The sequence below is a fragment of the Chanodichthys erythropterus genome, chromosome 17 (assembly GCF_024489055.1).
Source record: "Chanodichthys erythropterus isolate Z2021 chromosome 17, ASM2448905v1, whole genome shotgun sequence".
In the NCBI taxonomy this organism is placed as follows: domain Eukaryota; kingdom Metazoa; phylum Chordata; class Actinopteri; order Cypriniformes; family Xenocyprididae; genus Chanodichthys; species Chanodichthys erythropterus.
This window is the reverse complement of record NC_090237.1, coordinates 35,680,600-35,752,688: the sequence shown is the minus strand read 5'-3', so window position 1 is coordinate 35,752,688 and position 72,089 is coordinate 35,680,600. Positions and strand designations below refer to the sequence as shown.

Genomic DNA, 72,089 nt, shown 5'->3' with positions numbered 1-72,089 from the left:
AGCTGAGGTGAAATTAGTCTGTGGAAACTAGGATTTTATTTTTTATGAATTTCTGAATATTTGAGCAAAACAGCAGAAACATGAGTTTTGGAGGGGCTCTTATTTTGGAATCCAACATCAGAATATCCTGCTGAAACGGTGCCGTTAACACTGTGATAAGGTGTCCTCTCCACACGAGGTAAAATAGTTCTGTGAAATGTATTCAGTTTCACAATGTATGGACAAAACAGCGTATGAGTGTTGGAGGGCTTTAATTTTGGAATTCAGCAGCATACAATGTCAGGCTTTGAGGTTTACTATCATTTTCAGAGCTGTGAAATATTTTTTTTTAGTTATTTTTATTGACTGACTGACTGACTGAATAAATGAATGAATGTGAAATCTATGGAGTCAAATTAATGCCTTAAAGTTTTGCACAAAAATAAAGTTTTGCAAAACACAAAAAAGAATTGAGCAATAAAAAAATGTTTTGCAAACAAAAATAAAGAATTGCAAAGGAAAAATAAAGTATTGAGCAGAAAAAAATAAGTTTTGCAAACAAAAATAATAAATTGCAAAATAAAATAAAGTAGTGCAAAAATAAAAATATAATCAATTGCAAAAATCAATGACAGCTGTAATCCTATTTTATCCTTGCCACATATTTTTCATGCTCAAACTTACTAAATCATTTGCAACGCTCATTTTATTCTGCGTTTCAGTCAAGCGTGCGCTCACGATACCGGTTTTCTTTTGCGCTGCACTGTTCTGTGCGGATCTCTTTATGGCACTGGTTTGACGTGGGGGTGGAGTCAAGAAACGGGGCACGCCCCCGCGAAATGCATTGGAGGGGAACGTAATCGGCGACAGGTGAAAATAATTCTTTGACATGGGTAAAAATAATGAATGGTTTGTTTTTGTTGGTTTGTTTAGCATATGTTGTCGCCAATTACGACCCCCTCCAATGCATTTCTTATAGTAATATGACCCGTTGCGCTCTGTCTCACTGCCTGTATCCACTTTTGTGTCCTTAAATATTCGTTTTTTGGGGTCGACAGCTTATAAAAACTTATTTCTGGGTTTTTTAGTTTGTTAGCTGTACACCTTGTCACAGAGCACCTTTTAGGCATTGTTCTGTTTTTTGTAATGAGTCAGAAAAGACAAGAAGGCAGCCTCACGTCAATGGAGACGGTTGGATTGTTTCCTCCCTCGGTGGGCGTGGTTTTCAGATTATAATAAATGCGCTCTGTCTCTATCTGCGTCTCCTGCCGATGACGTGTTTCGCAGGGGCGTGCCCCCGTTTCTTGACTCCACCCCCACGTCAAACCAGTGCCATAAAGAGCGCAAAAGAAAACCAGTATCGTGAGCGCACGCTTGACTGAAACGCAGAATAAAATGAGCGTTGCAAATGATTTAGTAGGTTTGAGCATGAAAAATATGTGGCAAAGATAAAATAGGATTACAGCCGTCATTGATTTTTGCAATTGATTATATTTTTATTTTTGCACTACTTTATTTTATTTTGCAATTTATTATTTTTGTTTGCAAAACTTATTTTTTTCCGCTCAATACTTTATTTTTCCTTTGCAATTCTTTATTTTTGTTTGCAAAACATTTTTTTTATTGCTCAATTCTTTTTTGTGTTTTGCAAAACTTTATTTTTGTGCAAAACTTTAAGGCATTAATTTGACTCCATAGAAATCACGTTCAGATCGGTTCACAGACAGTCTTACCGTAATACCAAGTGTATGCGCGGACCGCGAAATATAGGGGCGGCTAGATTGACCGCTCATTTCTGGGTGGCGGCTGGCTTGACCGCAGTACTCAACTGTGCTATTCTGAGACACCATGAAATATGAACTAAAATGTGCTTTTAATATACTCTGTATTGAAAAAAATATATATTTAGTTTCCACTTGTAGTACACTATGGGTTCAAGTGTACTATAAGTGGTAACTAAATACATTTTTAAAAATAGCGAGATAGTAGCCTATGTTAAAGGCACATTTTAGTTCATATTTCATGATGTCTCAAAATCACAGTTGAGTACACTTGGATTATCTTAAGAAGTATTTTTAGTATATCTATTAAGTACAACATTAGTGCTTGAAAATAGAGTACATTAAGTACATTATAGAAATGTACTTTTTATTTTATTTTTTTCACCTGGGCAGTCCTAAATGTGCTTTCTCATTTCGGAGGCGCGCGTCTGTTTCTATGGAGGGTATGCATTAACGTCACTCTCCCGCCGGAACGCGCTCCCTCAGCCGGACTGAGTGGCAAAAGAGCTGCTGCATGACTGGATATAACTGGGGAAACTGCGAAAACGCGAGTAAAACAATCGATTAAAAGTTTAATCTAAAGGTTGGACTCGATGTAGAATATTATGTTCCTTACAAGATCCAGTGACGCAGGGGAAATACATAAGGCAAATTTGCCTGCGAACGCTTTATAAATACAATACAAGTAGGTCTAAAACCGGATGATTATATAAGTGTCATTTATTTCGTCATATCATCCAGCCCTAAAACTTCAGCTATAGTTTTTGTCAGTGTTTATTTAAAAACATCCAGTTATGCAGAATGGTAAATATTTAATTGATGAGTTGTCAAAACAATACAGTATGGTTTTACCTCAAAATTGAAAATACTGACACAAAATGATGACTGCAAGTCCAGTTGTTTCTGTGAATTGCAGCGATCCATTTGCTTCTCTTTTCTGTAGCTTTCGGCAGTCTGTAAAAAAATATAGGCTACCCAATTCTTGTCAAATCTATCTCTACAGTCAAAGCTCTTTCCAGTTTTAGATGTGTTTTGTGTGTTTTTTTTTTCTTTTTCTTCTTCTTCTCGCGGTATCACGTTGAAAACCAATACTGTGCTGCCACACAGTGGACAACCCATAGGGACAACCAGACACTCCGGCTTCTAACGACTGCTGCAGTGACGCGATGACTTTAGCAACCGGCAATTGGCTCCCATTTAGAAGTCGGGACTTATTCCCCATATGGCGCGTTGCACTTTCTACCAGTGATGCGTCTTATGTTATTCTGTTGTCCTAAAAGTCCTAAAATAAATATTTTTGTCACATTAAATTGTTCACTTTAATCAAAAGTTCTTGCATAAATTAGATAGTGTTACAACTCACCCCAGTAGTGGGGTGGGTTGTAACAAAGGAACTCATTGTATTTGACATTAACTCACAAAATCTGTGATTGTGATAGTACACATATGAGTTTTATTTGCAATAAACAAATGTGGCTACATTGTATCAAATTTTGAGAGATCCAGCACAAACTCAAAAAAGTTGCTCAAACAAAAAGTTTTACTACCATCCCCCAAATAACTGCATCAATCAGAACTTGCCTGTCTAAAACCAAATGGATGTGTATTTTTCAAACAGTAAATTGTTTCTGCATTTATACGAAGTATTTACAACAGACAAATCAATCAATAATAATAATAATAATAAATGAATAAACATTTTTTTTTTTGGTAATTAAAACAAAACCATATGTATAATCTTATGCAGATACAAATGTTCTCCAAATACTAACCATTTATATTTTTACTTAGATATGTGTTGTACTTTGAATTTTAAAACTAATCAAATGTATAATATGAATATGTGATATTGCAGAGGAGAATTTAAGTTTTGTGCATGTTCTGTCATTGCATAACTGAGTTAAAGCATATATATTCTCATTATTCAAATTAAGCCAGACGATATTCAAATAAACTACGTCTTTCTGTCACTCCTCACGCATCAGTATGCATTTGTATTTACAATTTTCACTTTCATCTTTGTGTGAGCACACCAAAGCTGGACAAACGGTTGGATCAAAGGCTTACAAGTGGATTTAAAGTAATTTAAATCTGAAAAAGCAGCTAATTGCTTCATAGCTAAATTATATTTGCAATTATTCAAATAATGGAGTGCAGTGTGTACTGATTTAATACTGATGTGTTATTGACAACTATGTCCTGTCTTGAAGAGAACTATTTGTACATCTGATGTATACCTAGTGAAAAAGAAATGTTCTAAATTGTATTTATAATGTTTTTAATTCATGATAGTTATACGAAAAATACATTAACATGTCTATGTACTTCACGAAAATACCCTGTAATCATACTTTTTTCATGCTTTCTTCGAATGCACTCAGATAAATTTGGTGCACTACAAATTAAGTTATAGAATTGATTTTACATATGCAATTAAGGGAAGCATAAATTAGATTGAATTACAGTGTGTTTTAAGAAAATATATCAAGCAGGCACATGAAAGGTCAATGAGCAACATTTATGAATTGTCTGTGGCACAAACATGTTCATTCAACAGAATCTCTGCGTGGAGAAAATTTCCTATCTGATTTTGCCCAAATTAGATATACATTGTAGGAATCTGCATATGTGGTGCATACTGAACTAAACGTTACACACACATTTTAAATAAATTTTTTCCTCAGGTTAAAGAAAACTGTAAAATGTTTTGGATGGAGACCTCTCAGTTTAGTCACAATTATTAAACATTTAAAGGTGAATCCAGTTTTACGGAAAAGGAAAACTAATGTGCACTCTAAAAAAGGAAAATAATTTAGATAATAATGTATCTATAAAAAGTTATATTATAGAAAATATAACAATATTCACTCATCCCTTTTCTTAAACAATGGTTTGTTATGACCGGGGCTAGAACACAGAGCACTAACCACTACACTAAGGAGCAGTGTAGACCCAAATGATCCTATAGGTCGTTTTTCAAGCACCTTATTATGACCTATATTTTCGTTTTAAAGTCATGCGACCTCTAGCTGGTGTAAAAATAATGAGTGTTGTCATCATGAAATTACGTATGGCAAAATGCGTGTTCATTTAAATGCAATGTGTGGACTTTTTACACCATTTTTCCTATTTCCATTTAGCAAAACTTATTTTTTTTTATTAATGACTATACCCACCCCACCCCTCAAAAAGCTTGCAGGATCATCATGTTTTTTCCCTCTTTTTATCAGTCTTTTTAGATCATGTTTGAAATAGTGTTTTACTACATTCTCAATAGAATTTTTTTCATAGGAACGGCTCGCACAAATCTTTTTTACACTTTCTGAGCGTGCTGGTGAGCGCGCCTCTGGTGATTGACATGCCATTCATGCTTATAAAAGCTCCAAACGTTTGATGTATACAATTAATTAATAGCCGGATTCTAGGTTTTGGTGTGGGGGTTAGAGTAACAGCAACATGTGAGAAGTGCTGATACGCGAGAAAAAGTGAGTGTAGCCGACACTACGGATTAAAATATAGAAGTCCTGGTGCGTACCGGCCCGCTTTGAGCACTAAATAAATCACATGGGTGTTTGAATCCAGATCGTGATCTTTTAATGATTAATCATATGTAGGTCATCATGCATTCCTGCAGAAGGACTATGGCATGTTCATGCAGGTGGCGGTTACCACTGACAGTCATAGCTTTGAACCTACATGCAGGTAGCCTGTGGACCAGTGGGTGCTCTTTGTATTAAGGGCAGCAGGGATCTTTGGCAAAAGTTTCAAATGATGTTCGACTTCGCCAGTCAGAGATCACTTAAATTAACATTAAGGAGGTGTGTGAACTCGCAAATACAATGCCAGAAACAGTCATTTGCTCTGGGCCCCTTCCTGTTCGTTGGAGTGATGAGCAGATTATCATCACTCAATGGCTGGCTGTCTAAGTGGTGTCCGCAGAATAATATAGGTTTCACAGACAATTGGAAAAGTTTTTGGGGCAGACCTGACCTGTTGAAAAGAGATGGTATTCATCCCTCCTGGGATGGTGCTGATCTTCTCTCTAGTAATATGGCACATAGTCTTAGAGCTGAAACATGACAAACTGGGGCCCAGGTCAGGAAGCAGACAGACTGGCTAAACCGACCATCTGTTAGCTACCTCACGTCACAGAAGTCAGTTAATTCCCAACACATAGAAACTCTTTCACCTAGATATTATCACATAGAGACTGTGTCTGTCCCCTGAATTAGTAAATACAAAATACTTCCAAACCCATTTAAGGGTAAAAATTTAATTGATGTTCAACAAATAAAAAACAGAAATAATACTTATAAACAAATGATAAAGCTTGGGTTGCTGAATATTAGATCCCTTTCTTCAAAAGCACTTATTGTAAATGATATTATCACAGACAATAATCTAGATTTGCTGTTTTAACCTTGCTAAAACCAGATGATTACATTACTTTAAATGAGTCTAACCCAAGATTACGATCATCGACACAATCCTTGTCAGAAAGGCAAAGGGGGAGGTGTTGCTGTAATTTATAGTAATATCGTCAGTATTACTCAAAAGTCTTTCAAATATAATTCCTTTGAAGTGATGGTGCTTTATGTAACGTTATGTAAGTTGACAATTGTGCTGGCTACTGTATACAGGCCACCAGGACACCATACAGACTTTATCAAAGAATTTGCTGATTTTCTATCAGAGTTAGTACTGGCTGCGGATAAAGTCCTTGTTGTTGGCGATTTTAATATCCATGTAGATAATGATAAAGACGCATTGGGATTGGCGTTTATAGACATTCTAAACTCTATTGAAGTTAGCCAACATGTGTCAGGACCCACTCATTGTTGTAGTCATACTTTATATCTAATATTGGAATCGATACTGATGCCGTTGAAATTCTGCAGCAGAACGATGACATCTCAGATCATTATTTAGTCTTGGGTATACTACATTTAGCCAAGGCTGCAAAACCACCACCCTGCCACAAATATGGTAGAACCATCACTTCTACCACTAAAGATTGCTTTATAAATAATCTTCCTGATCAGTTTCATCGCCTTAGCATGCCAGATAACTTAGAAGTCTTTGATGTTGCAACAGAAACATGATGTCTTTGATGATGTCTTTTCCAGCACATTAGACTCAGTTGCTCCTCTGCACTTAAAGTAGATTAAGGAAACTGATCCAACGCCTTGGTACAACAAGCACACTCGGGCCCTTAAGAGAGCTGCCAGAAAAATGGAGCGCAGCTAGAAGTTTTTCGCATTTTGTGGAGAGAGAGAATGATTGAGTACAGAAAGGCCTTAAGACCCCGAATGGCATTTTCACACCTGGCTTGTTTGGAGCGTTTGTTTTGGAACCTGTTGCATTTTCTCCCTTAGTTTTTGTTCATTAAGGCATATCTGAACATGACAATCACACTCGGATCTGCACCAAAATAATCGTCTGAGATTGCCTGAATGAGGTGTTCTCGTTCTGATTGCAAACAAACTCTAGAGTGGTTCGCTTGTGGTGAAAAAGCAATCTGACCCAACAGACCAATGAACCAGGATGTATCACAAATATAAGATGGATAATTACGTACATAGCACTATTTGTTTTGCTAATGCCTCTCAGAATTAATCTTGGGTTAATCTGGAGCAAAGACGAAGTGAAATGCCTTATTGAAATTTAGTCATATAAACATCCCTCGCCTTGGAGCCCAATCACCTCCAAGTGGTAACTACATGAACCAATGGACATTGGCCAGTGAAATTTGCATGCTGAGTCACACCTACCTGGACATACGGGTATAAATATGACTGGCATTACTCACTTCTTTCATGTTTTGCTAAGGAGCTGAGACAGGGATCCTGGCCATTCAGTGGTGGTTTAGGGCTGTGGCAGGGAAGACGTTCAAGGAAAGAGGGTTACATCAGTTACGTTCCCACTCAGTCAAGTTCTACTTTACATCAACACTGACATAATGGGGTCCCTATGGAAAGCACCACAGCCAATGAACTATGTTACGAGTGTTGTGTTCCTATTTGGCAACTGACGTCTACACTGTCATAACCTACCCAACACCCCATGTAACCTTATCGTGGACAATACACATATGGGATTACAGAGGGGTAAAAGTCCAGGAAAAGGGCTGACAGACCGGACATGCATACAAGTACTGGGCCTGACATCAGACGCCTTTGCCATGTCTGACTGCCAAAGGATGCTGGAGGATCTTGATTCCGGATTTGCCAAGTGGAGAACTCAAAAAGCAAGTAGGTGATTGTATCCCCCTGCTACAGGGGAATGGCACTGCAAGTGAGACACTGGGACAGCCTTTCCACACATTAAATAATTATTTATTATTATTGTACCCAACACACAGAAAGAGACCGACTCTACTTAGAGATTATAGAATCTCGCAAATGTGCCCAGTCAGCTGCTCTGCAGATGTCTGCCAAAAAAGCACCATGCACCAATACCCAAGAGGAGGCAACACCCCAAGTGGAGTGAGCTCTCACTCAGATGGGGCAAAGCTCGCCTTGAGACTGGTATGCCTAGGTGATGGCATCCACTATCCAGTGTGCCAAACTCTATTTGGAGACAGCCTTTACCTTCTGCTGACCTCCAAAACAGACAAAGAGCTGCTCTGATGAGGTGCAGTTTGGGAGGATTTAACCTCCTGGCACCTCTCAGGAACCTGATGACCAGGTTGTGATTTTCCAGTGACCTGTCATCAACAGCATCATTGTGTGCTACGATGGCAGAGACATAGACTTTCAAGGTGAAGGACCCGATTGTGCAAAACATAAAAATACAGACAAAGTAATATAATGACAGTGGTCTATCCATCCTGACTGATGACTGATGGAGTGGAGAGTTTACTCACACTTGACTCGTATTACCTAATTTTGGTACATTTAGAAAAGTTGCCTTGTAAAAAGCGAACCAAATCAAGAAAAAAAGCAATATGGTAACAATTTTAATCCTTGTTTCAGAACAAAGCAAACAATCTACATGTGTGAATATTCCCTAAAAGGATATTAAGGGTGTGTTCACACTTGGCAGGTTTGGTTCAGTTAAAACTCTGGTGTGATTGTTCTGTTAGTATGGTTCATTTGTGTGAATGCTGCCATCCAAAACCTGGTGCGCACCATATGTGTTTGCGTGTCTTTGGTCCGTGTTGCATTCATATTTCAGTCAAACTGCAACAGAGATGCTTTGAAAGTGAACCGAGACCCATCTTTTTTTTTCAAATGAACTCACTACGGACGCAACCTTAAAATGGACAGAACCCAGATAGCAGAAACAATGTTGAGTCAATGTTGATGTGTCAACATTAAATGCATTGAATTAATGTTACAAAGTGATATTGCTTTAGTATCACTCTTGCACCCTCAGTAAATGTTGAAGCAATGTTGAGATTTCAACCACAAATCAATGTTAATATTATTGATTCAACATTACAAATTACTATTTTTAATATACTATTAATATACTATTTTTTTAAACCTCACTCTTGCACCCTCAGTTAATGTTGAAACAATGTTGGAGATTTCAACAAAAAAATCAATGATTATATTGTAGTATCTGGAGCGATCAAACACAATTGTTAAAAGCAATCACCCATGCAGGCCCCATAAGGTCTGGACCCCATCTGCACCAAGTGCTCTTTACACACATTTCAAAGACCCTTAGGAGACAGGCCACTAGAACCAGACATTGTCTATAAACTGGATTCTTTGCCATTAATTCATTGACAACCTTGTCTAAATGAATGAGCATGCATTTCCCCACTACATTATTACTGTTTGTATGTTGTATAGTGTTAAGCATGCCTGAAAGTTTGAACTATGAGATAATGTATTTCATGTAGGTGATGTTTACTATCAAATTTCTCCTTGTTTAATGACTCACATGTTGGTGGACATCGAAATATCATAGAATGCATTGTATGTTTGTTATATTTATCAGAGTTTAAGTGGACACAAACCTACAAACCCAGGTAAATGAACTCACTTTCAAACAAATGAAATCCCCTGCCAGAGAATGGCACCTTTCTCATTGGTCAAGCCAAGATTTGAAGGTGTTGACTGTCTGGAGTTCAAAAGCCCCCACAAATATCACTCTCAGTTAAGTTTAAGTTTAGTTTTAGTGCTTATGGACTTCTAGTTCTTCGCTCTGTTCCTATTGATACAACGAGGGCCACTTGGCCCGAGCCGGGCTGGTAGGCCTCCATTTCACTTCAAGCCATGCACAACTGCAGCGAACACAAAAAAGTCAAATTAACAGTACAAAGTTTGTCTTCATTTTCTTCCTCAACGCTGAAGATATTGATTACAACTTCCACACCAGCGGACCAAACCATCAAGAATTTTCTCATGAGCCTGCAGATCCTGACAGCTAAGGCATTTGCAAGTATCGTTTGAACACTAAATGGCAATTTAGTATTAGGATTGTGAACCCCTTTTAACAAAGGTGCTTTATAGTATTGAAACTGATGGTTTCTCCAGCAATTGTTAATTTACTCTTTCCATTGTTTCATTCCCCTGTTATGACACAGTTCAAAGTCATTTTCAACTCTTTCACTGTGTAACGTAGGGAGACTCAGGCAGGGGATCCAAATGCAGCGTTTTATTAGAAGTGAGCGTGGTCGTACAGGCAGGGTCAAACAGGAACAAACAGGAGCAATAAGGAACAGGCAGAGTCGTAGTCAGGGTACAGGCAAGGATCGAGGCAGGCAGCAATGGGTCGTAAAACAGGAATCAGGCAAGATCAATCACAGATAGACAAACAGGATACAAGGTAATGCTCAGAAATGTAACACAAGTGAAAACAAGACTTTGCGGTGAGGTGGTGTGAGTGAAAGTCCTTTATAGTCCTGTTAACAAGCTGCAGCTGGGTGTGGTGATTAGTGAGGAGTGTGTGCATGGCTGTATGTGGCGACAGGTGATAGGTGGAGTGAGTGCATGTGATTGACAGGGAGGATTATGGGAAATGGAGTCCGGAGTGAACAGGAACAGACTGTGATCATGACATAACGCCCCCCTCCCGGAAGGCGCGTCCTCGCGGCTTAAAAGAAACAGCTAGGTAGGGAGGGTGGGTGCATTGGAGACCTGCATGCAGACAGGAACGGGGTCCCCAATGGCGGGTCAGGAGCCTCGGGCAGCCACGGCGGGTCAGGTGGCTTGGGTAACCACGGTAGGTCAGGTGGTTTGGGTAACCACGGCAGGTTTGGGTCCATAAACGGCCATAGTAGTTCAAAGGCCAATGACGGCAGTGGCCAGGCAGAGTGCCCACCCACAAGCTCCCCACCCTCAGGTATACTGTCCCCCCCCAAAAAGTTCTTGGGGATTTCAACGGGGTCTGTTGCGGCCTCGTGGTCAAGGAGTTCGGGTGGTTCCGGCAGGGCCAGGCGTTCGGGTGGTGCCGGCAGGGCGAGATGCCTTGGTGGCGCTGGCAGAGCAAGGTGTTTGGGCGGCGTTGGCAGCGCTAGGAGCTCGGATGGCGCCGGCAAGGCAGGGAGCTCGGATGGCGCCGGCAAGGCAGGGAGCTCGGGTGGCGCCGGCAAGGCAGGGAGCTCGGGTGGCGCCGGCAAGGCAGGGAGCTCGGGTGGCGCCGGCAAGGCAGGGAGCTCGGGTGGCGCCGGCAAGGCAGGGAGCTCGGGTGGCGCCGGCAAGGCAGGGAGCTCGGGTGGCGCCGGCAAGGCAGGGAGCTCGGGTGGCGCCGGCAAGGCAGGGAGCGCGGGTGGCGCCGGCAGGGCGAGGAGCTCGGGTGGCGCCGGCAGGGCGAGACGCCTGGACGGCGCTGACAGGGCAAGGAGTTCAGGTGGCGCTGGCAGGGCAAGGAGCTCAGATGTCGCCGGCAGAGCGAGACACCTGGGCGGAGTAGGAGAGATCTCTGGAGTAGTCTCCGGACCCCCAGCGGCCTCTTGAAAGGCTTCTGAGCCTTGAGGAATGGAAGAAGCCTTCTTCCTCCTTCTCCTCCTCTTCCGAGGGTTAGGCGATGGTTCACCGGTTGGAGTGGGTTCTGGAGAAGACTCACTGGCTGAAGCAGGTTCTGGAGCGGACTCAATGGCTGGAACACCCCCTACATCTTTCAGCACTGCAGGGGCGGCCATCTTGCCCGTGGGCACTGGCAAAGCAGCCATCTTGTCCATCGCATCCAGGGCGCTTGAGAGCGTTGCAACCGACGAACTTGAGAGCGTTGCAACCGACGAACTTGAGAGCGTTGCAACCGACGAACTTGAGAGCGTTGCAACCGACGAACTTGAGAGCGTTGCAACCGACGAACTTGAGAGCGTTGCAACCGACGAACTTGAGAGCGTTGCAACCGACGAACTTGAGAGCGTTGCAACCGACGAACTTGAGAGCGTTGCAACCGACGAACTTGAGAGCGTTGCAACCGACGAACTTGAGAGCGTTGCAACCGACGAACTTGAGAGCGTAGCGTCTGACGAGTTTGAGTGCGACGCGGCCGGCTGGCTTGAGTGCGAAGCGGCCGGCGGAGGCTTAGGAATGCCAGCCGCTCGTGCTGAAATCAGCGGTGGATCAGTCACACTGGAACGCAACCCTCTCCGCTCCCGAACTGATCTAGAGATGTGACGTTGCACTGGGCGATCAGCGAAGGCGTGACGTTGCTCTGGGCGATCAGCGGAGACGTGACGTTGCTCTGGGCGATCAGCGGAGACGTGACGTTGCTCTGGGCGATCAGCGGAGACGTGACGTTGCTCTGGGCGATCAGCGGAGACGTGACGTGACTCTGGGCGATCAGCGGAGACGTGACGTGACTCTGGGCGATCAGCGGAGACGTGACGTTGCTCTGGGCGATCAGCGGAGACGTGACGTTGCTCTGGGCGATCAGCGGAGACGTGACGTGACTCTGGGCGATCAGCGGAGACGTGACGTGACTCTGGGCGATCAGCGGAGACGTGACGTGACTCTGGGCGATCAGCGGAGACGTGACGTGACTCTGGGCGATCAGCGGAGACGTGACGTGACTCTGGGCGATCAGCGGAGACGTGACGTGACTCTGGGCGATCAGCGGAGACGTGACGTGACTCTGGGCGATCAGCGGAGACGTGACGTGACTCTGGGCGATCAGCGGAGACGTGACGTGACTCTGGGCGATCAGCGGAGACGTGACGTGACTCTGGGCGATCAGCGGAGACGTGACGTGACTCTGGGCGATCAGCGGAGACGTGACGTGACTCTGGGCGATCAGCGGAGACGTGACGTGACTCTGGGCGATCAGCGGAGACGTGACGTGACTCTGGGCGATCAGCGGAGACGTGACGTGACTCTGGGCGATCAGCGGAGACGTGACGTGACTCTGGGCGATCAGCGGAGACGTGACGTGACTCTGGGCGATCAGCGGAGACGTGACGTGACTCTGGGCGATCAGCGGAGACGTGACGTGACTCTGGGCGATCAGCGGAGACGTGACGTGACTCTGGGCGATCAGCGGAGACGTGACGTGACTCTGGGCGATCAGCGGAGACGTGACGTGACTCTGGGCGATCAGCGGAGACGTGACGTGACTCTGGGCGATCAGCGGAGACGTGACGTGACTCTGGGCGATCAGCGGAGACGTGACGTGACTCTGGGCGATCAGCGGAGACGTGACGTGATGTTGTAGTGGCCGCCATTTTGTGAGTGCTCTCCTGAGCGGCAGCCAGTACGTGATTCTCCGTGGTGTCGGAATCCTCCGCGACACCCACAGTAAAACATGAACCACCAGTTAACAGGGCAAAGTCCAGAAGTTCAACGAATGATCCTCGGGGACCGTTGGTGATTAAATAGCCCTTCAGTGGTTCATTTAATCCATAACAAAAAAAGACAATGAGGGCACAGTCCGGCAGATAAGATAAGTTAGCTATATCCAAAAAGTTCTGAATATGATCCTCGAGGTTAGAGTTACCTTGGCGAAGACTGACAAGACACATTGCTGGGTCCATGCTGAAGCTGGTAATGCTCCTAGAAGCTGCTGGATCTTTGTGCGGCGAGGTCTTCTGTAACGAAGGCAGGACTCAGAGTAAGATCCAAATGCAGCTTTATTAAAAGGTGAGCGTGGTCGTACAGGCAGGGTCAATCAGGAGCAAACAGGAACAGCGAAGGACAGGCAGAGTCGTAGTCAGGAAGGAGGCAAAGATCAGGACAGGCAGATATCACTCACAGGACGGTATACAAAGCACAGGTCAGGACAGGCAGCAACGGGTCAATAACGGGTAACAGGCAGGGTCAATAACGGGTAACAGGCAGGAACAATAACAATAAACAGACAGGATATAAATGCTCAGAACTGTAACGGGAGTTAGCAAGACCTCGCGGTGAAGTGGTGTGTGTATGAGTCCTTTATAGTCCAGGTAATGTGTGGCAGCTGGGTGTGGTGATTAGTGTGGAGTGATTGTGAAGTGAGTGCAGGTGATAAGCAATGGAGGATCATGGGAAATGTAGTCCGGGATGTGACAGGAACAGATGTGATCGTGACAAAATCAAAGTATAATTTTGTTTTGTTTCTAACTACACATTAACTAGATTAAAAACATTATGTGCCAGACAAATTAAGCTTACCAGAGGCCCCCCAGATTTTCTCAAATATTTTGTTATATGTTTGTCTGGATTTCATTTCATTTGACAACCTCAGAAGAAGATCATTGCGGGATCCATTGGAGTCCAAACCACATTCTTTACATAACTTCCTAATGACCCCAACCTAACAATATATGTAGTCTTGTCAACAATGTAATATTAAAAACACAGAAGGTTTTTTACTAACAAACCCTTTTACTAACAAAACCTTTTGTTTGTATAGTTCTTCTCTGAGTCTGTCCTCTGTAACTGTAATTTCAGATAGAGACTTTGGAACTTGAATCTTTTCAAACTCTGTGTTTAGTACAGTGTTTGAATGCCATGTGTGCTTCCCCATACAAGGGGCCCAAAAATGGTTTTATGATTATTATCAATGTTGAAAACATTGTTACGTTTTCAGGATTTTTGATGAATAGAAAGCTCAAAGGAACGTTGTTTATTTGAAATAGAATCTTTTGTAAAATTATAAATGTTTTTAATGTCTCCAATTAAATGCATCCTGAAAAAAACAACAACAACTTATTAACCCCAAACTTTTGAACAGTATAGTGTGCAATGTTACAAAAGCTTTCTTTCTATTTTAGATATATGATGTTATTTTTAACTTTCTATTCATCAAAGTTTTCTGAAAGAAAAATTATACACAAATGTTCTCAACAGCGATAATAACATTAAATGTTTCTTGAGCATCAAATCAGCATATTCGAATGATTTCTGAAGGATCACGTGACACTGAAAACTGGAGTAATGATGCTGAAAATTCAGCTTTGATCACAGGAATAAATTACATTTTAAAATATATAGAAATAGAAAACAATTATTTTAAAATGTTTTTTTTCTTCGTATTTTTAATCAAATAAATGCAGCCCTGGTGAGCATAAGAGACTTCTTTTAAAAACATTAAAAAAATCTTACTGATCCCAAACTTTTGAATTACAGTGTATATGTGTGTTTTCATCCTTCTGGTATGCTATGTTGTTTCCTCAAGGTGCTTCATTGTGGACAAGGATATGTGTGAGATAATTGCCTTGCGAAAAGTCTTCCCAGAGTCAGATATCTTGCTGTGCTGGTATCATGTTATGCAAGTATGTATACAAATTTATATATTCTTTATATTTTAAAAATGTAAAAAAGTTATTTGATGTCTGTTTTCAGGCTACTGCCCGTTGGCTGGAAATAGGACACACATGGTCTGACTTTGGACAGTGCTATAACCATGCTGACTCCGATACAATCTTGTTGAAAGGTATCTTGTTGAAACAATCTTGTTAAAATTAAACTAATGCAACTTCATTATGAGTTAAAGGTGGCCAAGATCACAAGATTTTTTCACAAGATGTAATATAAGTCTAAGGTGTCTCCTGAATGTGTCTGTGAAGTTTCAGCTCAAAATACCCCATAGATTTTTTTTAATTATTTTTTTTTTAACTGCCTATTTTAGGGCTTCATTAACTACACACTGATTTTGGCAGCGCCGCCCCTTTAAATGGCGTGCTCCCTGCCACACGAGCTCTCGACTATATTAAAGTGCATTTACAAAGTTCACACAGCTAATATAACCCTCAAATGGATCTTTACAAGATGTTCGTCATGCATGCTGTATGCATGCTTCGAATTATGTGAGTAAAGTATTTATTTTGATGTTTACGTTTGATTCTGTGTGAGTTTGAGGCTATGCTCTGTGGCTAACGGCTAATTCTACACTGTTGGAGAGATTTATAAAGAATGAAGTTGTGTTTATGCATTATACAGACTGCACATGTTTAAAAATGAAAATAGCGACGGCTCTCTTGTCTCCGTGAATACAGTAAGAAACGATGGTAACTTTAACAACATTTAACAGTACATTAGCAACATGCTAATGAAACATTTAGAAAGACAATTTACAAATATCACTAAAAATATAATGCTATCATGGATCATGTCAGTTATTTTTGCTCCATCTGCCATTTTTCGCTGTTGTTCTTGCTGGCTTACCTTGTCTGTGCACAGATCCAGATGTTAATACTGCCTTTCCTTGTCTAATGCCTTGAACATGGGCTGGCATATATGCAAATATTGGGGTCATATCATACATATTAATGATCCCGACTGTTACGTAACAGTCGGTGTTATGTTGAGATCCACGTGTTTTCCGGAAGTCTTTTAAACAAATGAGATTTATATAAGAAGGAGGAAACAATGGGGTTTGAAACTCAATGTATGTCATTTCCATGTACTGAACTCTTGTTATTTAACTATGCCAATATAAATTAAATTTTTGATTCTAGGGCACCTTTAATGCAAATAATGTAATAGAATCACAAACATTTGGAATGTAGTTATATCAAAAATCAAACACAATCATATTAAAACATGTATTGTTTTTCTTTGCTTGTCTAATTAGATTTTTCCATTGCCTAAAATCAGTTTTTGGATGGCATTAGGAACTGTAGACTGGATGATCTTATCAGCATTCTCATCAAGAAGACAGATGGATACTTCCATGTCATTCATGATTTGCAGGCAGTTGGAAGAATAAAAAATGCCTCTTTGACGTAAGGGGAATTACTTAAGTCAGCCTCTAGATTGGGGGAAAAGGTTGGCAAGATAGCATTAATCTTATATCCCACGACACATTCCTGTATGAAGTTCCATCAGAACAAACCCCTGGTCTATCCTACAACGTTTGTCCACCTGAAACTTTTTGTAGCTGCCCAATAGGAATCAGAGGACATCACTGTAAATACCTTGTACTTACTGATTTGTTGAGTGAACATGATTCTCAGAAGTTTCCTGCTTTGAATTATCAAATAAATGCACGCTCTAGTGTAATTAAGCAAAAGAAGCTTTACTCCGTTCTGTGCTTTGACACAAAAGAGGTAGATGTAAAAAAGTTTATGTAATGAGAGGATTTACCACACTTCTGCAACAACATTTCAGTGTACCTGTTGTACATTCTCTTACAATGAGAAATGTGCTTGCCTTCTGCTAGCATGTGAATTATTTGATGTGATATTAACAAGAGATGTACCAACTTTGTGGCAAGACGACAATGTCAATGCACCAATTTTCGCCCCCTTTTGATGTGTTCCACTTCTTCGTTTCAAGGGAAGCACACAATCATGAGTCTCCAGTGGTTTCTGAAAATCATTAATAGACAATATAAGCAAGTTAAGTTTTGATAATTGCATATGTGCCATACATAGTGCTACTATTTTAAGGGGCACTGTTGCGATATTCGGCATCTGTCTTGTTTTGTGTGTGGAGTTGGTTTTTCCCTTTAAATGTCTATGCAGGGATTGGTTGCTGTGGACAGATCACCATTGGCTGGGCTTGCGGCTGCTCCGTTTAAAAGGGCGGCGCTCTGGGAAGATGGCGAGCTCATTCTGGCGTTGGCCCGCTGGTGTGAGGAGCTCCGGATTCCTTCTCCCATCTGCAGATCGCGAACCACAGTTCCTGTTTTGTTTAAAGTGCTTCAATTATGTTTTTGTTTATGCTTTAGGATCGTAGGGGTGTCCTGCCATTTATTTTGACTTTCTTTGCGATTTGTTTATGTTAGGGAGTTAGGGAAGTTGACTGTATTTTTGTTTCTTTTGTTAGGGTAATTATTTATTTTATTTTTAAGCTGTTATGTTTATTGTTTTGGCCTTGGGGCACCCTGAAGCCATGGCTCCTTTTATTTGATTTTTTTGTGTTCCACTTTAATAAATTTTGTGTGAATCTTAGTTTGTTGTCTGTGGTGATCTGTCGGCTGGAGTCGATTTCCCTGATAACCAACGAACTCACGCCAGCCCCTTCTTTTAATAGAACGGGACGTAACAAATGGGGGCTCGTCCGCTCCTAAGGAATTGGGACGCGTTCGATGGTAATATGTTCGTCGTATGGTATGTATAATTTTTTTCTTTTTTTTTTCTTCGTTTTGCTGGTGTTTGCGTTTGATTGGCAGTTTTTTCTTGGGTATCGGGGAAAAGAATATAGAATAATGGAATTTAGTATTGAGGCGTTTCGACAAAAGCCTTCGCATGAAGCATTAGAATTATGTCGTAAGGAGGATTTGTATTTGATTGCTGATTATTATGAAATTTCTGTAGTAAAATCAGCTCATAAGAAAGAAGTGCGGGACGTAATACAAGCTGCATTGATTCGACAGGGTGTGTTAGCAGCAGTTCAAAACGTTGAAAGTGGGGAGACAGGGGAAAGTGCAAGTGATGAAGAGCAGGTTCCGAGCAGTGATCCGGTGCTTCGTTCTTTGAGTGGGGTAGGTACGGAGGATTTGAAACTAGCTATCCAATTTAAACAACTCGATTTGGAAATTAAACGTCAAGAACACACTACCCAACTTTTACACTTTAGACAATGTGAATTGGAGTCACATGCTGGTCACCGATTGCCCGGTGAGTCTAAAGCAGAAACTATACCTGCTATTGGTCGAACCAGTCAGAGCTTGCAACATGTTTCTGATTCATCGTTGCCTATGCCTTCTGTAACCTCTCCGGATTTTGATATTAGTAGACAGATCAACCTCGTCCCACTGTTTCGGGAGGCCGAGGTTGACTCATATTTTGGAGCGTTTGAACGAATTGCTGCTGCGTTGAGTTGGCCGAAGGAAGTTTGGCCTCTTTTGTTGCAATGTCGCTTAACTGGAAAAGCCCAGGAAGTTTGTTCCGCTTTGTCCCTTACTGATAGTCTTGATTATGAAAAAGTGAAGGCCGCTGTGTTAAGAGCCTATGAGCTTGTCCCCGAGGCTTATCGCCAAAGGTTCCGTTTGCATGTGAAAAATGCCAATCAAACGTTCATTGAATATGCGCGTGAGAAAAGCGTGCTCTTTGATAAGTGGTGTCAGGCCAGCAAAACGACGAATTTTGAGCAGCTTCGTGAACTTGTTTTGATTGAAGAGTTTAAGAATTCGTTACCGGATAAAATTGTAGTGTATTTGAATGAGCAAAAAGTTTTGACTCTTGCTGAGGTTGCTGTGTGTGCTGATGAATTTGTATTAACGCACAAAAATGTGTTCGTGGCACCTACTCGCCGAGAGTCATCAAACTTTGTGAGTTCTGAGAGAACTTTAAAATCACCTAAACTCTTGAAATCTTCAGTGCAATCTGATGTTCGTGAGTGTTTTTATTGTCACAAAGCTGGCCATTTGATTGCGGCGTGTCCCGTTTTGAAAAAGAAAAATAAAGCTAAACCAAAAGGAGTTGGCTTTGTACGAACTGTTACCAAATATCCGAAGCCAGAAATTGATGCAGTTTTTGAACCTTTCATTCGGCAGGGAATGATTTCTTTAACTGATTTGGAAAATGATCGAGCGCTTGTTACCATGTTGCGTGACACTGGTACTGCGCAGTCATTTATTTTAGGAAGTGCGTTGCCATTCTCTGAGAAAACGTATTGTGGTTTTGATGTGCTAGTCCAAGGAATTGAAATGGGAGTAGAAAAGGTTCCTTTGCATAAAATATATATTCGATCTGAGTCGGTAACCAGTTTCGTAAAAGTGGCCGTTCGTTCACAATTACCTATAAATGGAGTAACTCTGATTATTGGAAATGACCTGGCAGGTGGGAAAGTTTTCCCTCTTCCTGAAGTTATCGAAAATCCACTTTACGAAGCTTCCGCTGCGTGTAAGGAAGAAGCAAATTTGTCTGTGTTTCCCGCTTGTGTCATTACTCGAGCACAATCTCAAAAATTACCGGCCGTGATTGATCTTTCTGATAATTTTCTCGTTAATAAGAGCGTGACTGAATCGGGTACGTTACAGTCAGATGTGTCCGCCAAGAAGCACCAACCTGAGATGCCCTACGCTGCTGTCCGCTAGCAGTGGTGCTGAAGTTGATTGCGCTGATATGTTACTATCTGTAGATCGTACGTTATTGGTAGCTGAGCAAAGGCAAGACCAGTTGCTTGAATTCTGTCGAGAGTTAGCTGTAAATAAAAAAGAAATTATGAGCAAGCCAATTGGTTATTTCTTTGAGGAGGGAGTGTTAATGCGGAAATGGACACCTTCAGTGTCGGATAATTCAGGTTGGGACACATTGTACCAGGTTGTTGTTCCTACTTGCTTTCGAGAACAAGTGTTAAGCGTGGCGCATGATAATGTGGCTGGCCATTTAGGTGTGGCTAAAACTCTTTTTCGTGTTCTGCGTCATTTCTTTTGGCCTAAGATTAAATCGGATGTTACAAAATACTGCAGATCATGCCATGTTTGCCAAATGGTTGGGAAACCCAACCAGGTTATTTCTCCAGCACCTCTCAAGCCGATTCCTGCTATCGGAGAACCGTTTGAGCGCATCATATTAGATTGTGTGGGGCCCCTACCGAAAACAAAAGCAGGGCATACTTATCTGCTTACGCTTATGTGCGCAGCAACTCGTTACCCCGAAGCAATTCCACTTCGTTCGTTGAGAGCTAAAGCAATTGTGAAAGCCCTAACTGTGTTTTTCTCTACTTTTGGACTTCCAAGGGTCGTTCAGACAGATCAGGGAACGAATTTTATGTCCCGGTTGTTCAATCAAGTCCTGTCCCAGTTGCATGTTAAACATGTCGTTTCCAGTGCCTATCACCCTGAATCTCAGGGAGCACTGGAACGATTCCATCAAACATTGAAGACTATGTTACGAACTTACTGTGTTGATTCAGAAAAAGAGTGGGACGAAGGATTACCGTTGCTGTTGTTCGCTGTGCGTGAAAGTGTTCAGGATTCTCTGGGATTTAGCCCCGCGGAGTTAGTTTTTGGGCATGTGGTGCGCAGTCCACTTAAGCTGCTAAAAGAGAATTGGTTGTCTGAAGAAAAGCCCACTTGTAATCTTTTAGATTATGTTAGCTCATTTAGAGAACGCTTACATAAAGCTCGAGATCTTGCTCAGTCCGCTTTATTAAACGCTCAGGTGAAGATGAAGGAGCGTTTTGATAAAAATGCAATTGCACATTCTTTTGTGAAGGGAGACAGAGTTTTAGTTTTACTACCACTCTCTGGCTCTGCTCTGCAAGCAAAATTTTCTGGACCCTATGTGGTGGAGCGAAAGCTCAGCGATACTGACTATATTATCTGTACTCATGATCGACAAAGAAAGACCCGTGTGTGCCATGTCAATATGTTGAAGCGTTATGTTGCTCAGGGTGAACAAGTGGAGTTAAAGAGCTCTACTGTTCCAGTTGCTTCTCTTTCGGTGGTACCACCTTCCTGTGGGAAGGAAGATTGTTTAAACCTACGGAGTATGCCAGTATCTGGTGTCAGACTGAATAATTCTGAAATTTTGTCAGATCTTAATTCTCATTTGTCTCATTTAATTGAGAATCAGCGAGCTGACATTGGGAATTTGATTCAGTCTTTTCTTGGACTGTTTTCGGATGTGCCTACCCGGACAAACGTCATTCAACATGATATAGAGGTGAACAACCATCCACCTATTAAGCAACATGCGTATCGTGTTAATCCAGCTAAACGAAAAATCATAGATTCTGAAGTGAAGTATCTAGTGGATAATGGTTTGGCTGTTCCGAGCTCAAGCGCTTGGAGCTCGCCCTGTTTACTTGTTCCGAAGCCGGATGGTACCCATCGATTCTGTACGGATTAGCGTAAGGTAAACGCAATCACAAAGCCTGATTCATTTCCTTTACCGTTAATGGAGGATTGTGTGGATAATGTGGGGTCGGCTCAGTTCGTTACAAAACTCGATCTTTTAAAGGGATATTGGCAAGTCCCCTTAACTGAACGTGCAGCCGAAATTTCTGCTTTTGTCACCCCAGACAATTTTCTGAATTATACTGTGATGGCTTTCCGGCTTCGGAACGCACCAGCAACGTTCCAGCATTTAATGAACACCATACTGGCTGATGTTAAGAACTGTAAAGCCTACTTGGATGACATCGTGGTGTATTCGTCTAGCTGGGAGGAACATATAGACACTCTAACCACTGTTTTTACGCGTTTGCTTAATGCTTCCCTCACGTTGAACTTGGCTAAGTGTGAATTTGCCAAGGCAACTGTCATGTATTTGGGAAAGCGAGTTGGACAAGGACAAGTGCGTCCTGTCGCCCAGAAAGTACAAGCCATTGTTGATTTTCCTGTACCTCAAACCAAGCGTGATCTTCGCCGGTTTTTAGGAATGGCAGGCTATTATAGAGCCTTATGCCGAAATTTTTCTGATGTGGCTCTGCCATTAACTAATCTTCTCCGTGCCTCGCAAAAATTCCTATCGACTGATGACTGTCAACACGCATTTGAAGCCGTGAAAAGTTTATGTAGTACTCCAGTGTTATCTGCACCGGATTATTCACGTGCGTTTAAACTTGACATTAATGCTAGTGCTACTGGAGCCGGAGCAGTTCTTTTGCAAGATGACATTTACGGAGTTGAGCATCCCGTAGCGTACTTCTCAAAAAAGTTTTTGAAACATCAGTTACACTATAGTGTTATCGAAAAAGAAGCTCTTGCTTTATTATTGGCGTTACAACATTTTGAAGAAACAGTTCCTGTTTTGTTTAAAGTGCTTCAATTATGTTTTTGTTTATGCTTTAGGAGCGTAGGGGTGTCCTGCCATTTATTTTGACTTTCTTTGCGATTTGTTTATGTTAGGGAGTTAGGGAAGTTGACTGTATTTTTGTTTATTTTGTTAGGGTAATTATTTATTTTATTTTTAAGCTGTTATGTTTATTGTTTTGGCCTTGGGGCACCCTGAAGCCATGGCTCCTTTTATTTGATTCTTTTGTGTTCCACTTTAATAAATTTTGTGTGGATCTTAGTTTGTTGTCTGTGGTGATCTGTCGGCTGGAGTCGGTTTCCCTGATAACCAACGACTCACGCCAGCCCCTTCTTTTAATAGAACGGGACGTAACAGGCACAATCACTTCCTTTATTATAAACATTTATATGGACATGTAATATGTAATATGAAAAGTACATTCAACTGGTTATTGCATAATAAACCCCAATAGGTGTTGTTACTAAGAATCAACATGTGGCGGGGCGGTGTAATTCTGAGACACAAGCCCAAGGTTTTGTTCACTAATAATGAAGTCCGACTACGCCACCCTAAGGATTAACCCCAGGGAAAATACTCAAACCACCCAAATTGGGGAATATAGCACACAGGTTCGGTTCCCTCAAAATGAGGCCAGAGACATGAGTATAAAAAAATACAAAAATGTTTATTAATACAAAAGTTAATTAAAATACAAAACAATGAATCACAGAAAAATACACGAAACCCCACTTCAAACACAAGAACACAAATTACAAAAAGAAAAAGATATCAAACAAAACCAACTTGAGGTAGTATGTATTTGTGTATGTATATGTAAAACAAAGACGGAGTAATACCAGCAGGGGCTGAGGTTCCCAACGGCTGGGATCAATGTAGAGTTTGGTTTCACAAGAGCACACTTCCACGCGCACACACACCCGTGCACTCTAATCACACTATCAAACACTCAAGGTGTACACCGCACACGATGAAGGAGAACCACCACCACAAGGAGGAAGATCAAACCACCCGTGGGACCCCAGCTCCTGCAATAAATCAGAAAGAAAATAAATAACTATAAAAACAAACTGGGCAGAAATGGCAATATAATCATCAATGCAGCAACTCCTCACATAAGTGGTATCAACAAACAGAAGTGAGGAGAAGCAACAATGTAACCAGAAAATCAGATAGTTAATCACCTGAAATTGTTACAAACACCAACTTCTATACAGTAGATCACCACACGATTTGAATTGCATTCATAGATTAAACATGCACATATCGACAGATTGTAGTTTCACAAAAAAAAAAGAAAAATCAAAGCAATACCATCAAACAAATGTCCACAAACTTAAAGAAAAAGAAAAAGGTTAACTGATTTAACCATGATAACTAATAATAAAATAAACCAAAACGTGAAGCAGGGCACTAGAAAGGCACGTAACAGAATCAAACCAGCAGTCCCCTTTAATAAACTTTGATGACTTCGTCGGCGCGGCTGTATGGACCGCCGCTCTGTTAACAGCGCGAAGACAGCAGCAAGTGCTCACGGCAGCAAACAATCACGGCATAAACGATCACGGCAGCAAACAATCACAACATAGAACGAGAGGGAGAATCCTACATCGAACAAAAGGAGATGTTAAAAAGAGTAATATTATGCTCACCCAGATATAAATTGCCTTAAAAATACTTACCATCAGGATATCACGCCGAATAAAATGCTTCATAGGCATGGGCTTGCCACCGTCATACCCACCGCTAACACCATGGGGTACAGGAAGTCATGTATACTAAATTACACCAAAAAAAATGTTAAATATACTATACTCACTTTATACTAACCACGCAACGAGCTATTAACATTGCATACCTGAGAGGCAAACAGTCATCAAAACCCACTAAGCAGCACAAAAAGGGCAGCAGCACCAGAATATAGAAACTGCACTCTAATTAAATAAACAGTTTTCAGATTATGCACGCCAACAATGTCTAAGTCACCATATTAAAACACAGCACACTTACCCACAGCCACCGTCAACACAGCCAAAACAAGAGAGGAAAACGGACGTGACGCATCCCAGGTAACAGCCAATCGGCCTTTAAATAGGAGGTACTATTCACTGATAGGCAAACACTGCTGTCAATCACCTAATCCTGTTACATTCCATCCCCAGTTTCTGCAACGTCGTCCCGACGGTGAATCAAACAAAATCCCACCTAGGAACTCAGTTCCAAGGCCGGAACAGGGTACCAGCTGTACTACTCACTATACTGGCCACTGAACCTGCCCCCACTGTTCGAGGGAGGTGGTGCAAATTAGAGTGCTGACCTGCCGTCCTCCTCCCAGTCCTTCTTACCGTAACCTCACCTACCTCTAATGAGTTGGAAGGCAATACAACTGGCTGTGAGCCCACCTCAACCTCTGTTACCCTAGGGGTTTCCACAGCTTGCCGGACACCAGAGGTCTGAGGAAGAGAAGGACCAATGTCCTGTAGCCTCGTCCTACCTCCAAGTTGTGGTGTCTCTGGCACTAAGACAAACAAATCCTCCTCATCATCATACCCCTCTTCCGGAGGCTGCAAAGACTCAGCCACCGGACTATCAGGCAACCCAGTAGGCAGATCCTGACAGATCTGGGCCTTCAGCAAGGACCGGTGCACATGCTTTACTTTTCCCAAATCCATGGTAGGAGCAATGGTATATACTGCCCCACCTTCCTTGGGTGCTCTCATGATCTGGTACACCACTGAACTCCACAGGTCTTGGATTTTACATCTACCCCTCACACTATGATCACGGAGGTATACCAATTGACCCTCCTTCAGTGGTGCTCCCCTTACCTGCTGGTCATGCCGAGCCTTTCGCCGATCGGCTGCAGCACCCAAACGTTCACGAGCACTCTCAAACGCAACTTGCAACCGATCCTGCTGCTCCAGAATCCACCTATTAACGCTGCCGGCCAACGGCTCTTGGACTCTGCCCAGCAAGAAGTCAACCGGAAGTCTGGGTTCCTGCCCGAACATTAAAAAATACGGGGATTCCCCCGTTGTCTGATGGGGAGTGGTGTTATATGCAAAGAGTACTTGTGGGAGGCAAAGTGGCCAATCACCCTTTTTGGAAAGCGGCAAAGTGCGCAACAGATCATGCAACGTTCTATTGAAACGTTCGCACTGACCGTTTCCGGCCGGGTGATATGGGGTCGTACGTGACTTCTCGACTCCATACAAACTGCAAAGCTGTTGAAGTAGGACGGATTCAAAATTCCGACCTTGGTCGGAGTGAATACGACCCGGCACACCGAATTTACAAAACCACTCTACCACAAGAACCTGAGCTACAGTCTCTGCCCGTTGGTCTCTAGTGGGTACTGCCAAGGTGTATTTTGTAAAAACATCGGTCATAACTAACACGTTTTCAAGGCCAGACCTTGAGGGCTCTAACACTGTGAAATCCAAGGCCAAAATTTCATTTGGCCGAGCAGCCAACAAATGTCCCATGAAACTACCAGGTGCAGAGGGGACGCCTTTGGCACACTGGCACCGCTCACACTCCTGGCACCAGCGGGTAATGTCTGCAGACATGCCAGGCCAATAGCACCGCTGCCGCACTAGCTGAAATGTGCGTTCTACCCCCTGATGCCCATGCTGTTGGTGAAGCTGGATCAAGACATCCTGTTTCATGGCTGCAGGCAATAATACCTGGAAGATTTCCTCTCCACCATCTGAGCGCAATACACGCCGATAGAGCACTCCATCAGTCTCCACTAGGCGGTCCCATTGACGGAGCAGAATAACTGCCAATCTGGAGAGTTTCTTACGCTCTTCAGGAGTTGGGGGCAACTTGCGCCTCCAAAAAACCAACAACTCACCTATGACTGAGTCTGCTACCTGCTGAGCACTCATGTCACTAATTGAAGTACAAGGAAATGAGGTAACCTGATTGACCGAGGTCACCAATCCACCTTGGGCAGCTTGCTGCAATGCCACTGGAACAGCCACAGCAGGACAAAACTCATGTACCACCCCTGTACCTGAAAAGTTTTGACGCGACAAGGCATCCGCATTGCGGTTGCTTCTCCCTGACCTATATTTGATCTCAAAATCAAATGATGCCAATTGGGAAGCCCAACGCTGCTCCATGGCACCCAACTTTGCAGAAGTCAGGTAGCTGAGGGGGTTGTTGTCAGTAAAAACCACACATTTATGGCCCAGCAAGTATTCCCTAAATTTTTCAGTCATGGCCCACTTGAGCGCCAAAAACTCCAGTTTCATTGAACTGTAATTGGATGTATTGCGCTCAGTGGGCCTAAGACTGCGGCTACCATAAGCTATAGGGCGTACTTTACCTTGTTGCTCCTGTGAGAGGACTGCCCCTAGTCCTCCATGACTGGCATCTACCTCTAAAATAAAAGGTAGCGAAAAGTCAGCATAAGCAAGCACTGGAGCTGTGGTTAACTTACCTTTCAACCCCTCAAAGCTACACTGACATTCCGCTGACCAGGCTTCAGCAAACTCCTGAACACCCTGCTTCGGCCGCTTGGGATTTGCTAGCTGAGCCACCAACCTATGAAGAGGGGCAGCCAACTTGGCAAACCCCTCCACAAACCGTCGGTAGTAGCTAGCAAATCCCAAAAATGAGCGCAACTCCGCAACACTGGTGGGACAACGCCATTGTGCAACCGCCTCCACCTTCCCTGGATCAGTGGAAACTCCATCTGAAGAGATGACATGCCCCAAATAATGCACTTCCCTTTTGAAAAAAGCACACTTCGATAATTTGGCCTTCAACCCTTCACTTTGCAAGCGGCTCAGGACTACCTCCATCCGGGCAAGATGTTGATCTACCGAGGAGGAAAAGACAACAATATCATCAAGATAAAGGAGGAGGGACTGGCACTGCTGATCCCCAAACAACCGTTCCATCAATCGTTGGAAGGTGCTTGGGGCATTGCACAGCCCAAAGGGCATCCTATTCCACTCAAAGAGGCCAAACGGGGTGCAAAAAGCAGTTTTAGATTTGTCCCCCTCAGCTACAGGTACCTGATTGTACCCGCTGGCCAGGTCCATGGTAGAAAACCAACGGGCCCCAGCCAGCGAGTCCAGAGTCTCCTCTATACGTGGTAGAGGGAACGCATCCTTCCTAGTCTTTGAATTTAAGCGACGGTAGTCCACGCACATGCGCAGACTACCGTCCTTCTTTGACCAGAACAATGGGCGACGCATAGGGACTGCAGCTCTCTCTAATTACCTGAGTTTCCAACAATTGATTGATATGTGCCTTGACCACCTCATACTCGGATGGAGGAATACGCCTGAACCGCTGCCTAACAGGGATGTCATCCAACAAGGGGATCTCATGGGATATCAAATTTGTGCATCCCAAATCCCCATCGTTTGCAGAGAACACAGGCACATACTTCTCCAGTAGTGCCCTGACCTTACCCTGTTCTTCTTCTGACAACACAGATAAGTCTAACATGGCTATCTGTTCTTGCACAGTAGGGGAAACCTGCACAAACTGTGTACTCACCTTAGCTGTAACGGTCTTAACTTCTGCGACCTCCGGGGGCAAACTAATCACATCAACCTTATTCACAGTGCCAATAACAGTGCTAGCGTACAATACCACATCTACAGTACCCACATTAACTACTGGCACATAAACTGTACCACCGTCCACCCTTAAGAGAGCAGGAGAGGCTAGCAAACCTGCCGGTAGACCAGAAACTGGTGGCTCAAACAGTACTGTACCACTCGAATATTGCACTGAACAGGTTGCAGCAACCAATTTCATGGTGCCACCCAAGATGCGCCACGCCCGACGTCCCCGCACTCTAACTCGCCCTCCGCCATCTGAAACTGGCTGAACGTCAACCTGGTGGCAATGCTGTAAGGCCTGAAAAACAAAATTAGGGGCCTGTGATACCACTGGTAAGTCAAAGAGAGCTGTGCCATGCTGGCCAAAGAGCTCCCGGTAGCAGCGGCTCAGGATGTTCATACCTAACACCCCAGGAACTTCTGCACACACACCACCGGGAGGATCTCTGACCACCAGTATGCCGCAGCCTGAAATTACTCGCCCACAGAGTTCCACATCTAATTCCAAATAACCAACATAAGGAATTGAAAGACCGTTTGCAGCTCGAAGTTGTAACCAATGACACGATCTAAGCTGTTCCTGACCCCACGACCCAAAATTTGTCACAAACCAACTCTCAGTAATGGTGGACACCATAGAACCAGTGTCCACCAGGCAAGGTATCTGAGCCCCACCCATAGATACAATAAGCTGTGGACAAGTAGACATAAGGCGTGACATAAAATCAAAATCAGTTACAGTTTTAGAGCCTATCCTTTTCCCAACCAAATTGTGGCCCTGCAACTCGGTGGGAACTAGTTTTCCGACGGCTGCGCGGATGACTGTCCACCCTTCATTACGGCAGAATTCACACGGGCTGATGGTGAAGCAGATCTCCGCTCCCCATCGCAATCTCTGGCAAAATGGCCAGGTTGCTGACACCTTCTGCAAATTAAGTTAGCCTTAAATGGTCGTGAACGTGACTGAGAATTTTGAAGCTGAGCCATACTTTGGGTTAACTGATTTAATTGTTGTTGCTGCTTTCTGAGCATGTCCCGTAGTTCACTCATTTCTGACGTTACTGAACCACTACTACTATTAACATGCTGATGTCCCTGTACCCCATATTGGATGCCATAAGCGGATGGAACAGACTGGCTCCGACCACGTACCCCCCAGGCATACCCTCTCTTTCCCAACGAAGAGCTTCGCTGCGAATGTCAAACAATGTAGCAGTAGGTTGACGACGCACAAATTGCTTAAGTTCACGCCGAAGAGCACAATCGTTAACATACTCAACAAACTGATCTCTTAATAACACTTCGGCGTTAGGCATGCCGTGAGGTGACTGACTTTTAACCTTTTCCAGGAGACTCATCAGGGCCAGGGAGAACTCCACCAGCGTCTCCCCATCCTGTTGTCTTCTGGAAAAGAACGACTCCTGAAGTGCTACATAAGACTTTGTACAACCGTACAATTCACGCAATACCTGAATAATTTGATCTGGATCCTCCCTCTCGTTCCTCGATCGATAACGAATTTCTTCCCTCGCCTCTCCTTCCAGATGATCAAACAAGAAAAATGCCTGATCAGCTGTAGACAGATGGCGAAGCCGCATACAGGCCTGAGCCTCCTCCACCCACTCATTGATGCCAATGCCCGACCGACCGCTAAACTTTGGGCACTTGCGATCCCGAGGAATGAAAACAAACCGCTCCGCTGTCGATGCACCAGCACCAATAAGTGGGGGATTTTCAGCCACAGGAATAGCAACATTAGATGGACCTGGCTGCGCAACAGACACTGGCTCTTGCCGCAGCCTTTCATTATCAGCTTTCAGTTGAGCTACCAAATCTCTTAACTCACGCAATTCGTCCTCCATATCTGCAACTGCACACGCAAAGAGGGACTGCTGTTGTCTGGTTCCTACCAGAAGAGAGAGAGAGAGAGAGAGAGAGAAAAAAAAAAAAGCAAATATACAAACAAAACCCACGTCTCTGGACTACACAAGAGGGGATCCTGCCGACTACGCCAGAATGTGGCGGGGCGGTGTAATTCTGAGACACAAGCCCAAGGTTTTGTTCACTAATAATGAAGTCCGACTACGCCACCCTAAGGATTAACCCCAGGGAAAATACTCAAACCACCCAAATTGGGGAATATAGCACACAGGTTCGGTTCCCTCAAAATGAGGCCAGAGACATGAGTATAAAAAAATACAAAAATGTTTATTAATACAAAAGTTAATTAAAATACAAAACAATGAATCACAGAAAAATACACGAAACCCCACTTCAAACACAAGAACACAAATTACAAAAAGAAAAAGATATCAAACAAAACCAACTTGAGGTAGTATGTATTTGTGTATGTATATGTAAAACAAAGACGGAGTAATACCAGCAGGGGCTGAGGTTCCCAACGGCTGGGATCAATGTAGAGTTTGGTTTCACAAGAGCACACTTCCACGCGCACACACACCCGTGCACTCTAATCACACTATCAAACACTCAAGGTGTACACCGCACACGATGAAGGAGAACCACCACCACAAGGAGGAAGATCAAACCACCCGTGGGACCCCAGCTCCTGCAATAAATCAGAAAGAAAATAAATAACTATAAAAACAAACTGGGCAGAAATGGCAATATAATCATCAATGCAGCAACTCCTCACATAAGTGGTATCAACAAACAGAAGTGAGGAGAAGCAACAATGTAACCAGAAAATCAGATAGTTAATCACCTGAAATTGTTACAAACACCAACTTCTATACAGTAGATCACCACACGATTTGAATTGCATTCATAGATTAAACATGCACATATCGACAGATTGTAGTTTCACAAAAAAAAAGAAAAATCAAAGCAATACCATCAAACAAATGTCCACAAACTTAAAGAAAAAGAAAAAGGTTAACTGATTTAACCATGATAACTAATAATAAAATAAACCAAAACGTGAAGCAGGGCACTAGAAAGGCACGTAACAGAATCAAACCAGCAGTCCCCTTTAATAAACTTTGATGACTTCGTCGGCGCGGCTGTATGGACCGCCGCTCTGTTAACAGCGCGAAGACAGCAGCAAGTGCTCACGGCAGCAAACAATCACGGCATAAACGATCACGGCAGCAAACAATCACAACATAGAACGAGAGGGAGAATCCTACATCGAACAAAAGGAGATGTTAAAAAGAGTAATATTATGCTCACCCAGATATAAATTGCCTTAAAAATACTTACCATCAGGATATCACGCCGAATAAAATGCTTCATAGGCATGGGCTTGCCACCGTCATACCCACCGCTAACACCATGGGGTACAGGAAGTCATGTATACTAAATTACACCAAAAAAAATGTTAAATATACTATACTCACTTTATACTAACCACGCAACGAGCTATTAACATTGCATACCTGAGAGGCAAACAGTCATCAAAACCCACTAAGCAGCACAAAAAGGGCAGCAGCACCAGAATATAGAAACTGCACTCTAATTAAATAAACAGTTTTCAGATTATGCACGCCAACAATGTCTAAGTCACCATATTAAAACACAGCACACTTACCCACAGCCACCGTCAACACAGCCAAAACAAGAGAGGAAAACGGACGTGACGCATCCCAGGTAACAGCCAATCGGCCTTTAAATAGGAGGTACTATTCACTGATAGGCAAACACTGCTGTCAATCACCTAATCCTGTTACAAACAGACTGCAAGAAGGTGTGCCTGACCAGTCATATTTGAGCTAATAAGGCAAGGCAATTTTATTTGTATAGCACACGTTGCATGTTGCACGTTACACGTTGCACGTTACACAATGGTAATTCAAAGTGCTTAACATAAAAAAAGAATAATAAAAATAGAACATAAGGAATAGAAGTAATAGTAAAAACAGAGAATTTTGCTATCTGGATGGAAGAGCTAGGAAGTCTCAGGGAGTTTGTTGTTGTTGTCTATCAGAGTGCATCTAAATGGATCTATCCATCAGAGCGGATCAGAATGGATCGTCCTCACAAGACAGGACTACTACGTGTTAAGGCACTTCTAACTGATAAACACAGTTTCAATCTCCCCTTTTGCCAAGACACCTCAAACTGCACCACACAGCCCTAATCCCCCTTCCGGAGATATCTTATAAACATTTATAAACATGTAACAGTACTTTAAAATCAATTCTAAATGCAACTGGAAGCCAGTGTAAGGACCTGAGGACTGGTGTGATGTGTTCATGTTTTCGGGTTCTGCTCAGAATCCTGGCAGCAGCGTTCTGTACGAGCTGCAGCTGTCTTATTTTTGGGAAGACCAGTCAGGAGCCCATTACAACAATCTCTAGGTCTTGACTGGAGACAAAGCATCTAATTCTTGCAATATTTTTGAGATGATAATATGCTGATTTAGTTATTGTCTTTACATGGCTACTGAAACTCAGGTCTGATTCCAAAATCACACCAAAATTCCTGACTTGATTTTTAGTTGTTTGACCCCTAGAGTGAAGGTACATGTTCACTTTGAGAACTTCATCTTTGTCTTTGTTTAATTAAAGGAAGTTTAGACACATCCAATTTTTAATTTCATCAATGCATTGGCACAGGGAGTCAATTGGGCTGTAATCGTTAGGCGATAGGGCTAAGTACAGCTGTGTGTCGTCTGCATAGCTGTGGTAAGCAATTTGGTTCTTTCTCATTATTTGGCTCATTGGGAGCATATACAGGTTGAACAGGAGTGGCGCAAGAATTGAGCCTTGAGGGACTCCGCATGTCATGGATGTCTACTCAGACTTATGGTCACTGATACTCACATAATAACCTCTCCCTTCTAAGTATGACCTGAACCATTTAAGGACCATCCCAGAAAGCCCAAACCAGTTTTCCAGCCTGTCAAAAATTATGTTGTGATCGACAGTGTCAAACGCAGCACTGAGGTCAAGTAGAACCAGCACTGATAATTTACCTGAATCTGTGTTAAGGCGAATATCATTTTTTATCTTTATGAGTGCTGTCTCTGTGCTGTGGTCGGAAACCAGATTGAAAGTTGTCAAAGTATCCATTCAAGCTTAAGAACTTGTTCAGCTGAATGAAAACAACTTTTTCAATGATCTTGCCTATAAAAAGGAAGATTTGAGATTGGCCTGTAGTCGCTCAATATGGTGTCATCCAGATTGCTCTTTTTCAGGAGGGGCTTGACAGCTGCAGTTTTCAGGGATTTTGGAAAAGTCCCAGAGAGAAGTGAGGCATTTACCACTTCTAGGAGATCTGCTTCTAAACAGTTAAACACACTTTTGAAAAAAGATTTGGGAAGTGTGTCAAGGGCGCAGGTTGATATTTTAAGGTGCTGTACTGTTTCTTCCAAAATTTTACCATCAATTGCTTCGAAAACAGACATAATATCTGCTTTCTGATGTTGTAATCTGATCTGTTTTACACCAGTGCAACTCAAGGATATGCTGATCGCCTTTCTGATATTATTAATTTTCTCAGAGAAGAAGGAAGCAAACTCACAGCATTTGCTGTCTGAGAGCATTTAACTGGGAATCTGACTTGGGGGGTTTGTTAGTCTCTCTACAGTAGCAAAAAGAGTGCGGGTGTTGTTTAAGTTTTTGTTTATAATATTTGAGAAGAAGGTCTGTCTAGCATTGCCTAATTCCACATTGAAAGCATGAAGAATATCTTTATAGATGTTATAATGGATTTCAAGTTTTGTCTTTCGCCACATGCGCTCAGCTTTTCTGCATTGTCTTTTCATATTTTGCACTGCTGTTGAGTTTCTCCATGATGCTTTTCGTCTGCTTTTCTTCCTGACTTTCACAGGAGCAATGTATCAATAACATTCTGTACTTTTGAGTTAAAAGAATCAAGAAGAAAATCAACAGAGTCTGCAGATATGCTTAGTGTTAAAGATATAGCCTTCATAAACAGTGCACTAGTATTCTCATTTAAGCATCGCTTTTTGACCGAGATAGATCTAGCTTCATCAGTCGGAGAGATCAATAAATCAAAGAAAATACAGAAATGATCAGATAGCGCTACATCCTTAATGACAATGGATGAAATGTTTAGACCCTTACTAATGATTAAATCTAGAGTGTGTCCACGATTGTGTGTAGGTCCATGTACATGTTGAGTCAGATCAAATGTATTCAGAACAGTTATGATTTCTTTTGCCATATTGGATTCTTCATTTTCTATGTGGATGTTAAAGTCCCCAGTAATAGCAAAACAGTCAAACTCAGAGGAAATTGCTGATAACAGTTCTGTAAAGTCCTCCACAAAGGCTGGAGAGTATTTTGGAGACCTGTAGATAACTATAAGTAGAATGCGAGAAGCACCTTTTAACACAATACCCAAGTATTCCAAAGACAAGTAATCACCAAATGACACTTGCTTGCATTGATAGACATCTTTAAATAGAGCAGCAACACCTTAACAGTCATAACAACCAGAAAATAATGTAAAGCTCTCACCCAAGAACATTCTCAACTATCAAAAGATAGTCCTTACGAAAAATGTCCTCATGTTGAAAATCCACTACAATTGCATAGATGCCATGATAAATCATATGGTTACAGAAATTTTTCAATAAAACTATTCAATATATAACTATGACAGTACATGGAGTTTAACATTACTCTGCTGTCTGAATGTGTTCTCTAACAGTGATATGTTTATGATATGTATGTTTGTGATATGTATATTTAAATCAATTAACTGTAACATTACTTAATTAACTGAGATGACAATGTTGGTAACGATTTAATATTCATTTGTTATTGTGTTCACTGGCTCAGTGTACCTCTACTTAAACTGACTGTTTAAAAATGAGATAACATCTATAACTTGTGGTCCTAATGTATGGGTCAGGAGACTATATGGAGATTCCTCTCCCCAATTTTTTCTTGGAGCAAGCACTGGAGAGTGCAGAGTGTATTCCTGTAAACATAAATGGACAGATTTGTAAGCAAGAAGCAAGTTAAAATAAAATCCATATGCGGAAAGCAATTTACTTTGCAATGTCTGCCTGCGAACTGGGAACACCTGTAAGCATGCCTAGGTTTACGTGTCTCCCAAGCATGGCTCCCAGCTCCTGGGCTAAATCTGTGGCCTCCCCTTCACTGAGAGCAGATAATATATAAATTTTTGTCTTGGCTTTTATTGGCTGCTGCTCTCTGAGCTCCTGAGGGAGATCCTCTTTACGAACCTTTGGGTAAACCAATATGTTACTGTTTTATAAATGTTTTGTTCTGTAAAAGTATAGCAAATTACTATAAGGTTTAGAGTATATATACAAACCCTAATCAAGCTTCTCAACATGTTGTTTGACATGTTTTCTGCCTTTATTCTCCTCTTCAGTTCATCTTGAGTGACTGCGTATTTTCTTTTGGTGCCTGGCACTGACAGCCTTCCCAGAAGTGTATAGTTTCCTCCCTGAGCTGTTTTGTCCTCTTCTCTTTCCTCAGGTATGTTTTCTTCCTCTCTACCTTCTATTTTTCGTATGTTTTCCTCTTGCCCTCTCTCGTCAACCATTTGCTCTTCTTCACTTTCTCTTTCTTCTGCTTTGTTTTCCTCTGTTTCACTTCTCTGTGCTGCATAAGAAAAACTCACAGTCAATCCCCAGTATTACAAGATCAATGTAGTAAGTTAAATACATCATCTGCCATATCAAAACATCAGAATGTTATGCTTGTGCACCCTATGCTGTATTTAAAATAACTTTAATTGTGGCACACAATTTTAGATATTTTAACTGAATTAATTTCATAAGGATTCTGTAATGTTAATAAAAAAAATAAAAAAATACACCTTCTAAACTGCTACGCATTTTGTTCCTTGAGGTTGGATCCCCTCACTAATTTTCTATGGCCTTTGAAAGTGTGGAGAACTCTGTCTTTGGTAAACTCTCTGTCAAATGACTGAACCTCAGATTTGACTCCTGGACTGAGCTCATTGGTCTCTTTATGGGGGAAAACTGTGTTTTCTAATGGCATCTACTGAAGGAAGTGGGTGGACAAACTTTCGAGGGGACCAGAGTACAAGCTTTAAAAGTGTTTCGACCTCTACAGTGAAAAAAAACAAAAACAAAAGCCTGTCGGTCCACCCGAAGCCTATGTACGCCTCGGGTAGCAGCAAGCTTTCACCAAGGTGGTAGGGCCCAGCGATCGATCTCACCGCTGCAGAACCTTGCACTACAGAGCGCTTTGGGTCGTTGGTGCTAGGGCTGGACACACAGATTGAAGAAAAGGTCCATGTGTTTCAAGATAAGGTATCTTAGAGCTTGCGGGTTCACATATATAGCCAAATCCAGCATTGGTCTCTTTATGGGGGAAAACTGTGTTCCCTAATATGGCAAGGGGCCATGCTAATCTTTTCTGTATCCATCCAATTTTAGTATATATGCTGCCTTAGCAAGCACGAGCCTGCTGTCCCGCCCGAGGCCTATGTATGCCTCAGGTAGCAGCGAGCTTTCACCAAGGTGGTAGGGCCCAGCGAGCGATCTGAAGAAAGGGGGAGGGCACACTTGTCAAAGGTACCAGAGTACAGGTACTGAAGGGGGTGTGGCCTCTATGTTTCCGAGAAATAAAAAGAGTTGTCAGAAAAACGAAAAGTGCTTTTCTGTCAGTGTAATTGGCCACCTGTTACCCTTATGACCGCTGCTTATGAACAAGAACTTAGTGTGTCAAACATATAGCCTTTAAATAACCACATTTACATAAAGAACAGAACATTGTGTTGGACGTCGCTAGAATTATTTGTACTGTGAACTAATCAGAACCTTTAAATTACATCAACTGTCCTTTCATATACCTATAAGTGTTGATGTTTCTGGGTGCTAAGTTAGCTTGAGGTTGGATCCCCTCACTCATTTTCTATGGCCTTTGGAAGTGTGGAGAACTCTGTCTTTGGTAAACTCTCTGTCAACTGACTTGAACCTCAGATTTGACCCCTGGACTGAGCTCATTGGTCTCTTTATGGGGGAAAACTGTGTTCCCTAATGGCATCTACTGAAGGAAGCGGGTGGAAAAACTTGTCAAGGGGACCAGAGTACAAGCTTTAAAAGTGTTTCGACCTCTACAGTGAAAAAAAACAAAAACAAAACAAAAAAAAAAGCCTGTCGGCCCGCCCGAGGCCTGTGTACGCCCCAGGTAGCAGCGAGCTTTCACCAAGGTGCTAGGGCCCAGCGAGCGATCTCACCACTGCAGAACCTTGCACTACAGAGCGCTTTGGGTCGTCGGTGCTAGGGCTGGACACACTGATTGAAGAACAGCTCAATGTGTTTCGAGATAAGGTCAAGTCAAGTCAAGTCAAATTTATTTATATAGCGCTTTTACAATTGGTAATTGTTAAAAGCGGCTTTACATATTAGAAGCACAGAAAAAGGGAAGTGGTTAAAAATAAGCTGTACAACCAAGCGTGGTAATATGTAACATATACAAGATGGTGCTACATTAAGCCAATGTCGGCTGACTCCCAGGGGTGGAAAAAACCCCCTAGGAGAAAAACCCAGCGTGCTAGCACTGGGAAAAAAGTCCTAGGAGGGAAAAAAACCCTTGGAAGATATATATATATAATATATGTAAATGGATATGGAGATCAAAATCTGAATTATACATTTTTATTATAGAGATTAAAAATAGATTATATATAAATATATGTAAGCGGATATGGGGATTAAAAATCTGAATTATAGATGCAGCCAGAACTGGGTCTGTAGGCCCATTGTCTCCTGGGCTACGTTGTAGTCAGGTCCAGACACAGGTTCTCCATCTGATCTGGATACGGCCTGAATCCAGCACCCGGCAAACCTCAGGATAAGCAGAGACAGATATTAGCGGAGATGCCATTCTTATTCTGATGTACAGGTATATCTAGTGTTATAGGAAATGTTCTCGGTTCCGGCCGACCTAAATATTGCAGCGTAACAATCCTTTAACGGATTTGAAAAATGTTAATGTATTGATAATGTGTTATGTGTATGCAAGAGCAAAGAGATGTGTTTTTAGTCTAGAATTAAACTGACAGAGTGTGTCTGCTTCCCGAACAATGCTAGGAAGATTGTTCCAGAGTTTAGGTGCTAAATAGGAAAAGGATCTGCTGCCTTCAGTTGATTTTGATATTCTGGGTATTATCAGCTGGCCTGAATTCTGAGATCGCAATAAACGTGAAAGACTATAATGCATTAAGAGCTCACTTAGGTACTGGGGAGCTAAACCATTTAGAGCTTTATAAGTAAGTAGCAAGATTTTAAAATCTATACGATGTTTAATAGGGAGCCAATGTAATGTTGACAGAACTGGGCTAATATGGTCATACTTTCTGGTTCTAGTAAGAACTCTAGCTGCCGCATTTTGGACCAACTGTAGTTTGTTTAAAAGCCGAGCAGAACAACCACCCAGTAGAGCGTTACAATAATCTAGTCTTGAGGTCATGAATACATGAACCAACTGTTCCGCATTTGTCATTGAGAGTATATGCCGTAATTTAGATATATTTTTTAGATGGAAGAAGGCGGTTTTACAGATACTAGAAACATGACTTTCAAATGAAAGATTGGAATCAAAGAGCACACCCAGGTTCCTAACTGAGGACGAAGATTTAATGGAACACCCGTCAAGTGTTAGAGAGTATTCAAGGTTTTTTCGTGAGGAAGTTTTTGGTCCAAAGATTAGGATATCAGTTTTTTCGGAATTTAATAATAAGAAATTTCTTGTCATCCAGTTTTTAATGTCAGTTATGCATTCTGTTAGTTTTGTGAATTTGTAGGTTTCGTCAGGGCGCGAGGAAATATAGAGCTGAGTATCGTCAGCGTAGCAGTGAAAACTAACACCATGCTTCCTAATTATCTCTCCTAAGGGCAGCATGTACAGAGTGAAAAGCAACGGTCCTAGTACTGAGCCTTGTGGTACTCCATATTTAACCTGTGATCGATACGACATCTCTTCATTAACTACTACAGACTGATAACGGTCAGATAAGTATGATTTGAACCATGCCAAAGCAATTCCACTAATGCCAATATAGTTTTCAAGTCTTTTTAGAAGAATGTTGTGATCGATAGTGTCAAAAGCAGCACTGAGACCTAATAACACTAATAGAGAAATACAGCCACGATCGGATGATAAGAGTAGATCGTTTGTAATTCTAACAAGCAGTCTCAGTACTATGGTTTGGTCTAAATCCTGACTGGGAATCCTCACAGATTCCATTTCTTTCTAAAAAGGAACACAGTTGTGTTGAAACTGCCTTTTCTAGTATCTTTGACAGAAAAGGTAGATTCGAGATTGGCCTGTAATTTACTAAATCTCTCGGATCTAGTTGAGGTTTTTTAATAAGAGGTTTAATAATAGCCTGCTTAAAGGTTTTTGGCACGTATCCTAGTGTTAAGGATGAATTAATTATATCAAGAAGTGGACCTACGACCTCTGGAAGCATTTCTTTCAGTAGTTTAGTCGGCATTGGGTCTAACATACATGTTGTTGATTTTGATGATTTGATAAGTTTAGATAATTCTTCCTCTCCTATAGCGGCGAATGATTCTAGTTTTACCTCAGGGACACTACAGTGCACTGTCTGAAGCGAAACTGTAGACGGTTGCATGTTTTTAATTTTCTCTCTAATATTATCAATCTTGCAAGTAAAGAAGTTCATAAAGTCATTACTGCTGTGCTCTATGGAAACGTCAGCAGTTGAATCTCTGTTTTATAGTTAATTTAGCCACTGTGTCAAATAAATACCTAGGATTATGTTTGTTTTCTATTAAGAGATTTGAAAAATAAGTAGATCTAGCATTTCTTATAGCCGTTCTGTACTCAATCATTTTTTCTTTTCACGAAAGGCGAAAAACTTCTAGTTTTGTTTTCTTCCAAGGTATCTTAGAGCTTGCAGGTTCACATATATAGCCAAATCCAGCATTGGTCTGTTTATGGGGGAAAACTGTGTTCCCTAATATGGCATCTAATGAAGGAAGTGGGTGGACAAACTCGTCGTGGGCACCAGAATACAAGCTTTAAAAGTGTTTTGATCTCTACAGAGATCAAAAAAAAATTTAAAAAAAGAAGAAGAAAAAGAGGAGCAGGAGAGGATGCATCAAGTTCTGTGAAGGAGGGTCAATCAAACCTGCAACAATATTGAGCACTTCACGGATTTGCGTGTCATCCTTGCGCTAAGCTGAAACCGATCTTCGGGGGATGTGTCGCGATTTGTTCCACCACGTCCCGCTCCCCTCGCCCCATTGGCCGGCCGAGGAATTGTTTCAGGCCCCACACTCGGATTGGCCGACGGACGAATTGTTTCGCACTCAGACCCCTCGCCCCATTGGCTCTCGCGAATTGTTTCAGAGGCGTTCGTCGCTCCCATTGGCCAAGGCCTCGCCGCCGTCGACTCGGACGTCATTCGCTGTCAGAATCCCCCGGAGCAACACGGTCTTGCCGTTTTTCTCCATTGAATTCGACAGTTTAAACCCACAAAACACAACAAAACACAAACATTTTTTTAAAAATGGGGTAATACTACGTTTAACCCGCCTAAAGCACAGATTTCAGTATAAAAACTATAGTTTCATTCATGATTTTTATCGACGCCAGTAAATTCACTTTTTATTTCTTTTAAATATATGTAATGCATGCAAACTTTTTTTGATGTGTCCGTTTGACCCTTTTTTAAATTTTTTGTCCGTTTTAATAATCAACAACGATGAAAAGAAAACGAAATTTATTTAAAAACAATGAAACATTACTTAAAAAGAAGGAAAAAAAATACCTACAAAACCCTTAATGTACCTTTTTCATAAATGTTTTGTTTGTATATGCCATGAATTAACCTTAATAATGTTTATTAATGTATTTTCCATAAATATTTCTTTTGTATGAATGTATGGTGTTTTCGGTGCATTGTTTGTTATAACATCAGGTGCTTTGCTTTACTGTTGCAGAATGGAAAGCAAGCCCGACCTTCGTTTTGAGGCTGGAGAGCTGGTGCTGAGGCCGTCAAAGCAGGCAGCCACTGTGGAGAAAGTCCACCTTTCACAAGTGGCTAAAGGGGTAAAGATTGGACAGAGGTGCCCTCATGGCTAACAAAGATGCCTTTCTCAAGTATGCCTGCACATTCGCGAAAGTAGAAGAAGCCATCAAAGTGCGCAGGCAGAGAGAGAAATACATCTTGCGGAGGGACCAGAAGAAAACTAGGGCTGCAGAGAGAAAAAAGTCATCCTCTGCATCTTCTGCATCCCAGCCTGTCCTGCTCCCTTCACGTTCAGCTTCTCCTCCCACCCAAACTCCCATTCCCAGCAAGCCACAGCCCACAGTGAGGTTTTAGATTTATACCTGGCACAATTCTATGCACATTCTAATGTAATTATAAATAACATTGTCAATTTTCTGCACTCAGAGCCAACAGATGAAGATCTTCTAGCTTCAGCCATGGAGGTGGAGACACAGGGTGAGTGTTTTCTTTTCTTTTCTGTGTATATAAAAAAAAAATAAAAAAATCATGCTCACCTGATCATATCTGATAACAAATCACAAACATTTATTAAAGGATTAGTTCACTTTTAAATAAACTTTTGCTGATAATTTACTCACCCCCATGTCATCCAAGATGTCCATGTCCTTCTTTCTTCAGTCGAAAAGAAGCTCAGCACCGCGCCACGTCTTTAAAATTCTAACGCATTGTTTTCTATGAGTGTACACACCGGCAGCGACATTCGGTGCCTGTCCGCGGTGCCCAGCTACGACTCAAAATCCTGCCGCGCCACAGAGCACCATGTACAATGTTTTACATTAAATGTATATTATATTTCTCTCATATTGTCGTTAATGTACATACTGACTTCACCCTGTGCTGCAAGATACATTAGTTTTACACTTTAACAGCTTGAATAAAGTCTAAAAATGTATAATAAACGTAGCCTTTTTCATTTTGCTGTTGTGCCATTTTCCATGTACACTAACCTCAGTGCGAAATATTAAAGCATATGTAATGTTTCCCTGTTGATGTAAAACACTCCCATTGTGCAGCTCTTCTATCAGGAGTCGAGTCAAAATTGAGCTTGCGTGTATATAATGTGCGCGTCCGGTGTGCGACCCCCTTTAGAGGTGTTTTTGTTCTGATGGAGAAGGGTATGACAGTCTGATGGCACTGACAACACAGGATGGAAGAACCATTAGTTGTTTTACCTTTTTTTGTAAACGGCGTTTGACTTACCGTGTGTCTCAATCAGCTCCCTAGTTCAGTAGCCACGGCACTGATCAGGGAATCACTTTCATGATATACTGATTCACGACCTAGGGAACTAGGGAGCTGATTGAGATGCAGGGTTAGTATTTGCACGTTCAAGTGGTAAACACCGACTCTGTACTTCCGGCTATGTCACACGTGACCTTTTTAACGTAATTGCGTATTACGTGACGTCACGAACGCGCATCCCAGAACAGAGCAAGGCAAGCATTTGTGCTTATAAAACGTAAACTTTTTAAAAAAAATTTTAAATGACTGATCGTTTCGCTAGATAAGACCCTTATTCATCGTCTGGTATCGTTTAAAGCCCTTTGAAGCTGCACTGAAACTGTCATTTGGACCTTGAACCATCTGGTGCCCATTGAAGCCCATTATAAGGAGAAAAATCCTGGAATGTTTTCATCAAAAACCTTAATTTCTTTTCGACTGAAGAAAGAAGGACAAGGACATCTTGAATGACATGGGGGTGAGTAAATTATCAGCAAAAGTTTATTTAAAAGTGAACTAATCCTTTAACATCATATAGTATTATGTAACCATAAATGCCTATGAACTGACAGTAATTAAATCATTAGTACTAATTACAAAAATACAATTATGTGTCCTTCACAGTACTTTCACAACCACCACCTTCAACACCGATCTGCTCACCTCACTTGGAGCAAAGAGCCGCTCAAAGGCTGGTGTCAGCGGCTTCTGAGGTACAGTTTTCACACCAGAAGTGTGCTATATACAACAGTTCTGTCTGGTTCTCAAATCTGATTGGTTGATAGCCATGCAATATTTCAGTGATAACAGCACTCCTACTGCCTTTTCACCGTTTGTATCACTCCGCTTGAAGTGACCGTCATGGCGGCCGATCAAATCAACCGTAATTTTTACAAATACAAACTTCTTGTACCGCGAACTGTAGTTTTAATAGTATTTTAGGCGAGAATGTAGTTGTTTAGACCTGAAATATGTGACTCATATTTAATAACAGAGCCTATTTTACAATTTGTTTTGACGTTTTCGGAGATGCGATCTCGAGTGCGTCAGCGGCCGTTCAGTGCTTCTGTAACCGCCGAGAACAGCTTCATCTCGGCCAGTGCCTCTGGGATTTGCCGCTGGCTCTTATAGTGGTTAAACATGAGACATAATTCAATTTGAGTACATAGAACGGGTAATCTTTGGTCTTATTAATCTATTATTTGTTACAGAGCAAGTCGAATTGTGCTGTATTAAATTTGATAATAATAAACGTTACGTTATATCCTTATATAGCACATTGGCTACAACTAGACGGAAAATATCAGACTCTTCTCCGCTTCAAATACGTAAAACATTAAACTTTATAAATGTATGTTTTTTGAGTAAAGAAAATGCTTTACAATTTTTTTTTCAAACATGAGATCTTTTATTTACTTTTGCATTGCACAGAGATGTCCAAACTGCGTGCGCACTTCATTCACGAGGTGAGGCGGATTAATGAGGCTTGATTGACAGTTTGAGGATCCAATGAAGTTAGGAGGTTTTGTCATAAGCTCTTTAAAATCCTTTTCATTCGTTAAATATTTGTAAAACCCACATACCAGGCTAAATGGTGACCTATTTTTTATTTTTTTTATAACTAGTGCATTATGTTTGACTGAACTGTACAATTGTGCTTATGTTGTTCAATAAATATTATTTTATATAAATATGTCCATTAAGTAATATGGATTGAGTAAACATTACATTAATACGCCATTAGATGGCGGCAACACTTTACAGGAGAATTAGTCAGTGAGTCACAAAAGACTTTTAAATTGAAAGGAACTTTTGCAAAAGGAAGTTGTTTTAGCGCTGTGGTGTTATGGATGGAAAATTCCCAAAGCTGTAAAAAAGACAAAGATCGCTTTCCTCAGCGGACATTCAAACGGACTTGTATAAAGGATGTAATATTATGGACATCGACTTGATGAATGAATGTAATGCAATATACCAGACACAGGTAATAGCCTACTTTCTCTCTCTCTCTCTCTCTCTCTCTAATACTTTAGAAAATTCAATGTGTTTCAATGAAGCGACTCAACGTTCTTTCGTTACTAGTTCTGAAGTGACGTTTTAGAATTAGTAACGGAGGCTTGGTCCAACTGTCAAATTGAGATTTGAATCCGTGGCGGAAGGAAGTAGTGCTGCACAAAAGAGGGTTTTAAAGACACTCCGTTGTTGTTCTTATTTATTTACACACTCGTGCCGTCGAACTGTTGTATAAACACAATAATCACACTCGTAGCCGTGCGATATGGCTGTATATCAGCCAAGCAGCAACCTCCCCCTTTCTCTCTGAAGCCAATACGGAAGTAACTTAAACTGCGATTCATCGACTGGCCGCTAGGGACATGCTCCAAAAGAGAGCAGAATCTCATAGAGTCCCATGTTAAATTGGCCAAGTTTATAGCAGAAAAAAAGTTGGTTCAAATTGTGGTTTTGGTCTATACTGCTATTTTTGCCCTTCATGACAACTCTGAGGGGGGTGAATTTTTTTTATAACTTATCCGTTTAAATTATATTAACCCTTAAAGTTCTGCATAATTAAGGGCGTGGTCACTTGAGTGACAGGTATGCCACTGCTGTCTGTGAGCCGTCATGTTACCTCAGCTGCCGCTGAATTTGGCATCTCAGCCGTTTTTGTGCTTTTTTTTCTCGATTATTTTATACAATTATAAAATATGGCTTGCTGCATAATATTCAAGACTGATGTGTATCTGTGTGCGTCCATGGGGAAGAAACAGACACACGTTGTTGGATCATGGCATTGGCTGAAAGTTTTGATTGCGAGATTTACTACAATGACAATACCAGGAGGATATACAACTCTGACAGCACTGCTTGGATATTATAACTAAAACTGCTGCACTATTTTGAAAAAAATATACTTTGGACACGGGCTCATTTGTTTGTTAGATATGATCGTATACAGTTTTACAACATAAAGGCTGCTCAGATTGCATCCTTTCTTGAAGAATGATGACAGAGAGCAGATCATTAAGAAGAAATGTGAAATGTTTTTTTCTTTTTCTTTTTGGCAATGGACATGCATATTTTACCCAAGTGCCACAGATTGGATTCATCTCGCGATCTCTATTATAAAGGTATGAACTCCCATTTTAATTTTCCATGTTGTTATTTGCACACCCAACACTACTGGTGTTGGAGCATCTATATATGTAGATTGACAGTAAACCTTTAGAACGTTCTGATGATAAAACTTATCTTCATTAATAATTTAGATAGTATCTAGATAGATAGCTCTTTTGCCTGCTAACATGGTCACGTCGAGCTAGGCGGACGTGGTTTCAGCAACCAATCACATCAGCTCAAACCACCTCCCCGCCTCTTTGCCCATTTTCAGTTATCCGGGAGTGACGTGCGGTGACGCGCAGCTAAGATGGCCGCCGCCTCATTTAGGCGTCAAAACTGCTGTTCAGAACTCTATGGGTGACGTCACGGACACTACGTCCATATTTTTTTACAGTCTATGATATCAGCATGCTGTGATTACCTGCGGCCTCATGCCTACAGACGAATCACAGCGTGCTGATATACAGCCATATCGCACGGCTACTCGTGTGATATTGCTCATATATATATATATCAGTGGCGACTTCTTTAAGACTGCAAGGGAAGCTCGGCTTCCCTTATAATGTCACAAAATTAATGGTCAAATATGTACTATTGTATTAACATTTTATTGACTAAAAATGCGTTAGAAAACGTTCATCTCAAAGACGAGTTCGTTCAGAATCAGTTACATATAGCAGGTCGGCTGACTCAATTTCCTTCTCATACATTCCCGCAGCGTCACAGTGCATTTCCCTATTGAAGCCCAGCGTCCAGTGACTTCAATGGGGCTGCTTTGAACGTTTTTTTTCAGCGCTTCGAAACTAGACGGTCATTGGATAAACGCTGCGATTATGTCCCGCCCACGGACACTCAGTGTCTCTGGGGGTGAATGGGGAGTGGGCTGGCCCGGACTCCGAGCTTCTGCGTGATGATTGGAGGGTCTGTCGAAAGACTGCATCTCCTTTTGACTGACAGCGATTCTGTACTATAAGGAATCACTGAAGCTATTCACGCTCATTCCCATTGCGGATTTCTCAAGTTCAGACGAAATAACTGCTGCAACCTATTTCTTTGATATTTGCTTGGCGAAATTGCTTGATTTTCATCATACATTTCACACAATTATACACCACATTCCTTGTTTCAGTTTTACAGAGTTACATTTTTTTTTTTAGATCGTTCATTCATTCATTCCTTCATTCATTCATATAACGTTAGTAGGCTAGGCTAGCGTCGTGGGTGAAACTGCGCACGATGGCAGACGGTGCTAATATTGTCGACCTGATTTTGGCGAAGCCATTTGAAAGTGTTCCTTACGAGGAAAAACTTAGAATTAAACAGCAGGGCAGATCAACACCTAAGATTGATTTAGTGCAAAAGATAGGGAAAAATAAAAGGTCTTTTCAGCTCTCCTGGTATGACAAAGTTAGCTGGCTGACTGGAAGTGCTGTGACAAATAAAATGTACTGCTGGCCATGCCTCTTGATGAAACCATCTCACGGATGTGTTGTTTGGTCAAAGGTGGGGTTTGGAGATCTGTCTAACTTTGACAGGGCATATAAAAGACATGAAAAGAGCAATGAACATGTGAGTGCATGTGCATGATTAAGTTGCATGGGCAGGATCAGGGTTGAGCATGCAATAAATGAAGGTGCTCGCATTCAAGTGGCTAAACATAATGAAATAGTCAAACAAAACAGGGCCTTCCTAAACCGCCTTATTGATGTGACATCCTTGCTTGGCCGGCAGGAGCTGTCATTTAGGGGACATGATGAGAGTAGTGAATCATCCAACAAGGGAAATTACAGGGAGTTCACAGAAACATTAGCTAAATATGACTCTGTCCTGTCCACACAATTCGAGTCCTCAACTGTGTTTTCTGGTATGTCCCATACTATTCAAAATGATTTGATCTCTGCTCTTGCAGCCACCGTTTCTGATCAGATCAGAGATGAAATTCAGGATGCTCCCTTTTTTGGATGGCAGGTGGATGAAACAACTGATATATCCTGCCGTGCCCAACTCTCTGTCATTGTTCGCTATGTGGATAGTGCAGGTAAAATTCAGGAGCGCTTTATTGGATTTTTTGATGTTTCGGGGGGGCGAGATGCCCAGTCCGTTTTTGAAATATTAAATGAGAACATGCAGGGCTACAATTTTACGGACAAGCTTGTGGCACAGACCTATGATGGGGCTGCTGTCATGGCTTCAGATCTCAATGGTCTGCAGGCCAAAGTGAAAGCAATAGCCCCCAGTGCAATGTTTTTGCATTGCTATGCACACCGACTGAATCTGCTTGCCTGAGTGCAGAATTTTTTTTGCATCACTCTCTGGATTTGCCACATTTTTTTCAAAATCCACAAAGAGGACATCTTTTCTGGAGTCTGCAGGCTGTTCAAGGTTGCCCAGAAACGCTCCTACTCGATGGAATTTCACATCACGGATAGTGAGCACTGTGGCAAACAATTATGATGGCCTCCTGCAGACATTTGAGAACATCATTGCAGATACAACAATGGATGGTGATACACTGGATTGTGCCAAAGGCTTTGTGAGGAAACTGGAGGATTTTGAGTTTGTGTTCATGTTGTACACATATGAACAAATCTTCTCTGAGACTGATATGGTCTTTGATATTGTCCAGCAGAGGGCGATTGATGTTCTTTACTGCAAGAACAGAATTTAATCTCTTCTTGCATTTGTCAAAGAGAAGAGGTCAGAGGGGGCTTTCCAAGCCATTTATGCCAAAACAGCAGATCTCACATCAGACCCACGAGATGAGCCCATGAGAAAGCGCCGTCTGACCCAATTGCAGGATCCCAAGTGCGATACAGAAATCTGTACATGGCCATCCTTGATAACATCTTGGAGCAGATTCCTCAATGTTTTTCAAATTTGGAAAGCATGCTCTTCTTAGAATTAGTCAATCCAGGGAAATTTGATGACATGAGACAGGTATTTCCAGAGGAGGCCTTCCAAAGTGTCCTGAAAAGTTATGGCCATTACTTTGATTCAGGAAGACTGAGGTCAGAACTTCAAGTCCTGTATTCAGATCAGGACTTGCAGGGTAACAGGGGGAAGCTGTGTGATTACTTGGTGTTCCTTAAAGACATAGAGTTGGACAGTGCAATGCCTCAGCTTTACAAACTGTTCTCATTAGTGGCAACAATTGGAGCTACATCTGCAGGTGTAGAAAGGAGCTTCTCCTGTTTAAAGCGACTCAAGTCCTACACCCGAAACACAATGGGCCAAGGCCGTTTAAGCAGCCTAGCTCTGCTGGCCATTGAGAGGACACTGGTCAAGTCACTTGAAAAGACTCCTAGTTGGTACGACAGGGTCACAGACCATTTTCTTGAAAAGGAACGTAGGGCAGAATTTACTTTTAAATAAATAGACAATTTTATGATGTAGGCCGAAAATGAACTTGCCCTCTCTGACAGACCAGTAGCCGCCACTGATATATATATATCTATATTATATTATTATTATATATATATTTTTATATATGGTTACACTTTATTTTACAGTGCCGTAGTTACATTGTAAATACTCAAATAAGTACTGAGTACTATTAATTATCTACATGTACTTACTATAGAGTTACAGTTAGGGTTAGGGTTTGGTTTAGGGTTAGTTACTTGTAATTATGTTACTTGTCATGTTAAATGCATAAGTAACTAATGTGCTAGTTTTCATACAAAATAAGTAGGCTATGTAACAATTAGTTACTTTAGTTAGTATTAACACAATAACGCAACACATGTAGGCTATATATGTTTCTCAACACTGAGAATAAATAAATAAACGCCTGTTTCTCCAGACTCGCGCTTGTCAGTCAGTCAGACACATTTTCATAATCAGCGATTTCAATTTTATTTAGATTTGTTGTTCAACATTACCATTTTATATTCGTTTACCTTAAGGTGTCAGAAGTACCATGACTGCTGTACTGTCCTCGCTTGAGAATTCAGTCACAGACGGCGGGAGTGGAAGGAGGGATCAAGCGGGATTTTGTATTGCTGTCGATTTGCAGTCTCTTTTTATTGATAGGCTGTACGCATTTGTCAGTCATCCCCTCTTGCCATTTAGGGAAATGAACCCAACGCTCAGATTGGTCCAACTCTTTTGCTGGATTTGAGTACTAGGCGTGCACAGAGGAGTCACCGGGTTTTTGTGTAGTATAGAATGACAAATCGTACCAGCGTACTTTGAGGTCAAAATGCGTACCTGGTACGCAAAATGCGTACATGTTGGCAGGTCTGGATGTGGTCCTACAAGCTGATCAGCAGCTCGCCAAACTGCAGACGGTCCGGTCAGCAACTGACAGCTTGTGGACTCTACAAGACAGTGAGGTGGGTGCTGAACTTTCACGGCTGGTATTTTGTGGCGACGGAATACCTGGAGTGTCAGCGGTGCCACAAGAAGCTGGCCGCGTGGTCCTACACCATCCTGGACCAGCTGGATCCGGCTCACAGCAGGATGTTCCCAGCTATCCTCACTTACCGGTGAGTCAGGAAAACATTTTTCTAATTGTAGGCAAAAATACATTTAAAAAAAAACTGCTAAAATGTTACACCAGGGTTTCTCAAAGTCTACATTCAAAGGTCCAAATCTTAATTTTCATCATTGACAAAGGTCCGGAACTAATGGTAATTACAAAACGTGTTATATAACAAATCAACATTAATTTTATGAAAAAATAAGGTGCCTTTTGCATTCAAAATACATGAATAACAAGTGCAAAAGTGGCAAAACAATTCATTTAAGTGTCTGGATTTTTCTTAACAAAACACCACAAAAGTAACATGGTGCAAAATACAGAGCAGTCTAATGTGAGAAATGGCACTGTCTGTCTCCCATCAGCTGCCAAAACCATGGCACAAAAGGTGTGGTTGCTAGATGGAGACACTGGCCTAAATGTTCATTAGTCAAGCTGCTGCAGTGTGAGTTCTTTACAGCATTCATTGCACTCACACCAATAGGTTGACCCAAACATGTTAAGAACACACATGGCTACTTTCTGTAGATTGGGGAAATTTTCAGCTGTTACCATTTTAGTCCAAAAGGTAACAGTGTCACAGTCCACTTCCTGCAAAGCCACATTTTCCTGCAAGTAAATGAGTTCAGTCTGCAGAGATGTCATGCTTGCCCACGGGAAGATGCTCTTGATTTCTTTTGAAAACTCCTCAACATTCTTGACTAGGAATGGAGATGGAATGCAGAGCAGCACTTGTCTGCCTACATTGAAGCCCTCAAAGCGCATCCTGAAATTTTCAGCTAGCTTCTCCAAAAAGGAAAGATGGTGACGATGGTGATTGCCATTAGTCTGCTGGAGAAGAGTTGGAAAGTAGATATGTGGCCCTGTGATGACACTCTTAAAGATCTCCAGCCGTCTTTCAAAGGAGCGTACTGCTGCCCTCAGATCACACACTGTGTTGCCTTGGCCCTGGAGCTTCAGATTTAGTTCATTTAGATGAGATGTTATGTCCACTAAAAAGGCCACAACCTCCATGGTGTCATTATCCCTCAGAAAATCCAAGTAATGGCTGGCTTTGACATTCTTCTGCTGGGACAAAAACATCTCCAAATCTTTCCTGATGGCCCAAAACCTTTCCAAGACTCTTCCCTTACTCAGCCAGCTAACATTGTTATGGAGGAGTAAGTCGTCATAAGCAGCATTTACCTGATAAGAGAAAGAAAAAATATATACAAATAAATAAATACATTACCTTTTTGTGTTGCATAAATATTCATAAAGTGAACACAAACACCTTTGTAAACGCATCGCTTCGCTTCAGAAGGTCTTTATTAACCCCCGGAGCCGTGTGGAGTACATTTATGATGGATAGAGGCACTTTCTTCAGCCTTATACTCATTGATCCCATTCACTGCCATTATAAAGCTTGGATGCGTCAGAATATTTATTAATATTTCTCAGATTGTGTTCATCAGAAAGAAGAAAGTCATATACACCAAGGATGGCTTGAGGGTGAGTAAAGCTGGGGCTAATTTTCATTTCAAACTGAACTAATCCTTTAACCTAAACTTACTCCAACTGGATCACTTTGAATATAGTAATAACAACAACAGGGTTTCTGCACTTCATTGACTTGATAAACTAGTACACTACCTGTTCTGTTGTAAGGGCTCTGTAATTACTCTGTGGCAAATCCCGTCACATCTTCCAAGTCATGTAACTGATGCTGACGAACACTGAGACTTTAGGGCCATCTTCACTTCATTTATCAGATTTGGTAGCTCTAGCAACAAAAATATAGCAAAATAAATGATAAAGCAATCTCTTACACCTATTTACCAACTCTGCTACATCCTATGTGTACATTTGGTCATCTAAGCTAATTAATTTAATGTTAGTGATGCATTTTCAAAGCCATCATGCCAGATGTTAGAGGTTGGATAACTTTCAGATTTCTTGTCATATACTTGATAATAATGCAATTAATTACCAATAATTATTGAATTCTTTGTCTTAACTTTACATAGCAAGTTGAATAATAATATTGAAACAATAGCAGTTCTACAATAATTTAAAAGTTTTAAGTGTAAAGACAGAAAAAACACTACTAAAATAAACCACCAAACAGTTTGATAGCTGGCTGCTGATTCACCAAACAGTAAAATAACTAATATGTGCATTTTTTTTTTACTTTTTTGTTATCATTTCTCAATTTTTCTGTTTTCCTGCATTTTTTTCAGCCTCCTCTGAGTCTCTTTTGAGGTTGTGCTTGATACTCATCAACAGTCATTCATTTCTCTTATCCTTCATGTCCTTTTCCTTTGGGTCTGTCAAGGAACAAGAAGCAAGAGATGGAAATGATACGCATTAACTTTCTTAGATATTTGTCTTCTTACCTCAATAAATGTAAACAGATTAATATATAAAATGACTGTACCTGAAGGGGAGGGAGGCAGATGTTAATACGTTTTTTAAGGGTCCACAATTATGCACAATTATGCACATACACACTAGTAATTAATGATTAACTTAACATACAGGCTAGTAAGGGCATATTAGCCATTAATTAAGATTTATTAAACATTTGAAAGATCCACATTCATGCAAAAACAAACAAAAATAAGCTAGTAATTAATGCTTAACTGAATGTACAGTAAACGCCCTTTAGTCATTATTTAGCAAACCATATATTAGGGCTGCACGATTAATCGCATGCTATTCTCACGCGCATTTCGTCAGTAAAGCCGGTTCCCTGATTACCGCTAAATCGCCATCATCTGTTTTTAAACGGAGCGCCTTTTAACCTCTTCAGCTCTGCAGCATTTTTTGTTTTTTTTAGAGAATTAGGCATACCTGAATTTAAAAGAACACCCTAGCCACAAACATTGCAGTAAATTGATAAAAATGGTCTAATTTTACAGAAAACCCTCTATATTTTAACACAGTGGTGGGATATTGTATATATTTTATTGTATGTTTTCACAATGTTATGATAAACACAGATAAAAAGTCAAATTTTTACATAATTTTTTATTATTATTTTTATTAAAAATTTGTAATTTAGGATTGGCTTCAGCTATGAACCTGCAGAAAGTTTCTTTTTATTCCACTAGGTGGTAGTAAACAGGGGAAAAAATAATCTTCTTGATATCTCCTTGTAAACAAAAGTTATTGAGATTTTACTGAAAGGAGGTATTGGTGCCTCGAAGCGTTCCTTTCCTGTCTCTATTTTTGATTTCTGAAAGAACTGGACATACCCGAATTAAAAAGAGTGCCTTACCCATATAAATTGGAGTAAAGGGATAAAAATGGTCTCATTTTACAGAACACCCTCTATATTTTAAAACAGTAATATAATATTGCTTATATCTTTTAGTATGTATTCATAATTTTATGATAAACACAAATAAAAAGTCAGATTTTTATTAATTTTTCAATTACGTTTTATTTTGAGAGTCTGTAGTGTAGGATCTATTTGGTCCATGTCCCTGCAGGAAGTTTCTTTTGATTCCACTAGTTGACAGTAAACATGGGAAAAAAGAATCTACTTGATATCTCCTTCTGAACAAAAGTTATTGAGATTTAACTGAAAGGAGGTGTTGGCGCCTCCATGTGAACTTATACGGTCTTGTTTCTGAAAGAATTGGGCATACCTGAATTAAAAAGAGTGCCCTACTCGTATACGTTGGACTAAAAGGATAAAAATGGTCTCATTTTAAAGAAAACCCTCATAGTTTTAACACAGTGGTGGAATGTTGCATTTATTTTATTGTATTTATTCACAATTTTATGATAAACAAATAAAAAAAAATTGATTTTTATTTATTTTTCAAATCAATATTTGATTTAAGAGTCTGTAATTTATGATCTGTTTTGTCTATTCCCCTTTAGAATATTTCTTTTTATTCCACTGGATATCAGTAAACAGGGGAAAAAAGAATCTACTTGATATCTCCTTCTGAACAAAAATTATTGAGATTTAACTGAAAGGAGGCACTGGCGCCTCCATGTGTACTTGTACTGAAAAAATTGGGAATACCTGAATTAAAAAGAGTGCCCTACTCATATATGTTAGAGTAAATGGATAAAATTGGTCTCATTTTACAGAAAATCACCTACATTTTAACAAAGTCAGTGGAATAATTTGTATTTTTTATTGTATTTGTTCACAATTTTATGATAGAGATGGAAGTGGGAAGTGTGCTGGAGGCCAAAAACTTCCTTCTAGGTGCCTGGCTGACTTCTTAGCTACTATCCATCCTTCATCACTCAGTCTAGTCTGAAAAACAAAACAAATTTGTAAATTCACATTGAAATCCTGAAATGCATGCTAAAATAATGATACATGTGCACAAATGCATGCTAAAATAATTAAACATATGCACAAAGGTAATTCATATATACACATAACAGATGCACAAATGCAATTCACTTATGCACATAACATTCACAAAAGCAATTCGCATAACCACAAAAAAGATACACAAATACAAGTGCATGCATGCAAAAAAAAAAAAAATTAGCACAACCAATGCACAAATGCAAGCAATTATTAAAATATGCACTAAACAGAAACAGTTATATAAACTGCAATTCGCGTGCAGACGAAACATTTATAAAAGCGCACATGGCAATGCACTCCTAAATGCAACTGATGCACAAATGCGTGAAACAATACAAATATGCATGGAAAAAATAAAACATGCATGCAACAGTACAAATATGCATGCAACACACGATATGAAATGCACAAAGACAACGCTTATGTGTAACGTTACTTACTGAGGATGAGTATCTTCTCCCACGCAGCTTTTCTGACCGCATCAAAGCTAATGTTGCTGAAAGATTCAGTCACTCAACAGACGATCAAGCTCCTCCAAAACCGAATTCAAACCAAAAACACCTTTTGTGAAGCCATTGCGCAAAGACAAAGTGTTCTAACCAGTTTTTTTACGCAATAATACAGGGGAAAACACTGACAGTACTCCCCAACTAGCATTCTAGCTGAACAGGACGTCCTCAGGAAGACACGCTCAGTGGTCCCGCCTCCTCAACTTTACAAGCGCATATCTTAGCCAATGAATGGGCTAGGAAAGTGATCGACATGTCTATGGAGAGCTAAGAGAGCTAGCTTTATGATGGTAGGACGACATGCGCGATGACGTCATCAAAAAATCGCCGCTAACAAAGATCATTGATCCTAAGAGTAATAAACGTTTTTGGCTGCATCCCATGTTTAGATCTGCACTTCTGACACATATTACAGTGTCGTTTGGCCATACATGCTCATAGACAGGTGAAAATAGTCTCATTTTGAAGAAAACAACCTAAAGAACGAGCTGATATAGCATGTGAGGCTAGTAGCAACACGAGGAAGTAGTGATCGGAGCAGGAATATGATTCATGTATTAGCTTGTTCAAAGGAGTCATTTTTATCTTAATGATTCTTTTGATAATTTCGATACTAAAACATAATGGATCGGTGAAATAAACTATGCAATGATATTCTGGAGAGTGAGAGCTTTCATTTGATATATGACTTGTCTATGTTTGGTGAGTCTGTCTGATATAAATATTAAATTGAATATTATGAATATGATTTTTTCAAGGGGGGGGGGGGGGTCGATGCGGGGGGGTTGAATTTAGACCTTATTATGTTCTTTAGTGTAATACAAATGCAAAAGTGACTGAATTAGCAAGAAAGCTGAGGTTCTAAGCTTTTAAAAGATACCCTATATGTCTAGTTTTGTGCTCCATAATTTATAGATTTTTGCAAATAATTATGATCATGCAATATTGGACCCACCGGTGGGTCAGGCTGAGGCTGCAGAGCTGAAGAGGACAGAGCCGTAGTTCACAGACAAGCCACGCAATATCGCGTTCATTATCGCAGGCGATTCATCTGCGATATGAACGCGATATTGTGTGGCTTTTCAGTGATCTACGGCTCTGTCTATTAAATGCCGCTTCATTTGAAAGCAGGTGATGGCGATTTAGCGGTAATCAGGGAACCGGCTTTACTGACGAAATGCGCGTGAGAATAGCATGCGATTAATCGTGCAGCCCTACCATATATTATTTTTGATTCAGACATTACCATAAATCATATGAATATCTCAAATTGACACAATCAAATTAAACATTAATAGGCAGTTATAAAACACACCGACACTCATATATCACTCTTGATCTCATTTCATGACACAATTATCATGTTTACGCGTTAGCTTTAGCCCATGTGCTAATCAGTTCTGATCGCGCTGTGTGCACGCGGCCTACCGTAACTTACTCAAACGGCTCAGAATTAATCATTTTAGAAACTTCGACATGTTATTTACATTATATTCGGATTAATATCTGAACTTTCGCTCACTAAAGCAGAACAGAATCATATCTATATTCACACAAGGACGATTACTCACAGTGCTTCAACACGCTGAGATCCGCTCCGTCTCTCTCTTCTCTGTCTCCGGCGACAACACTTCAGGCTGACGCATCGACTTCAAAAGCTCCAATTTTAGTGCACTCAATCACATTTCCAGTTAGATCAGTGGATGTTCTGGAGAAACTGTCTGGTCCGTCTGTGCTGATCGATCTGCTCTGACTCTCTCTCTCATCTGCTCACGCTGAAAGCAGCGCCGGCGCGACCAGTGGGCGGGACTTATGAATGCGCCGCTACTATTGGCTCTTAGGGGTGTCTCTCACTGCAGCACGATCAGTGATTGGATGAATCTCTTTTTCTTCTAGATTTTGTTTCCTTTTCTTAACTTTTTTCTCTTTGCTGGTAGCATAGGTTACCTGGGTTACACCAATTAACCAACTATTATTTAAAAATTGCTATATGGCTAGCTTAAAATGAACACAAAATAGTTGGGAAATTAAAAACCAGATACAATTAGAGACAACAATAATAGACAAAAGGTGAATGTTTATTAATAAGCTTTAATATTTTATTACTATAAATTTAATAGTTTAATAGTTTATTAATATAAATGTATTAATAAGCAATTTAATAAATGTTTATTGTTTAATAATTATTCATTGAACATTAATAAATGTTCATTTCCAACATACTTTGGGTTAATTTTAATAAAGCAATACAGTAATTTTTAAACAATAGTTGAGTTAAATAAAACTACCCAGCAGGTTGGGCAAACATTTAACCCTACCACTGGGTTAAAACAACCCAATTGCTGGATTTGTCCATTTTCAACCCAACTTGGATTGTTTTTAACCCAGCATTTTTTAGAGTGTAGTTCATTTGTGCTTGTAAACTTCTTCTTTGCTGTTTTTTTCCTGCATAGTGGCTGAATTCTTGATTTTCTTGATATTTCACATTTGCAAAAACTTGCTCTGTTTTATAGTCACACTAGTGTAATGTGTCTGTTTTGCACTCTTGATATTTTAGAGCGTGACCCCTTCATTGCTGTGCACTTTTTCTGCACAATGGTTGATTTGTAGTTTGTACCACCAAAAGATTCTCAGAGTTTTTGTGTGTTTTCGTATTTCCCATTAATTTCCTATGGCGGTCATTTTTAACCACAAAGGAGCCAAGTGTGACTTTTTCCCTGACCCTTTAAAATATCTGAATCATGTCCATGATTTTTGTGTTCACATAGGCTAGCTAATGCGACTAAAGTCACCAAGTGTCATCCCACGTTAAAATGTTAATTTAATTAATTAGTTTTGTAATTAAAATATTAATTTTGTAATTAATATATGTGCTTGCGTCTAGTTTATATGTGTTTCATCTGAGATTGAAAGTCTATGATTATACATTATATGACTGTGATTGACAGGCGTAGGGCTCCACTTAGGACAAGATAAGAGCGAGGGCATGAGTGAAGTACAGCCTTATACTGATGCACTATGTTTTATACACATCTTAAGAGATATGGTGGACATTCGTAGGCCTATTGAATTTGTATTATTTACCTGTTTTTACATAATGAAAATCTGTAAGACTTTAGTTATATCTTGGGCATATATGACATATAGGATTGAAAATACATAAATATTTTGCAATTTGTATATGCATTTTTTTACAGCATATATGTCCCTTATAATATTCTGTTAGAACATATAAGAATCACAGATGTTTTTAACAAAACTTTTCCATATGGGTACAACTACCAAAACACTTTATTCAGGTCTCAAATAAACTCATTCTTCCAGAGCACTAGCAAAGGGTGACAGCCGACAAACACACTGTCACCCACAAAACAATGACCTAAAAAACAAAAAACAAAAAACCTACATAACAACATGTAGCATTATACAATGTTTTCTTGTGTAAAACGAGAACACATTTCTTTTTATAATTCACTGCAATATATGTTACTGGAATAAATCAGACATGATGCAGAATTATTCGACATTTTATGTCGTTTATTTATTTTTATTTTTTTGCACTGAGTAATTCCAAAATACAAGAATTTGTGTACACACCATCCACTGAAGCAGATACAATTCAATTGTTTTTATAGCATTTAATTTTAAGATTTAAAATATATTTCATTACAGTTTTTGCCCATTGCTTGAACACTATAGACCCATGCTTAGACTAAAGTAACACAACTTGAAGCTTTTGTTACCATACCTCAAACACATGTACCCATACCTTAAACAAAAGCGCTGCTTTGCACTCTAGTTGCAATTCTGCAACACACTTACTCCTTTATGCAACACACTTGGTCCTGCACACTACACACTATTTCATACATAAGACACTTTGTTCAAAAATGAAATCTCAGGGTGATATTTGGAAAACACATGTATCCAAAATACAAAACACATCAGGTAATTGCAACCACTCAAATACACACCTGAAGGCACTTACTTGCAAAACTGAACACCAATCAGACAGCTACAAAAAGCACTCAGTTTACCCATTTCAAGAACTTTGCAAGCATGGATGGAGGGAGAGCAAGAGGTAGACCAAGGAAGGGTGGAGGAAGGGGTGGAGGAGGGGGTGGAGGAAGGGGTGGAGGAGGGGGTGGAGGAGGAGGAGGTGGAGGAGGAGGTGGAGGAGGAGGAGGAGGAGGTGGAGGAGGAGGTGGAGGAGGAGGAGGAGGTGGAGGAGGAGGAGGTGGAGGAGGAGGAGGTGGAGGAGGAGGAGGAGGAGGAGGAGGTCAGGGTCGAAGAGGCCATGCACGGACCCCTATTTCAGATGATATAAGAGCAACTTTGGTGGACCATGTCATCAACCATGGCCTGACTATGAGGGAAGCTGGGCAGAGAGTCCACCCACATCTAAGCCGCTTCACAGTGGCATCTGCAATAAGAACATTCCGACTAGAAAACAGGTATGTCTTCACCTCTCTACCTTCTACTCTACTCAGATGGTATTTACAGCACTCTATTACAGTATATCACATTACCACATCACGTGTACAGGGTATTGCAGGGTGCTAATGCTCCTTTTGCAGCCAAAGTGGTAGTTTTCGTGAAACATAACATGATTACTTATATTGAGATGTTTCAGTACAGTGGATGATACAGTATATACAGTAAAGTACTGTAAGAAAAAGAAGCAAACTGATGACAATTTGTGGTTGCATTTCTCTAGAATAACTAGAAGACCTTCTGGGGGAGGACGCCAACGCCTGCTCACACAACAGCAGGAACTTGCCATTGTGGACCTAGTGAGGGCAGATAATGCCATCCGTCTCCACCAGCTACGACAGAAAATTCTTGCAGACAGCCAAGTGTTCAACAACATAAACCATGTGAGCATCACCACCATCAGACACATATTGGGAAAACACAACATCACCATGAAACCGCTCTACAGGGTCCCATTTGAGAGGAACAGCATTAGGTTCAAAGGACTTCAAGCTGAATATGTACGGGTAAGTGTAATTGTCCTTTACATTTACAATACAGTATTGGTGAATGTATGTACCATATCAGTACCCCATGGATCAATTCGGAGAGCTACACAGGTACCTGTGTGATGGGGAGAGGGTTCTGTATGTGTAGCACTGTACAGTAATATGTTTTTTTTGTTTGTTTCAGAGAATCTTGGCCATGGATGGAGCTGCACAGCCTCATGAATTCATTTTCATTGATGAAGCTGGATTCGGCCTGAGCAAAACAAGACGACGGGGTCGTAATGTAATTGGCCAAAGGACAATTGTGCATGTCCTGGGGCAGCGCGGGGGAAATATCACATTGTGTGCCACCATAAGCCTTCGAGGGGTTCTGCATCATCATGCTAAACTAGGCCCATACAATACCCAACATATACTCACATTTCTAGATGCTCTCTATAATATAGTTGTCAATAACAGACCAGATCAGCCCAGGTTTGTGGTGGTATGGGATAATGTCAGTTTCCATCGGGCTGCTCTGGTCCAGGCCTGGTTCACCAACCACAATCAATTTGAAGTGGTATAATTGCCCCCTTACTCACCATTTTTAAACCATATAGAGGAATTCTTTTCGACTTGGAGATGGCGTGTATATGACCGCCAACCACATGCCCGCATGCCTCTTCTGCAGGCAATGGAACAGGCCTGCGGCGACATTCAGGTGACAGCAATCCATGGATGGTTTCGACATGCAAGGGGATATTTTCGCCGTTTCCTAGCGGGAGAAGACATTGCTTGCGATGTCGATGAGATCCTGTGGCCAGACCCCAACAGACGGCGGGATCCATGAGCCCACGTATGCACAAAAGTCATGATTTTCTGTGTTTACAGTGTTTTTGTTACTTTTTTTTTTTTTCTTTTTTTTTTTCTTTTGGCAATGTACAATATTGAATAGGCCTATTTGCTTTTTTAGTTGTTTGAAAATGTGCCTCCTGAAAATATGCCTTCTGAATAAACTGTAAAAATCAAAGACTGCAGTGTTTTATATAAAGTAGACTAGTGTGTACCCCTGATCTGAAAGTGTATGCATATGATGCAAGTGTGTGTCATTTTGTCATTAGTGTTACATCTTGACAAAGGAATTTTAGGCTTTGATAGCAGAGTTTCAATTTGACACAGATGTGAATGGCATATTTCCCAGTGTTGTGTCATTGTGAGTAAAGTTTTGGCACAATGAGCGAAGTTTTGCAAAATGAGTTCAAGCAACGGGCAAAAACTGTAAAATAGGTAACACTTTACAATAACAGTACATGAATAACCATGAACTAATACCTAAATTAATAGTTACTTCAACATGAACTTATGATTAGTTAAGATATGAACTAATGAAGAGTGATCCTTAACTACGACAGGAGTCATAGGGATTCATGCATGAAAACAGCAGCCTTAACTACGCGTTAATACATGTTTGATAATTAATGCATTAATTAACATTTAGGGGTGAACTAAATAAATCAGCCTCCATAAGAGTAAACAAGAAGTACTCTGAATTTGAATTAAACGTGATTTAATACTGTCATAATTTACACTGTAATATCATAATCTGCCATCTGCAGCTTTGTGACAAATAATTGCAATGGCACATGATTATTTAGCCATTAATTACATAGATCGGTCTAATCAAATGTGGAAAATAGACTAACTACCACTAATAAATTTAATTTGATCTAAACTGTTTTCTGATTTTTATAGTTCATTTATATTTAGTCATAGCTAAATAGTCATAGTTTATTCCCGGAACTAAAGTATGTAGGGTTTGTTTCTGGCGGGACACTCATTAGTGGCGTATGCTAGGTGTTCTCTTGGCGCGTTTGCTGTGTTGCTGGAATTTTAAACTAATAAATGTTGACTGCTTTGGTAAGCCGAATTAATAATTAAAGACATATTTACATGTATGTTTTATTGGGGCTTTCAGGAGGTTATGTGCAGTTATTAACTGTATTTGTATTTTTGTCGTTTAAATGTATATGCTTTGATTAGCATTAGCTTGTGGACATGCACTATTTTACATGTAAATGTGCCTTATGTGTGTCTTTACAGGTATGTTTATGGCTTGCTTTCAAGTCCATATATGTTTAATTATATAAATAAAAATAAAATACAAATACTTTTTATTTTAGTTTTTTTGTACCGGGGTGTAAAGGAATAAGGATGGCACTCTTAGTGATTATTCATATATTAGTTAATGTGTGATATGTGCATCATGTCATGACTTTACTTGAGGGGGCACAAACATAATTAACTCATTATTAACTAACCATATACTAACATCAACTAATGGTTTGTTAATGTATACTTATGTCATGACTTTACTTGAGGGGGCACAATCATAATTACAGTTTTTTACAGACGCTAGGACACATTTCTCAATACTTAGGTCACTTTTGCAAAACTCTTCACACTGTTCTCCTAACCAACTTTCATCTTGGCAAAGCAGTTCATTTCACATTCAAAATGCACTACAACTACCAAAACACTGTATTCAGGTCTCAAATCAACTTATTCTTCCAGAACACTAGCAAAGGTTGACAGCCGATAAACACACTCTGTCACCCACAAAACAGTGACCTAAAAAACACTAACAACATGTAGCATTATACAGTGTTTTCTTGTGTAAAACAAGGACACATCTGTTTATAATTCACTGCAATATATATGTTACTGGAATGAATCAGACATGATGCAGAATTCATCAATATTTTATGTCGTTTATTTATTTTTATAATTTTTTATAATTCCAAAATACAAGAATTTGTATACACACCATCCACTGATACAGATACAATTCAATAGTTTTTATAGCATTTAATTTTAAGATTTAAAATATATTTCTTTAAAATATTACTGTAGGAATGTAGCAAATTGCTGTCTTATTGAGTTTTGTATTATGTTATTGTTTTGAACATAAGTTTAACAGTTTTGAAAACAGTATGTAAGCGTGTGCAGATTGGCCTGTACATACAAAGAGTTTGGGCAGTTGTTGTGTCTGAGTGAGAAAAGAATTCATGAAATTTGAGAGATGTAGTCATTGAATGCATTTTGTGCCAAAGCAATGATAACTGATCCTCAGTTTAGCCCACATAGACTTCTGTTGTGCTCACTGTGTGAAGAGTTTTGCAAAAGTGACCTAAGTATTGAGAAATGTGTCCTAGCGTCTGTAAAAAAAAACTGTAATAAAAATACTAAATGATGTATTTGTGAGAAAATAAAGGTGTGCACAGTTTCCTGTGATGGTTAGGTTTAGGGTTAGGGGTAGGGTAGGGGGATAGAAAGTACGGTTTGTACAGTATAAAATGCATTGCAGCCTATGGAAAGTCCCCACAATTCATAAAAACAAGCGCGTGTGTGTGCGCGTGTGTGTGTTCGTGTGTGCATGTGTGCGTGATCAACACTTAATAAACCCCTATTGACCCACACACACAAAAACACAGTAGAAGTAAAAAGTCAAATAAATTCTCACCTCAGTCAGGAATGCCCGCAGTAGATGGTGCTGAAGGGAAGAGGATGATCTCAGGTAGTTCACAAGCTTCATAATAGTTTCCATGACGTCTGAATATTCTTTTCCAAGGCTAGCACACAGCACAGACTGGTGTATTATACAGTGTTATGTCAGCAGGTCGGAGTGCTGCTCTTTCAGACGCTGAACAGCTCCCTTCTCCTTCCCTATAATGGCTGGAGCACCATCAGTAGTGATGGACACAATATGCTTGACATTAATTCCCCGTTCATTAAGCATCTGCATGATAGCTTCATAGATGTCCTCTCCTCTAGTGTGACAGAGTGGAGTAAGGCCCAGTATGTCTTCACAGAATGTCCCCTTTGCCTTGCTGAAATATCTGACAAACACACATAGCTGGGCTTGGTCTGTGCTATCTGTTGACTCATCCACGCAAGTGAAAGGCAGGGTGCATCTTTGATATCATCAGTTAACTGCTTTACTAAGTCATGGGCAAGTACCTCTGTCCTCCTGGTTGAAGTGTCATTGGACAGAGGAATTTTCTTAAATTTCTCTGACACCTCCTGTCTCTCCTTTCCCTCAAACAAAGCATCTGCTATCTCCACAAAACACTCCTTAATGATCTCTGCATCAGTGAATGGCTTCTTGTTTTTGCTTAGTACCCAGGCCACACATAAAGATGCTTCTGTAGCTCTCTCTTGCTGTGTCACAGCTCTCACAAGCAACTTATTTGTTGATTTATATGAAGACTTTAGCTGTCGGAAAACTGTTTGTGGATACTGCCCAGGGGCGGATCTACCAGGGTGGCACGGGGTGGCAACTGCCACCCTAAGAAAAAGCTTTGCCACCCTATCTGTCACCCCAAAATTATCAGAGAATAAAATATAAATGTTAGCAGTGTTTCAAGTACTACTGCTTTTCAGCAGCGGCGCTTCAATGTGATGACATAAAAAAGACAGCGTATTGCAAAATAATGACAAGAAAACACGTCTTTCAATAAGCTGCATGACGGTTGCACGCACACGCAGCGCGCCCCGTGTAGTCAGCTTCATTAACAAATTACTCTTATGGACCGGTTCTTTGGGAGTCAAAAACACAGCGCAGTCAAGTTCACTTACGAATTGTTTTCCATTTGTTCGTGAATTGGAAAATGACTGCTTCTCGGCTAACTCAGAAGTCCTTGAATTTTCGTAATTTTTTGCGAGCTGATTCACCGACTGCCCGCTCCACTTTCATCATGGATAAAGGTCTTTTTGCCATCCAACGAAACGGTAACATGAAATCAATAAGAAGATCCCGATCACAGAAACTAGTTAGGTAAGAATCTAAATGTATTTTAGCTTTTCTCGATTGCTAACACATTATAAGTGATTCAGTTGGCCCAGTTTCCCAAACCATTCGTTCAGCTCTCAAAACAAAGACACATTTCTCAAAATGTTTAACAATGACTACATTAGGTAGCAAAACTGATGACACACCAGTCAAAATCTGAGAGAGAGCTGAATGAAACATTTACAGGGGTTTTAAACTAACACAGTACCAGCACTTTAGATGAGGGAAATTTCACTATGTACAGTAAACTGTAGCACGTTGTACACCCTCAAACTTGTGATTGTCAACTTTCTCTGTAGCCATTTGTTATACTGTATTTTGCAGAACTGAGAAATGAAAATACACTGCTATAGTACCTTATATACTGTGATAAAATTTGGCCAAATGTGCAAAGGATTCTGAATTTAGTTTTACTGTAATTGACAGTATACGGTATTGTGGTGCATACCAAGTTCATACATATCTACTGCCAGATCAATTTACAATAGTAAAATGAAAAAAAGAGAGAAAAAAATCACTGCTGTATTTTACTGTATCTGTAAATTTATTTTTGTGTAGTGTAGTAGACAGTGAGATGCAAAATAATTCCTGAATACCAGTAAGCGGTATTGTTGTTACAGTGTTATATGAATTGATCTCACTAGTGTTCACTGGGCAGTGCAGTAGTGTGTATTTGTTAAGTTTTGGGTGTCATCTGAGGCCAAAGTTTGATTTTGTCAGACAAGAATACGTTTTTGACTAAAACATTGTATTTTGACCTGTCTGTGTGCGACCGGTTTCAAGGCACCACCACACGGCCCATCACGCCTCCACCTCCGATGCCACCTGTACCAACTGCCAAGTGGCTCCTCTCTGTCCACGCAGAGGATGTCCGGTCCCTGTATAGTGAGCTAAAAGCCAGGGTCACCTCTGTCTTTGGGTCCATCCTGAAAATGGACTCTACAAAAAAGGTAATTTATTTATCACAGATTATTTTAAATACAACTGTCAAATAGATTTGATCCTTTGTATATGTAAGGCATGCTTGAAGCTCACTGAATTGTTTTGTTTTCCAATAATAGGTGGCCAAAAAACTGACGGGAGCTGCAACTGGGACTGCATGAAACTTCTAACTCTCAACAAAGAAGTCCACGATGAATTTACAGACAGAATTCTTACCAAATATGCTGACCTTTTCAAAGACGAGGTGGGTAAACTACCGGTCACATATTCAATGAAAATCGACTCCACTATTCCTCCTGTCGTCCAACCAGCAAGGCGCATTCCAGTTGCTATGCAAGACAAAGTTAAAACGGAGCTCCAGTGAATGACTGATCTTGGAGTCATTACACCCATTTCTGAACTGACTGAGTGGGTGTTTTCCATGGTCGCTGCTCATAAAAACGACTCTAACAACATCCAGAGACTTAAACACAGCTATACAAAGACCTCACCACCCAATGAGAATGGTTGAGGAAGTTGCGGCCCAAATGTCGAATTCTACCATCTTTTCTGTGCTAGATGCAAAAAATTAATTTTGGCAAATCTCCCTAGACAATAAATCATCACTACTCAGAACATTCAGAACCCCTTTTGGCTGATACAGGTTCCTGAAAATACCTTTTGGCATAAACTCGGCTAGTGAGGTTTTTCAATGCTCAATGAAACAAATTTTCATTGGATACCCTTGTGCTGTAATAGTAGATGATATTTTGGTTGGTGGATACACAGAAAAGGAGCACAACGACAACCTAGAAAGAGTGCTTGAGCGGGCCAGACAGGTAAATCTCAGGCTAAATCCATTGAAATGCAAATTCAGACTGAAGGAGGTAAGCTATGTGGGCCATATCTTCAGCAGTGACGGCCTACATGCTGATCCATCAAAAACTAAGGCCATCAGTGAAATGCCAGAGCCCACAAATGCCACTGCTCTTCAGAGATTTCTCGGCATGGTCAACTATATGGGAAAGTTCATCCCTAACCTCAGTGATATATCTGCTCCACTCCGCCAGCTAACAGACAAAGACACAGCATGGGGTTGGCTACAACAGCATCAGGATGCATTCAATGCCTTGATAAAGTGCCTAAGTGAAGGTGAAGAGTAAACTAATATTCATTGTGAAGGAGAATTACAGTGTAAATGCAGCTGTAGAATTTAAACCTGTTTAGTATTTTGATACTATGCTATATTACGAGGTTTCTCTATCTAGCGGTCCCGCCCCCTGGAGGTGGTCGGTAGATGTTGGATGTGTAGCTGCCATGTTATGTAGGAGACGTAATGTGTGTTCAATAAATCCACAGATCATGATGACAGACTCAATCATGGACCAGAACATAACCAATTCAACTCAAGGACCTTGTCTGAAATGCCTGCTTGTAAAGTACATTCTTTATATCTGTATACTCACTGATTTTCTGACAAGCCTGGCACTAAACAGCCTTACAATATATCTGTATTTTTGTAAAGATAAAAGTCAGTCCAGCATCACAGTCTATCTCAAGAATCTGATTATAGCTGACTTGTTTGTCTGCCTGTGTTTGATATTACGCATTGCCAAATATGCAAGCACTTTTGTTGAAATTATGCATATCGACTGTAAGTTTGGTGCTCCAGCTTCCTACCTCAACATGTACTCCAGTATTCTCTTCATGGGCTACATTGTTGTAAACAGGTATGGATGTTCGTCCATCTGTCTGTCCATCTGTCCATCCGTCCATCCATCCATCCAAAAAAAAAAAAAATTCAATTTTTTTTATAATTACAAAATGTATAATTTATTTATTATTAATACTTAAATATATTAATTGAAATAATAGTTATAAAATAAATAATACATTATTATTATTATTATTATTATTCCTCACATTGAAATTGAGTAATGATAATGTAATTGCATGTACATAATTAAATGTATTTGTATAATTATGATACAAGCTAACTTGTTTTTTTTAATATATATATATATATATATATATATATATATATATATATATATATATATATATATATATATATATATATAATATACTGTAGTAACCAAAAGTAATGTCCAGAGGATATGTTGAGGAATATGAGTTGACTGTGTTTATATATAGGCCTTCACTCATGCTGATTGGGTAGATATGTTCTGGTATGCTGGTTTGATTCGGCGGCTCATGAGAGTGGAACGCAAGGTTATTATAGTTTTGCTTTTTTAAATTAGTTTTTATTTTAATATCGTTTTCAATTTTGCTTTAAATTTAAGTTTAGTTTTAGTTAGTTTCTTGAATGGTTTTGTTAGTTTTAGTTTAGCTTTTATTTCATTTAGTTTCAGTTATAGTTTTAGTAATTATAGTTTAGCAGCTAACAGAACACTTCCAGTATCGACCAAAGAAAGCAAAGCAAGACATTTATTTTCAACAACATGTAATGTTTGCAGTTTACAGTTAACTCTTGATAAAAAAAACAAGGGTTTGAGATGCAAAAAAGAACCAATGCAACAAATGCACCTTAAATTGACAAAATAAATGATGAACATGCATATGAACAAACATACATATTAAAGGACAGGGTCAGAAGGCTAGCATCGCCTCTTGTGCGCCCCCTCCATGGAGTAGTAGATTGAATATAAAGCAGGACTCCAGAAAGAAGAAGGATCTGAGGGAGGTGAGCGTTGGTGATGGATCTCTTCCCCCTGAGGATGACCAGAACTACCCTTTTCGTTTTTCTTTTTCCTCCTCTGTTTCCCCCAGGCACTTCTTACACCAGACTTGTGGCTGGGCCTATGATAAGCTTTGATCTTTTGATGGTCCGCCTTGGCTTTGATAGTGAGAATGCCCTTTCAGGCTTGAAAAGATGGTAGACCCCATGTTTTCATGGTGGTAGGTAGCCAACCTGTGGCCATAGGTTGAACTGTTTAGGTCTTTGTTTTATTTAAAATACCAAATGAGTGTTTTGTATACCGCTGTTCCCTGTGTAGAGTTTGTGGGGATTTACCAAAAATGATTTTTTTTTTAACTAGTAATGTATTTAGGGCCCTGAAGTTCCCACAGCGTATTGGTTTTGCTTATTGTAAAGTCACTGGTAAAGACCACCTCTCAATTCTCTGAACAGTGTGGGTACTGTTTTTAGCAACATAGGCCTTGCTACCAAGTAGCTGGCCTTAGTAGGCCACCCTGGAGGCTAGTCCCCAGCAGTTTGGGTTGTTGGTATGGACATAGACTTGCAAGGGTTGAAAGTGCTATGCTGAGTACTGCTTCCCAGGTCTCTCTTTGATTCAGTCTGAGTTGGTTTACTGCTGAACCCTGGTGCCGACCAAACAAGCGGACCGAGACCACTGAAAAGATGGGTCTCGGTCCACATTCAAACAATCTTTGGTGCTGTTCGAATGATTTATGAACATAACAAGGACCAAAGACATGTAAAGAACCAAAAACAGGCAGATGAGAACCTAAAAAGGACAGAAGCCTTACGCATTTTTTTTTTTTCGTTATAGTCTATGGCGTAGTGAGTTTGCCCATCACAGACATCAGACGAGCATCTCCAGCAGATCGTTTGTGTGTGTGATGGAGAGATTCCCTCAACTGTTTTGACTCCTTTATACATTTTATAAACTTTCATGAGTTCCCAGCTGGTCAAAATACCATCATATGCAGGCTATGCACACACAACAAGCGCATTCATCTGAGCACAAAGCATTGTTTTGGACGTTCGGTAAGTTCTCAAAATAGGCAATACATAATAAAATCCACCCAATCAGGTTGGGAACGTGTCCCTATGAACTTTAGGTTCGGTATCTTTTGGTTTGGTGATAAAATTGCCAGTCTGAACTCTAATCGGACCAGGACTACATTTTTTTTTTCTCTTTTCTTTTTGGTCTGGGCCAAACAAGCCAAACAAACCGAACTAGAAGTGTGAATGCACCCTAAGAAACAGACAGGTTGCTGGCCAGACTAGCTTACTAGTAAAGTAAGAAAGAATCCCAGATGGCCTCCCTGGTGGCATTCAGGTCTACTATGCTCCCTTCAGACTCCCTGGTCACATTCCCTTAAAGGTGCCCTAGATTGTTTTTTTTACAAGATGTAATATAAGGTGTCCCCTGAATGTGTCTGTGAAGTTTCAGCTCAAAATACCCCATAGATTTTTTTTTAGTTAATTTTTTTAACTGCTTATTTTGGGGCAACATTAACTATGCACTGATATGAATAACTCTTGCTATTCAACTCTTCTTTCTGTTATTCAACTCTTTCTTGTTGAATAACTCTTGTTATTCAAGAGTATATAGCTTTAGGAGGTGCGCTTCCTCTGCCACACAAGCTCTCAACTATATATATATATACACATCGCATAAACACAGTTCACACAGCTAATATAACCCTCAAATGGATCTTTACAAGATGTTCGTCCTGCATGCTGCATGCATGCTTCGAATTATGTGAGTAAAGTATTTATTTAGATGGTTACGTTTGATTCTGTGTTAGTTTGAAGCTATGCTCTGTGGCTAACAGGTTAAAGCTAACATTACACACTGTTGGAGAGATTTATAAAGAATGAAGTTGTTTATGAATTATACAGACTGCACGTTTAAAAATGAAAATAGCGACGGCTCTCGTCTCCGTGATTACAGTAAGAAACGATGGTAACTTTAACCACATTTAACAGTATATTAGCAACATGCTAATGAAACATTTAGAAAGACAATTTACAAATATGACTAAAAATATCATGATATCATGGATCATGTCAGTTATTATTGCTCAATCTGCCATTTTTCCCTGTTGTTCTTGCTGGCTTACCTTGTCTGTGCACAGATCCAGCCGTTAATACTGCCTTTCCTTGTCTAATGCGTCAAATGGGCTGGCATTATGCAAATATTGGGGTCATACATATTAATGATCCCGACTGTTACGTAACAGTCAGTGTTATGTTGAGATCTGAGTGTTTTCCGGAAGTCTTTTAAACAAATTAGATTTACATAAGGAGGAAACAATGGGGTTTGAAACTCAATGTATGTCTTTTCCATGTACTGAACTCTTGTTATTCAACTATGCTGAGGAAAATTCAAATTCTGTTAAAGTTGTTGGTTTCAGGCCTTTGAGCAACCTTGGCAGGCCTTCATGTGTTATGGAGGCCTCTTTCTGGCTATAGCTTGGGATATCACTGTAGGGAGTGCTGTCACTGGCAGCCCATTTTTGATCTGTAGGGAGAGTGGTTCTGGCATTTCAGTTGAAACTGCTTGATTCTGACAGTTGTCACTGCCATTCTTTGGCATGCACTCTCATCAGCATGGTGGCATGGGTATATCGTTCCCCATAGCATTTGACACAGTGCGAGTTCGCTTTTGAAAGGGAACATCTCCGGTTACGCATGTAACAACGGTTCCCTAAGAAAAGGGAACAAGACTCTTTGTCCTCCCAGCCATGCTTCAGGGCCCGTCTGCCAAACACTCCCTTCAGACGATAAATGGATGACATGTTCTGTAGGTGCCCGCTATATACTTTCAGGTCTCACCATTATGATGTCATGGGCTGTCGCAGGTCAATATGAAATTGCCATGATTTAAAGGGTCATGAAACCCCCATGTTTTACCCTGGTCGTTCACACCTCAAAGCTCAAAAAGGTCTGTTAAAATGGGCATGTAAAGCTCTGGAAAAGTGGGAGTGCAGAGGGGGGAAAGAGGGGAGAGAACAACCAATGAAGCACAGACATACAACACACTCATTATACAGAATAATGAATATTAATATATGAGCACAGAGAAAATTCCAACAAACTCCTAAGCACAAGGGATAAATGCAAAAGAATATTTAATATGGCGAATAATATGCTACTTTAATTACGTTTACAAGCACTGCATTCTCAAAATCAGTCTTTTGTCTATTAGAATAATCATGTCGTTGTGTTCAGATAGGCTGCACCACTGTATCAGTGTCCAGTTTGCACATATAATTCATTTGAAGAAGACTTGATGAAATATGTGTGCATAACTACACCGTGGTGGTTAATGTTTGGTGCAGGAGAATGTGTGAAATTATATTGCAATTATATAAATTGCAATTATAAGATACTTTATTCTGTATGAGCTTTGTGCCAAGTGGCTAGTGTTGTTAACAAGTACAAACCCGATTCCAAAAAAGTTGGGACACTGTACAAATTGTGAATAAAAACAGAATGCAATGATGTGGAAGTTTCAAATTTCAATATTTCATTCAGAATACATGTCATAAAAATTTTAAACTGAGAAAATGTATCATTTTAAGGGAAAAATAAGTTTATTTTAAATTTCATGGCATCAACACATCTCAAAAAAGTTGGGACAAGG

General features: G+C 40.6%; 2 long non-coding RNA genes across 3 annotated transcripts; both read right to left on the bottom strand.

Annotated features, from left to right (window-relative positions):
* Positions 1 to 23,302: 23,302 nt before the first annotated feature.
* Positions 23,303 to 32,054, bottom strand: LOC137004965 (uncharacterized). 2 transcript variants are annotated; one of them, XR_010892195.1, is made up of 3 exons: positions 30,754 to 32,054; positions 29,843 to 30,279; positions 23,303 to 23,816 (listed from the first exon to the last, which is right to left on the bottom strand). It is a non-coding gene; the product is annotated as an uncharacterized lncRNA (long non-coding RNA). The 2 variants fall into 2 exon arrangements; XR_010892194.1 differs by having other exon boundaries at positions 30,220 to 30,279.
* Positions 32,055 to 49,658: 17,604 nt separating this feature from the next.
* LOC137005025 (uncharacterized) lies at positions 49,659 to 55,185 on the bottom strand. The gene is made up of 4 exons (XR_010892202.1): positions 54,931 to 55,185; positions 52,340 to 54,427; positions 51,802 to 51,931; positions 49,659 to 51,354 (listed from the first exon to the last, which is right to left on the bottom strand). It is a non-coding gene; the product is annotated as an uncharacterized lncRNA (long non-coding RNA).
* Positions 55,186 to 72,089: the final 16,904 nt, after the last annotated feature.